The sequence below is a fragment of the Lactuca virosa genome, chromosome 5 (genome assembly GCF_052849685.1).
Source record: "Lactuca virosa cultivar CGN04683 chromosome 5, Lactuca_virosa_CGN04683_v6, whole genome shotgun sequence".
In the NCBI taxonomy this organism is placed as follows: Eukaryota; Viridiplantae; Streptophyta; class Magnoliopsida; order Asterales; family Asteraceae; genus Lactuca; species Lactuca virosa.
Window position 1 is genome coordinate 211,847,561 of NC_136430.1, and position 72,089 is coordinate 211,919,649.

At 39.9% G+C, this 72,089-nt stretch overlaps 2 protein-coding genes across 2 annotated transcripts; one reads left to right on the forward strand and one right to left on the reverse strand.

Annotated features, from left to right (window-relative positions):
• Window positions 1-2,131: 2,131 nt before the first annotated feature.
• LOC145112323 (uncharacterized) lies at window positions 2,132-7,653 on the forward strand. Its single transcript, XM_079048498.1, has 2 exons — window positions 2,132-2,565; window positions 7,533-7,653. The coding sequence occupies exons 1-2, from the start codon at window positions 2,132-2,134 to the stop codon at window positions 7,651-7,653; spliced, it is 555 nt and encodes a 184-aa protein (XP_078904624.1).
• Window positions 7,654-36,497: 28,844 nt separating this feature from the next.
• On the reverse strand, window positions 36,498-40,118 carry LOC145115106 (transcription factor UNE12-like). The gene is made up of 7 exons (XM_079051281.1): window positions 39,757-40,118; window positions 39,468-39,554; window positions 38,995-39,114; window positions 38,632-38,697; window positions 38,082-38,147; window positions 37,332-37,409; window positions 36,498-37,230 (listed from the first exon to the last, which is right to left on the reverse strand). Exons 1-7 carry the CDS (start codon window positions 39,994-39,996, stop codon window positions 37,000-37,002), a joined length of 888 nt encoding a protein of 295 aa, XP_078907407.1. The 5' UTR covers window positions 39,997-40,118; the 3' UTR covers window positions 36,498-36,999.
• Window positions 40,119-72,089: the final 31,971 nt, after the last annotated feature.

Here is a 72,089-nt window from a genome sequence, read left to right on the forward strand (position 1 = left end):
GGAGACTAGTGCAGTCACATCCGAAGACTAAGCGGTCTAAGCCCGCTGACTCGAGAGTTGGAAGCCAGAAGGGCCGCACTTGCAGTAAGTGCGGCAAGGGGCATGAGGGACCTTGGGCTAGGGATTGCCCCAAGGGATTTCGGGTTTGCTTCAATTGCAACTATATGGGTCATTTGAGGGTCGAGTGTCCTTAACTTGCATCTAGGACGGTTCAGACTCCGGCTCCTGCAACCCTGCGTATTACTGATGGCTGGCACGGGAAGGCCGAGGCTCCGATGGCTCGAGGGAGAGCATTTCAGTTGACAGCAGAGGAGGCCAGAGCAGCTCCAGACATCGTGGCTAGTTTGTGTTCTTTATTGTTCTGCTGATTTATTTATGTTGCTTATTATATTGTTCATGTTAGGTACTTTCCTTGTGAATTTTGTACCTACACTTGTGTTGTTTGACTCGGGTGCAAGTCGGTATTTTGTTTCATCGTCTTTTTGTCATTGATTTAGTATTATGCGGGAGGCCTTGAGCAGGACATTGAGAGTCTCTATACCTGATGAGCATCCGGTCTCCACTACTGACATCTATCGGGGTTGTGTACTACAGATTTTTGGTGTTGGGTATCCGATAGATATTATCCCTATTGTTATGGGATATGTTTGTGTTATCGTGGGCATGGATTTTATTGAGCCGATTTAGGGCTCTGGTTGACTGTGAGAGGAAGTTGGTGACATTTCAATATCCTAGTGGGGAGTGCTGACCATCTACGGTGAAGGTACTAGGTCAGGATCAACTTTCTGTTATGCCTCCAGGGCGAGGCAGAGTATGCAACATGGGTGTATGGGTTATCTGGAATATGTAGTGGATACTTGGGATGAGGAGAAGGGATCAGTTTCCATTTCTGATGTTCCATTGTACGCGATTTCCCTGATGTCTTTCCCGAGGAGTTTCCGGGTGTGCCTCCTATGAGGCAAGTGGAGTTTAGGATCGATCTGATCCCTAGTGTGACGTCAATTGCTAAGGCACTATACCGTCTTGCACCTCCTGAGATGCAGGAGTTATCCTCTCAACTTCAGGAGCTGTTAGGAAAAGGGTTTATTCGGCTGACTAGTTCTCCGTGGGGAACACTGGTTCTTTTCGTCGGAAAGAATGATGGTTCAGACCGGATGTATATTGATTACCGGGAGTTAAACAAGCTGACGGTGAAGAACCTTTATCTATTGTCGAGGATTGATGATCCCTTCGATCAGTTGCAGGGGGAATCTTGGTTTTCCAATATCGATTTGAGGTCTGGCTATCATCAGATAAGATTGCGAGAGGAGGATATTCAGAAGACGACCTTCAGAACTCGTTATGGGAATTACAAGTTCACGGTGATGCCTTCTGGACTCACCAACGCGTCAGCGACATTCATGGATCTCATGAACCGGGTGTGTAGGCCTATGTTGGATCGGTCAGTGATTGTCTTCATCGATGACATCTTGGTCTATTCAAATACCAGAGAGAAACATGAGGAGCATTTGCGTGAGATTCTTGGGGTTTTGAGGATGGAGAGGTTGTATGCCAAATTCTCCAAGGGTGATTTCTGGTTGCGCGAGGTTCAATTTTTGGGACACCTTGTCAACCAGGAATGTATCTTGGTCAACCCAGCCAAGATAGAGGCAGTGATGCGGTGGGAAGTGTTGAAGTCTCCATTTGAGATTCGTAGCTTCGTCGGTTTGGCAGGATATTATCGGAGATTCATTAGAGACTTCTCCAAGATTGTTGTTCCTCTCACTAAGTTGATGAAGAAGGATGTTGTGCTCAGTTGGGGGCCTGATCACCAGGCATCATTCAAGACTCTTCGCCAGAGACTGTGTGAGGCACCAATACTTGCCCTCCCTGAGGGGGTTAGGGATTTGTGGTCTACTACGATGCATCCATTACAGGGTTGGGTGTTGTGTTGATGCAGAGGGGGCATGTGATTGCATATGCTTCGAGGAAGTTGAAGCCCCATGAAGCGAAGTATCCCACTCATGATTTGGAGTTGGGGGCGGTGGTTTTCGCTCTCAAGATTTGGCACCACTATCTTTATGCTGCTCGATGTACCATTTACACGGACCATAAGATCCTGAGATATCTTATGGATCATCCTAACCTAAACATGAGGCAGATGAGGTGGTTAGATGTAGTGAAAGATTATAACTGTGGCATTTTGTATCGTCCACGCACGGCCAATGTGGTGGTCGACGCCTTGAACCGAAGGGCGGTTAGTAGCCCGATTCAGGATGTGTGTATGAGGATGACTGTGATGACCCCAGTGTTGAAAACGATCAAAGAAGCACATTCGGAGGCCATATACGAAGAAAATCGGAAAAGTGAGCGGGTGATTGGTCAGATTTCAACATCTGATATCGACAGCAAGGGGCTTTTGACTCTTCACGGGCGGATTTGGGTGCCTTATGCTGGTGGGGCTCGACGGGAATTGATGGAGGAGGCCCACAAGTCGAGATTTTCCTTTCATCCAGGGGCTACCAAGATGTATCTTGACATGAAGCATAGTTACTGGTGGCCGTGTATGAAGAGGGATGTGGCCTTGTTTGTAGAGCGATGTTTGACCTCTCGGAAGGTCAAGGCCGAGCACCATCACTCTCACGACAAGTTGCATCCCTTAGAGGTTCCACTATGGAAGCGGGAGCAGATCACCATGGATTTCATTACAAAATTTCCGAAGATCGCGAGGGGTTTTGATGCTATCTAGGTGATAGTGGATCGTTTGATGAAGAGTGCTTACTTGATAGCCATAAGTGAGGGCTCTTCTGTAGAGAAGCTTATTGAGATTTATGTTCGAGAGGTGGTGGCTCTGCATGGGGTGTCGACTTCAACTGTATTAGACCGGGATGTTCGGTTTACTTCCAGATTCTGGAAGTGGTTTCCTGAAGACTTGGGCACCTTAGTATTGCCTATCATCCACAGACCGACGGGCAGAGCGAGCAGACTATTCAGCCGCTCGAGGATATGTTGCGTGCATGCATCAGTGATTTTGGTGGGAGTTGGGACTCCTATCTCCTATTGGCTAAGTTTTTTTATAACAACATACAATCATGCCAGCATTGGCATGCCTCTCTTTGAGCTTTTGTATGGGAGGAGGTGTCGGAATCCTACTGTTGGGGAGAGGTCGGCCAGAGAGTCATGGGGAGCACGAAGATAGTGCTAAAGATGACCGAACTTATCCAGCAAGTTAGATAGATATTTTTGACGGCCTAGAGCCGCCAAAAGAGTTATACGGATTGGCGACGCTCTGAGCTTGAGTTTCAGGTGGCAGATTTGGTGCTTCTGAAGGTATCACTTTGGAAGGGTGTTATCTGCTTCAATAAGCGAGGAAATCTGGGCCCCAGGTTTATTGGCCCTTTCATAGTGTTGGCCCGTGTAGGCAAGGTGGATTACCGGTTGGAGCTGTCGGAAGAGTTGAGGCTGATTCATGATGCCTTCCATTTTTCCCAGTTCAGGAAGTGTATAAGTGATGAGACAGCTGTGATTCCTTTGGAAGACATTCAGGTCGATGATCGCCTGAATTACATCGAGAGGCTTGTGGAAATTCTGGATCGAAGAGTGGACACTTTGAGGAACAAAGTAGTGAACTCGGTCAAAGTTCAGTGGCAACACTGGAAAGGCTCAGAATGGACGTGGGATCCCGAGACTGAAATGCGCGAGCACTCTCCTGATTTGTTTTCTGAGGCTGACTTCGTGGGCGAAGTCTGATTCTAGTGGGGGAGAATTGTAACATCCAATTTTTAGGTATTTCCATTTTAGCCCTTGGCCTAATTAAATTTTACAATATTAGTCCCTTATTGTTAAAAGTCTTGCACTTCAGCCCGTACGTTGGGCGTACGTGAGGTACGCGCAACATACTTGTGAGAGACCTGGAACGCGAAAGCCATACTAGTACATTGGGCGTACATGCGGTATGAAGTTCGTACTAGCTCAGGCTTTAAACCCTTAATTTGAGGGTTTCACCCCTATTTAAAGACATGAACTCACCTTTGGACCTCCCATAATCAGCCTCCACTCCCTTTTAGCTCGAACCCTAGCCTTGAAAGTGGATCTTGGAGTCTTTTTGGTGCTTTTGTGCATTCTTGTTAAGAAATAAGGTCCTTGAAGAAGGTGGTGTTGCTTGCAAGCTTGTGGATCTAGAAACTACATCATCTTGTGCATCTTTTGAAGGTATAAAGTCCATACATTGCTAATGCTCTTCTTAGATCTCTTTAGATGGGTTTTTTATGAGCTTTTTGTCCCAAAGCTTGGACCTTTGTTAGTATGGGGTACTCCAGAGTATTTTAGTTGTCCTTTTAGATGTATTAGAGTGCTTAGATTCATAAAAATGGTTGTTGGATGGTCCCTTTCCAGCCATACCAGAGCTTGGTGGTGTTAAGTATGGATTAAGTTTGGGTTTTAAGGTTTAAGCTCTTTTCAGCCATGCAAAGACTTAAAGTTATGGGCTTTATGGATTAAGACGTTCTAAGGAGGTCAGATATATGTTTGGATTGCATGTCTTAATGATTAAGACATTTTGGAGTGATTTGGGGATCAGACAACATACACCCAGCGTACTTCTGGCTACGCCCAATGTAGCCAAGCCTGACCCCGACCCACCTGAATCTTCAAGTACGTGGCGTGTAGGAGGAGTGTACGCCCAGCATACGCGTTGGGCAGTTGAATTTTGTTGACTTTTGACTTTTGGTCAAAATTTAGGGTTTTGGACCATAGAAGGGGCAAAATGATCTTTTTGCCCTTAAAGGGCATAGTTTTGGGATTTGAACTTGTGAGTTGTGTTATGGACCTTAATTATTAATTAGGTTTAATAATTGTGTTATTAGGCAGAGTCTAGTTTCGGTAGTTCGGGTGTGAGATTTATTTGTCATCAGTATCAGGTGAGTAACCTCACTTATTCTTACATGTGTGGTAGAATAGTTGTATTTGTGAAGACCAGCTGGGTCTAACTGTTATTATTGTGTTATACTGTTTATGTGTGACTGAGACTACAGATAGTCTCCAGGGTTGTTGATAACCCACAGGGTGTGCTGTTTGCCCACTGGGACTGCTGATAGTCCCCAGGGTTGCTGATAACTCATAGTTGTTTATTTATGCTTTTTTGTATGTTGTACCTTGGGGAACTCACTAAGTTTCATGCTTATAGTTGTTGATTATATGTGTTTCAGGTACTTCTGAGGATCGCGGGAAGGCTAAGGTCTGATTATACACACACGCTGGGAGATTTGTTATTGGGCATTTTGTGGCACTGTTATAATACCTGTTTCTTAGCATCGAGACTTATACTATAATTGTGTTTATTATGAATATAAATTATGAAATATGTTGTGATAAATTATGCCTAATTAAGTGTTCTTGGGTAAAAGAATTGAAACTTTAGGTATTATAGTTTAGATGATAGTTTAAGAATCAAAAATGTGTGAAATTTAGCAAAAACAAGGACTCACGACGTGAGCAAGAGAAGCTCACAATGTGATAGTGTACGAACGGTGATCGAGTTACGTAAGTGAACAGTAGTAGTAACCTACTTTGATGTCTCACGACATGGAAAGGGGTGCTCACGACGTGAGCAAAGTGTAATGCCTGATCTTATTCACGAGCAGACCATAAAAAAATAATTACGTCTTAAAATAGGGGCATTCGAATCCAAACCTAAAAACACACACCTACGATGCGAAAAAACCCCAATCAAGCCCTAGAAGTCATTTCTTGAGTAGATTACTTGATTTAAGCAACCAAATTGTGAATTAAGGTAAGAATTATTCGATGTTAATTAGGTTGAGATGTTATGATTAAAAGATAAATATTAACTTAAATAAGGATTTTGGAAAGTATGTTGATTAAATGAGAAACAAGTGATATGATTAGAGAGGTCAAGTGTAAAAGTGAGATGATTGGTGAAATTAATAAGATGAATGTATGAGAATGTATTAATCAATGAGATTATTGAGATGATTATACGATATTGTATTTAAAGAAGAGTTAGTGATGATGACCGAAATTATGGAAACGAGCATTCCATATGAGATTATTGAGTTGATTTCATGAAATTGTATTTGAAGACGAGTTAGTAATGATGACCGAAATTATGGAAACGAGTATTCCATAATCAATGAGTATTGATCATATTACAATCTCCATATGAGATTGTCGTTGTGAGAATGAAACAAATATCATAATTGAGAAATACTATCTCAAATTAACCGGATGGAATTGATACATTATTATGACAACAATTATTGCTCACTAAGCATTATGCTTATATTATTGATTGTTTATATTCTCAGGTTACAGGCATAAGGATCAAGGGGAGGCAGTGGAGGTGTAGTCGTGTTTTGAAATCAACTTTTGAAACTTAACTTGATTTTGTAAATATTGTTTTGTAAACCTAGCTCAGTACTGTAGTGTTTAACTATGTATGATATTAACTTGTGAAAAAGGTTAATGATATGTACACTTTTGTAATAAAAAATAATAAAATAAAAATAAATAAAAAATAAAAAATAGTGTACTTATTTTAGTCGGGTGTTACAAGTGTGATATTTGTGATGATGATTTGTATTTGACACTTGTGTTTTTTTCCGATGACTTGGTATTGAACAATATTTTGGGTAATTTAAAAAAGAAAAATTTTGTTTGAAATTTGAGGTGTTACAATTTGGTATCAGAGCCCTAGTTTGAGGGATTTCGATGAACTCTAGGGTAATTCCAAACTCAAACTAAGGATCTGAAGATTTTCATAAATTTTTTTTAAAGAAATGAAGATTTTTACAGGAGAAAAACCCAGTGAAACAGTGTGTACAATCAAGTAGAGCTCGAGCGGTAGTTTCCCAAAATATCTCAATTTATATTATGAGTAATGTAGAGCTGATATTTTATGAGCTGATAGAATTGCATGCTAGTTAGTGGTAGGCTAAGGATCCTGTAGGAATGGTGTGATAGGGTTGCCTGATTTGTGATGCCTTTAGCCTAAGAGTTTGTTCTTATAAGATTGAATATGTCTTTGTTATTTGCTTGGTGTATGCTATATAAATGTAAATAGTTAGTACTTTATAGCCTTAGAATGCCGGATTTAGCCTTTCTTCCTGTTCCTTGTTCGGTTGTGGATTTGAGGTAGAATCATTTATTCAAATGTATATCGAGTCTCGGATTGTATACGATTGGCATGCATAAAACAAATGGCGAGGACATCAGAGATCTTGTGAGGCGGAGCAATGCTGGGGAACAGTCTAGAATGAGTGCCTAGATGCTTAGTAGTGGTTCCGAGGAACCAATAGGGCGAGTATATAGATGATCTTGATAAATAGAGTCCTTGTGACTTAGGGTCTTGAGAGGACGACTTGAGACAAATACGGGTTGGTGTGGAAGGTAGTATTGGGCCCGTAATACTGAAAGCAACGGATCCGTACACGGCTCAAGAACAAATCTTAAGGAACGAAGGAGATTACAGGAGTGTGTGGATGTTTGTGTATGCATTTTATCCTGATTCTGATGGGTTTTCTTATGTGTTTCAGTATGGTGGTTCCCCGAGGTTCAGACTCCAGCGACCCCGAGAGGTTGAGTGCCAGTAATGATGAGATTCGTAGCATTGTTGCCGCCGAGGTGGCCGAAGCAAACAGAGGGGCAATTACATAGATGTTTGGGTCTATTAAGACCATGGTGATTGAGACTTTTGATGAGCTCTATGCCCCCATCACTAAGGTAGTTGCTTCTACAGCCACCGCAGCTGTTGTTGCTTCAAGACTGCAGGGGTGATTCGTTGTGGTTCCAGGAGTTCAACAACATGAAGCCACCCGAGTTTCATGGGACCCAAGATCCGATTGTTGCGATGAGATGGATTTTTGATCTTGAGGGTTGTTTTTACACTTGCTCTTGTCCGAAGAATCTGAGGGTTTGTTTTGCGCTGAATCTGATTCGCTTGGGAGCGAAAGGATTGGTGGAAATTTGTGACAGCTAATTATACCCTTGTAGAGCGTTCTATGGTGACCTGGGAGAGATTTACTGAAATGTTTAGGGATAAGTTTATACCAGTGGTTGAGAGAGAGAGAGAGAGAGAGAGAGGTTGGCCCATGAGTTCCTATCTCTCAAGTAGAAGACAGAGACGGTGACTGAGATCACGAGGATGTTTCATGAGAGGGACTTGTTTTGTCCTGAGCACGTGTCTATAGAGCAGGCATGTGTGAGTCGGTATCTGGGTATATCTGAGGACGGATATTCGTGAGTTCGTGGCGAACACTTCATATCGGACATTGGCTGAGCTGCTGACCAATGCTAGGAGGAGAGAGTTTGAGATGGAGACCCAGACTAGAGATGAGAAGGATATCCAGGTGAGAGATAGGAGACCAGTGTAGTCGCAGTCGGCGACTAAGCGGTCTAAGCCCACTGACTCGAGAGCTAGAGGCCAAAAGAGCCGTACTTGCGGTAATTGCGGCAAGGGGGATAAGGGACCCTGTCGATCTGGGACTGCTTGTTACATGTGTGGCAATGAGGGGCGTTGTGCTAAGGATTACCCCAAGGGATTTTGGGTTTGATTCAATTCCAACTAGACGGATCATTTGAGGGTCGAGTGTCCTCAGCTTGTATATTGGACGGTTCAGACTCCGGCTCCTGCAACCATGCGTATTACTAATGGCCGGCAAGGGAAGGCCGAGGCTCCGAGGGCTCAAGGAAGAGCATTTCAGTTCATAGCAGAGGAGGCCATAGCAGCTCCAGATGTCGTGGTTGGTATAAACTAGATAACAAACTAACCGAAAAACATAAAATAATATAAAAATGTTTATACAAAAATCATTTAATATCATAAAACATATATGAAAAATGACTAATTAAATAAAGACCCGATATAGTTGTATTTATACTACCGTATTAATGTACGATTTGTGTTTCAAAATGACTAATTAAATGATGGAGTTTTATAAAAACATTTTTGATAGATGAAGATAAATTAATTAATTTTTTAAAAAAAATATTAGAATTAAGTTAACCATTGGATATGTCATTTATTTAGATATCAAAATTAGTTATAAAATTAGTTATATGATGACATGTCAACATTTTAAGTTATAAGATGGGTTAGCCACTGCAAACGCCCTAAAAATATGATCATTTTTATGATTATTACTAGAATCTAAGTATTTTCTAGAGTAAATTAGAGTTTTGATCCCTATTTGTTTGACACCAATATACAATTTTAGTCCAATTTTTTAAAAATGATACGAGTTCTCCTCATTGAAAAGTCAACCAGGGTTGGCCTCTTAGCCAATTATCGTTAATCTCATTCTTTAAATGCTTGCACAATGACCATTATACCTCTATTTTTTTCTAGAATATTAACATATTTACTAACTTTAAGGAGAATTTGTGAACAGTTTGAAAAAGGCCTAAAACAAATAACAACTTGATCGGTCAACCGTTTCAACCACCAACTTGCTCTATATCTCTCTTACTCATGTCAACTGCAACGCTTGCAACTCTGTCGTTGGCTACCGACTATGCCACCGAGTGAAATAGAACAAAATCACCTATCTATTTGTTATTGGCGACAACTCTAAGGAAGATCACCGATTACAATAAAACGTAATTCCAAAGAGATTATAATCAACAAACCCATATCCACTTATGTATTGCCACTACCCCATCTTTATCTCCTTATCTTATGTCATCCTCTGATTATCCTCTCATCACTTATAACTCACTTTCAACTCCAGTCGATACCTAAATTTAATAAAATATAATGGAAAATCCTTCTTACATTTTAATGTGAAAATTATACATTGTATATCATTGCAATAACAAGATCATGACTAAATTGGTTCCATAAGGATTGTAATAAAGAAAATGTGTATTTCTAATTGATGGAATACATGGTCCTAACCGATGGTGAAGACTGTTAGGACGATGGTGGTAGGAAAACTAATACCACCTAATAACGAGTTCAAGGATGGGGAATAAGGTGTTAGGAAAATATAATCCAAAATTACACGAAATAATAAAAAGTAAAATTTGTATACTAGGCATGTGCTTAACACAATTTACTTAAAACAAAATCGCCTATATAGGTGTTTGTTTCCCATGATACAAAAGTAGAAAGCAATTCTTCTAGATTGCTCGAACCCTCACTTGGCCTGAATTATACCTTGGTTGCAGCAAAAGATGTAAGAAGCGCAAGAGAGAAAGAGGAGATTGTTTTGATTCATGTGGTGTAACCTAAACAGTCAAGGAGATGCTCTATTTATACTGTGAATTGTAATTGATGTCATTAAACATCAAAATGTAACACTCAATTAAATGACATAATTCATATATCAAAACCAAAATCTATTATTAATAGCCTTTAATTCGGGTTTGTAACTATTAAAAAAAAAAGAAATATTTGCAAAAAGGTCCTTGAACTTTTCTGGTCGACCGGTGGTGCATTCGTACCCGCAGAATGTGCGCTCGCACACAAGTTCAGTGAACCGAAGCCAAACTGGCTCGCATTTGCACCGTTGCGTGTGCGCGTAAGAGAGAGTCTTGGTTCTATAAGTCTTACAAAGATAACTAGTCGTTATAGTTATAAACCCATGTTCTTTTCATACTCCCACTAATGTGGGATGAAACAAAATCTAATTAACTTATTTTTAATCTCTTTCAACTATCTCATTTTGACAAGTAATTTTTCATTCTTTTTTAATCCGTTTTGGACGTATGATATATCAAAACAAAGGTATCACATAGGTGAATACGAATATATAATCATTAGTCAGTTTTGATTATGTTTAGAGTCTAAAATTTATGTTAAAAAATGGAAAAACCTCATTTTTGGAAATTAGTAAAACTAATTTTCCAACATAAGGGTATGTTAGGGTAAGTGGGGCCTATTTCTTTATTAATTAAAAAGCACAAAATGACAAAAATATAAGCAATATTGTCATTTTACATGTATATATTTAACACGAGGTCATTAACAGTAACTGGTTAAGGGAACAACTTGATAGATTTTGCAACCACAAAAACTACTCGCATCAAAATTTTAAACTTTGATCAAAATTGTAGTTGATTGGTGATTAGACCAAAATTGTAGCTTACTCTATAATCTAAAAGTTGATTGAAATTATAATAAATAATTTGATATTCATAATATGTATAGATGATGTTTTTATAAATCAATCACAATCAAATACATGTTGATGACATTATTGATCTAAATGACGGTTGAACGATATCTCTACTATGTGATTTCATAAACTTCTTGTATGCAATGTTTATCTTTTCCAATGACTTGTTTAGTTTGATTACATATTTGTACTTTTGTTTTTAAATATAAATTTTATTCCAAATATATTGCATATATGTTTTATGATATTAAATGATTTTTCTCTAAACATTTTATAATTGTCTTGTATGCAATGTTTAGCTTTTCCAATGACTTGTTTATTTTGATTACATATTTGTACGTTTTGTTTTTAAATATAAAATTTCTTCCAAATACATTACCTATATGTTTTATGATATTAAATGATTTTTATATAAACATTTTTATATTATTTTATGTTTTTCGGTTAGTTTGTTATCTAGTTTATACCAAACCTAATTTTTATATTATATTTTCAATTATTAGCTATTTTATTGAATTTCGATTAAAAGATTTAAAATTGCAAAATAAAAAAAAACCATATTATGAAACAAAACATGAAACCGCAAGCCAAAACCACAAAATTTTAGCATTTTCCTCTCCATATCATTTGTTTTGTCTCTTAATGAGTTAATATCAAAATAAGAAGATGTTGAAACTTGCATCTCTCTCTAAGTCATTACATGTGTCTTGACTTAAAGCTTAAGAGTGTTTGTATTATTACAAGAAGAAGATTAGCATCTTATCAAGTTGGCAAAATGCTTTTGGATACTTTTAGAGAGCTTCTTCCTTGGAGCTTAAAGTCATCTTCATCAACTTCCTATGTAGCACTTGGTTCCTGGTATGTATTTTATTTAAGTAATTTTGCATTTTTGGCCTGGGACTCGGCAAGTTAAAGGCCCAACTCGCCGAGTAGAAGTGGGATGAGACGCGGGATTTAAGTATGGGACTCGTCGAGTCGGGTCCTGGACTCGACGAGTAGGCTCTGTCTGGACAAAACCCTAATCTGAGGGTTTGCACCCTATTTAAATAACCTTATACAGCCTACATCGCCCTTTTATGCTCCCAGAAACCCTCCATAGCAAACCCTAAGTGTTTTGGTGCAAGATCTAAGGCTTTTGAGTGATTTTGTGGGTTTTTTATCACAAGGAAGAAGGAAAAGCATAGAAGGATCAAGAGGAGACTGAAGGATTCGAGTTTGGTGCATCATTTGCAGTGTTTGAAAGGTATAAAGACTGTACCTTGCTTGCTTATTCGTTTGATCGCCTTTTTGGGGAGATTTAGGGCTTTTATAAGCCATTCTTGGTAACCAACCATGATTGCAAGCATGGTTGGGGGTTGAGGCTTCAGATCTAGGCCCATGGAAGAGTTACAAGGCAGAAAAGGGCAGCTTTTGCACCCGTGGAAGCCACCATGCAACTTAAGAGCCTCTTTTAGAGCCTTTTTGGCTCAAAGTCTCATGCATGCACGTAAAGTTTGTAACTTTACGTGCTAGATCGAGTTTAGGGGCCTAGATCTATCATTTGGACAAGAGTTGTACACCAGAAATCGAAGGAATAGACTTGGTACTGTATCGACTCGGCGAGTCATCCTTGGGACTCGGCGAGTCCGAGGTTTGACTTCTTTTCTGTTATGGTCCAAGAGACCCAGTTGAGCGAGAGAAAGGCTTTAGAGGGTCCAGGGGAGTGACCCAAACGTATTGGGATAAGCCATAGTCCTGGAGTTCATAGGACTCGGCGAGTGCATGAGCCGACTCGGCGAGTCCAAGGCAATCTCCCAACTCTTGAAGATGAACTCGACGAGTTGTTCATACAACTCGGCGAGTCGAGGACAGGACGTGTTCATGGGATGAAGATGGACTCGACGAGTTTCATACCACTCGGCGAGTCGGATGAAGGTTCATCCGAGGTTGTGTTAGAAGGAGAACTCGTCGAGTCGTTGCTAAACTCGACGAGTAGAGATGTGGATGAGGACAGTTGAAGAGATAGGGACTCGACGAGTTGGCGGCCCAACTCGACGAATAGAGACGTGGAAGAGGACAGTTGAAGAGATGGGGACTCGATGAGTTGGCGGCCCAACTCGGCGAGTCGGGTCAACTGGAAGTTGACTTTGACTTTGACTTGGACTTGGTCAGGGGTAAATGGTCATTTTACCCTAAGAATAGATATCAGACTCTGATTAAGTGTTTTGTGGGGATTATAGCCGGAGGATTTCCGGAGCAGCAGCAGACAGAGATTTCCCGCACAGATTATCAGCAGCTACTCGTTCGAGGTGAGTTACCTTCCAGTAGCGGTGGGTCTATGGCCACAATGCCGGCCCACTAGTAGGAGTTGTATGTTGGATGATTGTCTTTGTGATATTCATCTAGGTTGCTACTACCTGATATGTTATATGTGATAGTAGTAGAGTTCGGTTGTTAGGACCGAAGGGTAGGTCAGACACCCCAGATATGTCTGACAGTATGTGATGATATGTTTATATGCTGGCATGATATGTTATATGTGATAGTGGTAGTAGGGAGGGAATAGTCCCCAAGTTCGGTTGTTAGGACCGAAGGGTAGGTTGGACACCCCAGAAACGTCTGACAGTATGTTTACGTTATGATATATGTGATAGTAGCAGTAGGGGGTGGAGTAGTCCCCGATGTTCGGTTGATAGGACCGAAGGGTAGGTCATCACCCTAGAATGGCTTGACATAGGTAGGTCAGCACCCCAGAATGGCTTGACACCGGTAGGTCGGCACCCCAGAATGGTCGTACTGGGTAGGTCGGGCACCCCAGAATTGCCCGGCAGTATGAATGTGATATGTTTGTATGGTATGTGGTATGATGGGGGAACTCACTAAGCTTTGTGCTTACAGTTTTAGTTTTGGTTTCAGGTACCTCTTCGTCTAAGGGGAAGGAGCCAGCAGTGTAGCAGCGCATCACACACACACACATGATTTCTGCATGGAATTTTCTGGGATTGTACTCTGATTGATTTTACTTTGACATTATGATTTCAGACACATTGTTATAGTTTTGTTTGCAAATGATATGGCATGGGAAATGTTTTGGTAAACCATGTTGAGAATTACTTAATTTTAAAAAAAAAAATTGGGCTTGGAAATTGGGATGTTACAAGTTGGTATCAGAGCCCTGGTTTGAGGGATTCGGACACACCCTCGGGAGTGTCTGGACTCAAACCGAGGGATTTAAAAGATTTTTACAAAGAAAATGGTTTTCTAAAATCTGAGTCAAAGGGTTTTGAGAAAGAACAAGGTGTGTGATGCGTGCGACCAGCCGAGCTCAAGTAAGTTTTCCCCTAAGATACCCATACTTGTTATAATAAGTTATATGATATATGATTCTGAGAACTGCATGCTAGATTAGGGCTAAGGATCTAGGAGGATGCCTTGTATGCCTGATGTATATGATTCTGAGAACTGCATGCTAGATTAGGGCTAAGGATCTAGGAGGATGCCTTGTATGCCTGATGTATATGATTCTAAGAACTGCATGCTAGATTAGGGCTAAGGATCTAGGAAGGATTCTTTATATGCCTGTTGTACGAGCTGTATGCTAGGACTGTTTAGTCAGCAGTAGGATAGACTGATTAGGTTATGCCTGATGCGGTCACTCGATGCACGAATGCTGCTTGTTTTGTGCTTAAGGGGTCCTGGCTAACTTTATCTAACTAGTAGGCGGATATGTAACAGTACTCGCAAGCTAGTTAGGGAAGGGAAGTGGGGACTCCTAGTGCAGCTGATGGCGGAGAGTTAGTCGGAGAGTGCCCTAAGAAAGTCTGGGTTGAGACCAGTTGGAAAGGGATAATGGTTAAGGGACTTGGCAAAGTCGAGACAGTCCTTGAGGATAGTACGGATAGATGTGGAAGGTATTATGGGCCCGTACTACTGGAAGCAGAGGATCCGTACTCGAATCAAGGAAGGTTGAGACGGAACCGGGAACCTTGGAGAGTGTGTTAGACCTCTCGAGAGTATGTATGATCCTGACATTTATGCGTGTATTTTTTTAGTATGGTGACCACGCAACATGGAGCAGGAGGTTCCGGATCAGGATCAGGATCAGGCTCGGGTGCAGGATCCGAGCAGGTTGATGACGGGCTGCGTGAGTTCATCGCGTCTGAGATCACGAGAGGCATTCTTGAGTCGACCCCGGTCATTTTCGGGTCGATCAAGGAGGGGATTGTTGAGCTGATGGAGGATCGCCTCCGGGCATTCAGGAGTGATATGGCGTCTAGCCAGACGAGTACGCGCACACTGTCCTTTAAGGACTTCCGTGGGAGTGGTGCGCCGGATTATCACGGGGTGAAAGACCCCATCGCTGCCAGGAGATGGATCGCAGACATTGAGTCTGCGCAGTTGACGAGCTTCTACCCGGAAGGGTCGAAGGTCCGCTTTGCTGCGGGATGTTTGAGGGATAGAGCTAGAGACTGGTGGGAGTCGATTGGTGACTCATTGGGAGCCCCAGCCGTCGAGGCCATGACGTGGTCAGATTTTGTGACCAGATTCAGAGCTGAGTTTGCGCCGGCTGTAGAGCTTCAGCAGCTGGCCAGAGAGTTTTTGGATATGAGGCAGACTACGGAGACTGTGGCTGAGATCACCGCCAAGTTCCGGGAGAGAGCATTGTTGGTACCCCAGTATGCGGGGGATGAGGAGATGCGGAAGACCCGCTACCATGATATGTTGAGGGCTGATATTCGAGAGCACGTCAGCTACTCTGCCTGCCCGACCCTGGAGTCCATGATTGCCAGGGCGCGGGAGAGGGAGCTCGATTTAGAGCACGTGAGGAAGAGGAAAGGTTACAGGGGTTTCGGGAAAGAAACCCAAGGGATCCGACGTTAGGTCGAAGGGCCAGCCGGGCCAGAGCCGCTGCAGGAAGTGCGGCAGGCCGCATGAGGGAGCTTGTAGAGCAGGATCGTCAGGCTGCTACAAGTGCGGCAAGACGGGGCACTTTGGCAGGGATTGTACTGCCCCCGCCCCCACAGTACAGATGACAGGCCTGATTTGCTTCCATTGCAATTAGAGGGGCCACAAAAAGGCCAATTGCACGAGATTGACAGCAGCGTCAGCAGCAGCGCCAGCAGCGGCGCCGGTTTCAGCGACAGCGCGGGTTGCAGATGGCCGAAAGGCCAAGACAGAGGCTCCAGTGGTGCAGAGCCGAGCATTTCAGTTGATAGCCGAGGAGGCACGCGCTGCACCTGATGTAGTGACGGGTATGATTCCTTTCTTATGCTTTTATTTTATGGCGTTGTGATCTTGATATGTTATGTATGTGCTCTGTTTAGGATCGTTCCATGTGAACGGTATCCCAGTTCAGGTATTGTTTGATTCGGGTGCTACCCGATCGTTTGTCTCTCTTGCGCTTAGCAAGAAGTTTCCTGAGTCGGCGGGCACGTTGGATTGCCCTCTAGAGGTCAAGATTGCGGACGACCGGTCAGTGCGAGCATCAGAGGTCTACCGAGATTGCGTCCTGCGACTGTTTGAGGAGCGTTATCTGGTAGATCTGGTTCCCATACCTTTGCGGGAGAACAAGGTTATTATCGGTATGGATTGGCTAAGCCCCAATGGGGCAGTGATTGACTGTGCGCAGCAGTTGGTGCGGATCAGGACCCCAAGTGGGGGAGAGCTGGTGATTCAGGGCGAGAGGCCACAGCAAGGACCAGCTTTATGTTCAGCAGCGAGGGCTAGGCGTTACCTTCAGCAGGGTTGCGCAGGATTTGTTGCCTATGTGATGGATACCCGGGAGATGGGTAAGGCAACGGTGAGCGATGTGCCCGTGGTACGAGAGTTTGCGGACGTATTCCCCGAGGAGTTGCCTGGGATACCTCCGGAAAGGCAGGTAGAGTTCAGGATTGAACTAGTCCCTGGTGCGGCTCCGATAGCCAAGGCATCGTATCGGTTGGCTCCTCCTGAGATGCAGGAGTTGTCTACATAGCTGCAGGAGCTGTTAGACAAGGGTTTCATTAGACCGAGCAGTTCACCCTGGGGAGCCCCGATTCTATTTGTGAAGAAGAAGGACGGGTCGCATCGGATGTGTATAGATTATACGGGAGCTGAATAAGGTAACGGTGAAGAACCGTTACCCACTCCCGAGGATTGATGACCTCTTTGACCAGCTACAGGGAACATCTTGGTTCTCCAAGATTGATTTGCGATCAGGGTATCATCAGATGAGGGTCAGAGAGGAGGATGTACAGAAGACTGCGTTCCGGATGCGCTATGGCCACTATGAGTTTGTGGTGATGCCTTTCGGGCTCACCAATGCTCCTGCCGCATTCATGGACCTCATGAACCACGTGTGCAGACCGATGTTAGACCGGTCTGTGATAGTATGTATTGATGATATCTTGGTTTACTCCAAGACGCGAGAGCAGCATAAGGAGCACCTGCGAGAGGTTCTGGAGACTTTGAGAAGGGAGAGCTTGTATGCTAAGTTCTCCAAGTGTGAGTTCTGGTTGCGCGAGGTGCAGTTTCTCGGGCACCTTGTCAACCAGAACGGGATATTGGTGGACCGGCCAAGGTTGAGGCCGTGATGAGGTGGGAAGTTTCGAGGTCTCCATCTGAGATTCGGAGCTTTCTAGGATTGGCAGGCTACTATCGGAGATTCATTCAGGACTTCTCCAAGATAGTCGTGCCCCTGACCAGGCTGACGAGGAAAGTCGTGGTCTTTCGTTGGGGGCCTGAGCAGCAGGCCGCATTCGAGATACTGAGACAGAGATTGTGCGAAGCGCCAATCTTAGCCCTTCCAGAGGGCATAGAGGATTTTGTGGTATATTGTGATGCGTCCATCTCAGGTTTGGGGGCGGTACTGATGAAGAGAGGGCATGTTATTGCATACGCTTCAAGGCAGCTGAAGCCTCACGAGGCGAATTACCCGACGCATGATTTGGAGCTGGGGGCTGTTGTTTTTGCCATCAAGATTTGGCTTCATTACCTCTATGGTGTTCGTTGTACCATTTACACGGACCACAAGAGTTTGAGGTACCTCATGGATCAGCCGAACCTGAACATGAGGCAGCGTCGGTGGCTGGATGTGGTGAAGGATTATGATTGCGAGATCCTCTACCACCCGGGGAAGGCCAATGTCGTGGCCGATGCGCTTAGCCACAAGGCAGCGCCAATCAGGGACATCTGTCTGAGGATGACAGTGGTGACTCCACTGTTGGAGCGGATCCGGGAGGCTCAGCAGGAGGCTATGAAGGAGGAACATCGGAAGAGCGAGCGTATAGTAGGCCAGGTTTCCTCCTTCGACTATGATAGCCGAGGGTTATTGACTCTTCACCATAGGGTGTGGGTCCCTTATCATGGAGGCGTGCGCTAGATCCTGATCGAGGAGGCCCACAAATCCAGATTTTCTATCCATCCCGGAGCGACGAAGATGTATATAGATCTTCGTCCTGATTATTGGTGGCCCTGCATGAAGCGGGACGTAGCATGGTATGTGGAGCGGTGCTTGACCTGCAGGAAGGTCAAGGCCGAGCACCAGAGGCCTCACGGCAAGATGCAGCCGTTAGATATTCCCTTGTGGAAATGGGAAGATATTACCATGGATTTCATTACCAAGCTTCCCAAGACTGCACGGGGAATGGATTCGATTTGGGTAATCGTGGATCGGTTGACCAAGAGTGCCCATTTCATACCGATCCAGGAGAGCATTTCGGCCGAAAAGTTGGCCGACATCTATATCCGAGAGGTGGTAGCTCGACACGGAGTGCCAGTTTCAGTGATTTCCGACAGGGATGTGCGGTTCACTTCCAGGTTTTGGAAGAAGTTTCATGACGAGCTGGGTACTCGTCTGCATTTTAGCACCGCCTTTCACCCGCAGACGGATGGTCAGAGCGAGCGGACCATCCAGACGCTAGAGGATATGCTGCGGGCATGTGTTTTAGACTTCGGAGGTAGCTGGGATACCTACCTTCCGTTGGCGGAGTTCTCGTATAATAATAGCTATCATGCGAGTATTGACCGTCCTCCCTTCGAGATGTTATACGGGAGGAAGTGCAGAACCCCGATCTGTTGGGGTGAGGTTGGCCAGAGGGTCATGGGGAGCACCGAAGTGGTGCTCAAGACGACAGAGAGGATTCAGCAGGTTCGGAGCAGACTTCAGACTGCTCAGAGTCGGCAGAAACGTTATGCCGACAAGCGCCGATCGGACCTGGAGTTTCAGGTCGGGGATATGGTTCTCCTGAAGGTGTCGCCATGGAAGGGCGTCATCCGATTCAGGAAGCGGGGCAAGTTGGGTCCCAGGTATATTGGACCCTTTAGGGTTATAGCCCGGGTGGGCAAGGTGGCATATAGGTTGGATCTGCCAGCCGAACTCAGTCAGATTCATAGCACTTTTCACGTCTCCCAGTTACGGAAATGTTTGGTGGACGACTCGGCAGTGGTACCATTAGAGGATATTCAGGTCGATGACAGCCTGAATTACATCGAACGGCCTGTAGCGATTCTCGACCGGAAGTCGAAGGATCTGAGGAACAAGAGGGTCGAGCTGGTAAAGGTGCAATGGCAGCACCGGAAGGGCTCGGAATGGACTTGGGAGCCGGTGAATGAGATGATGGAGCATTACCCAGAGCTTTTCCAGGAACGAGCAGCAGACTTCGAGGACGAAGTCTAAAATAAGTGGGGGAGATTTAAGTAATTTTGCATTTTTGGCCAGGGACTCGGTGAGTTGAAGGCCCAACTCGCCGAGTAGAAGCGGGATGAGACGCGGGATTTAAGTATGGGACTCGTCGAGTCGGGTCCTGGACTCGACGAGTAGGCTCTGTCTGGACAAAACCCTAATCTGAGGGTTTGCACCCTATTTAAACAACCTTATACAGCCTCCATCACCCCTTTATGTTCCCAGAAACCCTCCATAGCAAACCCTAAGTGTTTTGGTGCAAGATCTAAGGCTTTTAAGTGATTTTGTGGGTTTTTGATCACAAGGAAGAAGGAAGAGCATAGAAGGATCAAGAGGAGACTGAAGGATTCGAGTTTGGTGCATCATTTGCAGTGTTTGAAAGGTATAAAGTCTATACCTTGCTTGCTTATTCGTTTGATCCCCTTTTGGGGGAGATTTAGGGCTTTTATAAGCCATTCTTGGTAACCAACCATGATTGCAAGCATGGTTGGGGGTTGAGGCTTCGGATCTAGGCCCATGGAAGAGTTACAAGGTAGAAAAGGGCTGCTTTTGCACCCATGGAAGCCCCCATGCAACTTAAGAGCCTCTTTTAGAGCCTTTTTGGCTCAAAGTCCCATGCATGCACGTAAAGTTCGTAACTTTGCGTGCTAGATCGAGTTTAGGGTCCTAGATCTATCATTTGGACAAGAGTTGTACACCAGAAATCGAAGGAATAGACTTGGGACTGTATCGACTCGGCGAGTCTTCCTTGGGACTCGGTGAGTCCGAGGCTTGACTTCTTTTCTGTTATGGTCCAAGAGACCCAGTTGAGCGAGAGAAAGGTTTTAGAGGGTCCAGGGGAGTGACCCAAACGTATTGGGATAAGCCATAGTCCTGGAGTTCATAGGACTCGGCGAGTGCATGAGCCGACTCGGCGAGTCCAAGGCAATCTCCCAACTCTTGAAGATGAACTCGACGAGTTGTTCATACAACTCGGCGAGTCGAGGACAGGACGTGTTCATAGGATGAAGATGGACTCGACGAGTGTTCATACCACTCGGCGAGTCGGATGAAGGTTCATCCAAGGTTGTGTTAGAAGGAGAACTCGTCGAGTCGTTGCTAAACTCGACGAGTAGAGACGTGGATGAGGACAGTTGAAGAGATAGGGACTCATCGAGTTGGCGGCCCAACTCGACGAGTAGAGACGTGGAAGAGGACAGTTGAAGAGATGGGGACTCGATGAGTTGGCGGCCCAACTCGGCGAGTCGGGTCAACTGGAAGTTGACGTTGACTTTGACATGGACTTGGTCAGGGGTAAATGGTCATTTTACCCTAAGAATAGATATCAGACTCTGATTAAGTGTTTTATGGGGATTATAGCCGGAGGATTTCCGGAGCAGCAGCAGACAGAGATTTCCCGCACAGATTATCAGCAGCTACTCGTTCGAGGTGAGTTACCTTCCAGTAGCGGTGGGTCTACGGCCATAATGTCGGCCCACTAGTAGGAGTTGTATGTTGGATGATTGTCTTTGTGATATTCATCTAGGTTGCTACTACCTGATATGTTATATGTGATAGTAGTAGAGTTCGGTTGTTAGGACCGAAGGGTAGGTCAGACACCCCAGATATGTCTGACAGTATGTGATGATATGTTTATATGCTGGCATGATATGTTATGTGTGATAGTGGTAGTAGGGAGGGAATAGTTGTGACAACCCGAAAGATATTCCGTTAACGTATCTCATTCCGTTAATAAAAATTTCATTTTTATTTTGGGTTTTCCGTTAATTTTCAAATTAAATAATTCATTTAGAATTATTATTATAATTTCGTATGTGGCAGAACGAAATATTTATTTGAGTGAAAACACTCTAAATAATCTTTTGAGAATTTCTAGACTACGACTAATACGGGTAATGGTTATTTACCCGGGTAGAATATTAAGCTCCGTTTAATGTCCGTATTGGGTGTATTCCCACCGGGTCACTAACTCTAGTCACACATAAAAAGGGTGGAGTGACCACCATTTGAGCTTTTCCCACACTTGAACTTTCTCTCTCTACTTTCTCTCTCTAAAATCGGATTTCTCTCAAGGATCTTCACTTTCAAGCTCCAATTTGGTAAGTGATCCTTCCTAACTAGTGGTTTATCCTAACATGCATGCAAATCCATGTCTTAAACTCTCAAATGCATCAACAACTCGTGTTTACGGTTTGGGGAGCCTCCCAAAAACCGTAAACTCCTTCAATGGGGGTGTTGAAGCCCCAAGACCCTTCCAAACATCTTCTAATGCTTAGATCCTTACATGCATGGAGTTAGATCCACAAGATCATGAGTTTTTGGCCATGAACATGAGTTTACGGTCCTTGAATATTCAAGAACCGTAAACACCCTTTAATGGGGTTTTGATGCTCCTTAACCCTTCCAATGGATGTCTAATGGCCTTGAAACTTGTTTGAATGACCTTAGAACCCTAAAACATGTCCAAAGAAGTGTAAACATGAGTTTACGGTTTGGAAACGTCTCCCAAAACCGTAAACACCTTCCAAAGGTGTTTTAATGCTCCAAACACTTTGCATGGCTTGCATTTGAGTCTAGAACTTGCATGAATGGCCTACAAACCACCAAAAACACTTGGAAAATGGACAAACATGGGCAAAGGTGGGTTTACGGTCGTAAACCCATGTGTTTACGACCGTAAACTCCCCAAAGGTGGTCCAAGGACCGTAAACCCTTGAGTTTACGACCGTAAACTCCCCAAGGGTGGTCCAAGGACCGTAAACCCTATTTCCAAGGCCATTTCATGTCCCGATCACTTTCTAAGCCATAGAATCAACCTTAGAACCTTCCCGTGTGCAAGATGAGACCTTGGATCACTCAAACCACCACACCCATGAGTTTACGGCCGTAAACTCATGGGGGATATGGTCTTTGGACCGTAAACTCCCTAAGGGTTTACACTTGAAGAGTAAACACCTTATCTAGGCCCTACACTCCTTAGATACAACCCTTATCATTCCTAACACTTGAATTGAAGTGTTTTCGTGCCTCGGAGTGTATTATCCTACTATCTTGGTAAAAACAAAGTCTAATTAGATACAATTATGTATCTCTTCATGTTACATAGGAACCTCACGCGTGTTCAAGCCCTAAACTGATACATAGCATCTAAATCGGCACATTCTCGTCAGGTGAGTTCATACCCCTACACCATTTTCTGTGTTTTTCATGTTTTCAGGGAGGGAATACAAGCAAAAGTACAAGGAAACTTGTACTCAAATCTGTTATTTCGTATAACATAACTACATGTTCAATATGTTTTAAACATTGAAAATCCGTTTTAACCAACCGTCTAACTCGTGGAGTTAGTTTTCAAAACAAATTGTGAAACTCATTATAAAATGTTATATTTTTACATTTCACAAGGATTTCGTGTCTTTTCATAAACCGGGACTTTCTATACTATTACTTGTAAAACTCATTATTCTTATGATTGGAGACACGTCCTCGGTAACACTCCACAACGGATACGAGAGTGGAGGACTACTCCCGTAACCAGAATCTCTTGGAGGGAGAGCGTGACTTGAGTGTATAGATCTATACGGGACTGACTACCCCGCACCCTGCTGCTAGCTACAGTTGGATCGTCAGGTCCATGGGTGACAAAAGTCATAAAATGACGATGGACTTCTTATTGCCATGTCTAGTCTATTGTATGGTTATGGAACTCGCAACGTAGATAATGAAGATTTACTGATAAAGTAATAACGAACCTAGTGAACTAACCTCCTAGTAATAACTGTCTTTGATTACTACTAGTTCACTACTTACTTATTAGTTTTGTGTACGTGTCAAAACTAATACGCTTACTACGGGATACCAGTCATTCAGTGTGTTTCACTCAAACGATACAAGTATGGTAGGTACTTGTACACATCATTTCAGAATCGATAACCAATGAAAGCTCAACATAAGAAAACATAGGGTTTTCTTGGGATAACGAAACTTTTCATAAACAAGGTTGTATGGTACATCGAACGAGAAATCAAATCATATTTTCATAAGGAAATTTGCAGGATTTTCTTAATTCAAATTGTGTAACAAAGGGATAACCAAAATACTTTTATAAGAAAATACGGGATTTTCTTGGATATCAACTGTTCATGAAACAAAAGGAAACTGAATCTTTTTTCCAGAAAACAAACCGCTTATGAACTCACCAGCTTTATGCTGATATTTTAAAACTGCTTGTATTCTCAGGGCATCCATAGACAGGTACTCCTGCTAACCTTTTGAAGAAGACGGAGCATATAGAAGACTCGTCTTTACTTTTGTTCTAACCTATGTATCTAAGAAAACTTGTAGTACTTTATTTTCAAACAAATGTAAAACTTTCTTATGTAATGTAATGGTTGTGTTTACTTTGCTTGCTATATACATTGCTTGTGATACTCTACATGACGTCACATCCGCCCCGGAACGTTTCCGCCATCGGTTTCGGGGTGTGACAGATTGGTATCAGAGCCCTTGTTTATAGTGAACTAAGTATACCGAACCTTACATGGTATACAACTATAAACACTAAGGGGCCTAAGAGCTCTAACTAAAAGTATGCTTTTAAAAAAAAAAATAAGTATTTTTATAAAAGTATACAAGTATTCCCGAGTACCGAAATCCGTAACGCGAAGAGAACAAAGCATAAGTAATTTGGATGTTGTGCACTGTAGTTAAACCTGGGCAGTTATGTAGTCATGTCTAGGGTCAATATAGCCTGATCAACTATATTCATTCGAGACACGGCCAACATGTGCTTGGGAGTGACTGTGGTGTATAGCAGGCCTATAACTTACCTAATAACCATTCAACATAAAATACTATGGGAGTATCTTAGTCCGAACCAAATACCTCATGGAAATCCGTCCGAGTGTTACTACTCATTCCTCCTTTAGCGATAGTTTACTTACTTTAAGTAATGTTCCTGTCCTATCGCTTAGTAGAACACTCTAAAAATCATTATGAGATATATCCTTGTTTCATATCTCTAAATTCCATCCTCCTCTTTCTTGGTCATTTCAGATCAAGATGCCTCCCCGAAGGAGATCTACCAGGAGAAACAACGACACTCCTCCACCACCGCCTCCTCCCCAATTTGATCCTGTCATGTTTCAGGCAGCTGTTACTGCTGCAGTGGCTGCTGCCATGTCACAAATGAATCCCGGTGGATCTGGTGGTCAGGGAGGTGGTATGCATCCTCAATTACAGGAAGGTGGTCAGGGACACCAAAAGGAGTGCTCATATAAAGACTTCATGAACGCAAAACCCACATCTTTCGACGGCAAAGGAGGTGTTATTGCTCTGACTCAATGGTTTGAAAAGATTGAGTCCATATTCGAGATTTGCGCAGTCTCCGAATCCAACAAAGTGAAGTACGCCGCTTGCACTTTCCTCAACAAAGCATTAACCTGGTGGAACGGCCGGGTCAAGTCCTTAACCCTGCCAGTGGCAAATGCCATGGGTTGGGACAAACTGAAGGAACTCATGATAGCCCAGTATTGCCCACGGGGCGAGATGCAGAAACTCGAACACGAACTCTGGACCCTAAAGATGAAGGGTTCTGACATTGCCTCCTACACTTCTAGGTTCGAGGACCTAGCACTCCTTTGTCCGGGAATGGTATCCCCGGAAAGCAAAAAGATCGAACGATTCATTTGGGGGCTGACCCAGCCAACCAAGGGAAATGTTTTGTCTGCGAACCCGGAAACCTTCGATAGCGCCAAGTGTTTGGCACAAATTCTGATTGATCATAGCGACGATCCCGAGGAGATAGCCACCGCCTCTGATCCGGCTAAAGGGAGCGGTGAAAACAAGAAGAAATCCTGGAACAAACGAAAGGGTCAGGGTTCGCAAGGATCCTCAAAGAAACAGCAAACTGTAGCGGTCCACGCTGCTACTACCCCTGTTGTTACTCCTGCCGCTCAGACTCCTACCAGCAGGTACAATGGCACCCTTCCTCGGTGTGAAAAGTGTAACTACCACCATAATCCCGGCCCGTGTCGGGAGATGTCATGCACAAACTGTGGCAAAAAGGGGCACACGATGCGATTCTGTAGAACCCCAGCCCAACCAACAAATCAAGCCTCTGGAGCGGGTGTTGGTCGAGCCTGCTACAGCTGTGGGGAGGTCGGACATTTCAAGAGGGACTGTCCTAAAGCAGCAACAACCAACAACACCGGAAGAGTTCTAACAATGGGACAAGAAGAGGCAGTCGTTGACCCCACCGTTGTCACGGGTACGTTTCTCCTCGACAACTCTTATGCATGCATTCTTTTCGATTCTGGTGCTGAAAGGAGCTTTGTTAGTCATGCATTCAAACAATTTCTTAAGCAAAAATCCCAACCATTAACCGAAAAGTTTACCGTCGAAATGGCTAACGGTGAGAAAGAGAGCACTAACGAGATATACGTAGGGTGTACCCTATCCTTAAACGACCGTTCATTTCTCATTGACCTTATGTCAGTCTCCATAAAGAGCTTTGATGCCATCGTTGGCATGGATTGGTTGAGCCTCAATCGTGCAGACATCCTTTGTTTCGAAAAAGCTATCCGTCTCAATCTTCCTTCGGATGAAACTCTTGTAATCTACGGGGATAAACTCAGTTCAAATCTTCGCATCATTTCGTGCATCAAAGCCCAGAAACTCCTGCGGAAGGAGTGTTATGCATTCTTAGCCCATGTCGTTAACGAAAAGCAGGAAGTTAAAGACCTCGAGAGCATCCCCGAAGTCTGCAATTTTCCTGATGTCTTTCCAGAAGATCTCCCAGGAATCCCTCCTGAACGCCAGGTGGAGTTTCGTATCGACTTAATCCCCGGAGCTACCCCCGTAGCCAAATCTCCTTATCGATTAGCTCCGGCAGAAATGCAGGAGTTATCTAGTCAACTCAATGAGCTGCTCAGTAAAGGATTCATCAGACCGAGTTCCTCGCCATGGGGAGCCCCGATCTTATTCGTGAAAAAGAAAGATGGATCTTTTCGAATGTGTATCGATTACCGAGAACTGAACAAGCTCACGATCAAAAACCGCTATCCTCTTCCTCGGATAGACGACCTCTTCGATCAACTTCAAGGAGCTAGCTACTTTTCCAAAATCGATTTAAGATCAGGGTACCATCAGCTGCGAGTCCATGAGGGTGATGTTCCCAAAACAGCCTTTCGGACTCGATACGGTCACTACGAATTCGTAGTTATGCCCTTCGGTCTAACCAACGCGCCGGCGGTGTTCATGGATTTGATGAACCGGGTGTGTCGTCCATTTCTGGACAAGTTTGTTATCGTGTTCATCGACGACATACTTGTCTATTCCTAAAGCAAAGAGGATCACAAACAACACTTGAGGCTAGTGTTGGAAACTCTTAGATCGGAGCAACTGTACGCGAAATTCTCCAAATGTGAATTCTGGATCCGGAAGATTACTTTCCTTGGTCACGTGGTAAGCAAGGAGGGCATACACGTGGATCCTTCAAAGATCAAAGCGATAGAAAACTGGTCAGCACCAAAGACACCCGCTGAAATCCGTCAATTCTTGGGTCTCGCTGGCTACTATCGCAGATTTATCCAAAATTTCTCCAAAATTTCCAAACCCTTAACCACTCTAACTCAAAAAGGTGTACCCTTTTGTTGGAGCGAAAAGCAAGACACTGCGTTCCAAACACTGAAACGAGCCTTGTGCAGCGCACCTATCTTGTCCCTTCCCGATGGGACGGAAGACTTCGTTGTCTACTGCGATGCATCCAATCAAGGTCTCGGTTGTGTCCTAATGCAACGAGGCAAGGTCATCGCCTATGCCTCCAGACAACTGAAAGTACACGAAGTCAACTACACGACTCACAACCTAGAATTGGGAGCAGTGGTCTTCGCATTAAAAATCTGGAGACATTACCTCTACGGAACTAAGTGCACTATCTTCACCGACCATAAAAGTCTACAGCACATCCTCGACCAAAAGGAGCTGAACATGAGACAACGGCGATGGGTTGAACTACTCAACGACTATGAGTGTGAAATCCGCTACCATCCCGGCAAGGCCAATGTGGTGGCAGATGCCCTCAGCCGAAAAGAATACTCAGGTCGTAAGGTGAAGGCACTGACTATGACTATCCATTCCCACTTATCCGCGCAAATCAAAGAGGCTCAGCTGGAAGCCTTAAGACCAGAAAACATGTCAGGCGAAGCCCTGAGAGGAATGGATAAGAATCTTGAGATCAGAAACGATGGAGTCTATTGTTTCATGGACCGGATCTGGACCCCAAATTTCGGAGGCTTCAGAGAGGTTGTCATGAACGAAGCTCATAATACTAAATACTCCGTACACCCAGGTTCGGATAAGATGTACCTGGATCTCAAGAAACTGTACTGGTGGCCAAATATGAAGGCCGAAATCGCTACCTTCGTGGGCAAGTGCCTGACTTGCGCCAAGGTGAAGGTCGAATATCAAAAACCCTCCGGTCTACTCCTTCAACCCGAAATACCTGAATGGAAATGGGAAATGATTACTATGGATTTCATTACCAAGTTACCCAAATCTCCGAGTGGGTACGACACCATTTGGGTAATTGTCGACCGACTGACCAAATCTGCTCACTTCCTTCCTATCAAAGAAAACTTCAAAATGGAAAGACTCACGCGAATCTACATCCAAGAGGTGGTCCGACTGCACGGTGTACCTGTGTCCATAATTTCCGATCGGGATAGCAGGTTCACTTCTAGGTTCTGGCAGTCACTACAGAAGGCTCTTGGAACTAAGCTGGATATGAGCACAGCTTACCATCCTCAAACAGATGGACAGAGTGAGAGAACCATCCAAACCTTGGAAGACATGTTGAGAGCCTGCGTCATCGACTTTGGCGCGTCATGGGATACTCATCTTCCTTTGGTTGAATTTTCTTATAACAACAGCTACCATACCAGCATCAAGGCTGCGCCGTTCGAAGCCCTCTACGGCCGCAAGTGCAGATCCCCTCTGTGCTGGGCTGAGGTGGGTGACACGCAGCTGGTCAAGGGACAAGTCCCTGACAGCACTCTCACTTGTCCAGAAATCATCCGCGAAACCACTGAAAAGATCGTACAAATCCGAGAACGACTTAAGGCCTCCCGAGATAGACAAAAGAGCTACGCCGATAAACGACGAAAACCCTTGGAATTCCAGGTTGGAGACCGTGTCTTGTTGAAAGTCTCACCCTGGAAGGGCATGATACGCTTCGGAAAGCGTGGAAAACTTAACCCAAGGTACATAGGACCTTTCGAAATCCTAGCCAGGATTGGTCCCGTAGCTTACAAACTCCATTTACCTCATGAACTTAGCAATATTCACCCTGTCTTCCACGTCTCAAACCTTAAAAAGTGTCTTTCTGATGAGACCCTTGTGATTCCTTTGGATGAGATCGAAATCAACGAAAACCTGAACTTTGTGGAAGAGCCCATCGAAATCATGGATAGAGAGATCAAACGAACGAAACAAAGCTGCATCCCGATAGTGAAAGTTCGCTGGAATGCCAAGCGGGGACCCGAATTCACTTGGGAACGCAAAGACTCGATGAAAACGAAATACCCGCACCTCTTTCCAATTCCATGATTTGCATCTAAATTCTAAATTTCGGGACGAAATTTCCTCTAACAGGGGGATAATGTGACAACCCGAAAGATATTCCGTTAACGTAACTCATTCCGTTAATAAAAATTTCATTTTTATTTTGGGTTTTCCGTTAATTTTCAAATTAAATAATTCATTTAGAATTATTATTATAATTTCGTATGTGGCAGAACGAAATATTTATTTGAGTGAAAACACTCTAAATAATCTTTTGAGAATTTCTAGACTACGACTAATACGGGTAATGGTTATTTACCCGGGTAGAATATTAAGCTCCGATTAATGTCCGTATTGGGTGTATTCCCACCGGGTCACTAACTCTAGTCACACATAAAAAGGGTGGAGTGACCACTATTTGAGCTTTTCCCACACTTGAACTTTCTCTCTCTACTTTCTCTCTCTAAAATCGGATTTCTCTCAAGGATCTTCACTTTCAAGCTCCAATTTGGTAAGTGATCCTTCCTAACTAGTGGTTTATCCTAACATGCATGCAAATCCATGTCTTAAACTCTCAAATGCATCAACAACTCGTGTTTACGGTTTGGGGAGCCTCCCAAAAACCGTAAATTCCTTCAATGGGGGTTTTGAAGCCCCAAGACCCTTCCAAACATCTTCTAATGCTTAGATCCTTACATGCATGGAGTTAGATCCACAAGATCATGAGTTTTTGGCCATGAACATGAGTTTACGGTCCTTGAATATTCAAGAACCGTAAACACCCTTTAATGGGGTTTTGATGCTCCTTAACCCTTCCAATGCATGTCTAATGGCCTTGAAACTTGTTTGAATGACCTTAGAACCCTAAAACATGTCCAAAGAAGTGTAAACATGAGTTTACGGTTTGGGAACGTCTCCCAAAACCGTAAACACCTTCCAAAGGTGTTTTAATGCTCCAAACACTTTGCATGGCTTGCATTTGAGTCTAGAACTTGCATGAATGGCCTACAAACCACCAAAAACACTTGGAAAATGGACAAACATGGGCAAAGGTGGGTTTACGGCCGTAAACCCATGTGTTTACGACCGTAAACTCCCCAAAGGTGGTCCAAGGACCGTAAACCCTTGCATTTACGACCGTAAACTCCCCAAGGGTGGTCCAAGGACCGTAAACCCTATTTCCAAGGCCATTTCATGTCCCGATCACTTTCTAAGCCATAGAATCAACCTTAGAACCTTCCCGTGTGCAAGATGAGACCTTGGATCACTCAAACCACCACACCCATGAGTTTACGGCCGTAAACTCATGGGGGATATGGTCTTTGGACCGTAAACTCCCTAAGGGTTTACACTTGAAGAGTAAACACCTTATCTAGGCCCTACACTCCTTAGATACAACCCTTATCATTCCTAACACTTGAATTGAAGTGTTTTCGTGCCTCGGAGTGTATTATCCTACTATCTTGGTAAAAACAAAGTCTAATTAGATACAATTATGTATCTCTTCATGTTACATAGGAACCTCACGCGTGTTCAAGCCCTAAACTGATACATAGCATCTAAATCGGCACATTCTCGTCAGGTGAGTTCATACCCCTACACCATTTTCTGTGTTTTTCATGTTTTCAGGGAGGGAATACAAGCAAAAGTACAAGGAAACTTGTACTCAAATCTGTTATTTCGTATAACATAACTACATGTTCAATATGTTTTAAACATTGAAAATCCGTTTTAACCAACCGTCTAACTCGTGGAGTTAGTTTTCAAAACAAATTGTGAAACTCATTATAAAATGTTATATTTTTACATTTCACAAGGATTTCGTGTCTTTTCATAAACCGGGACTTTCTATACTATTACTTGTAAAACTCATTATTCTTATGATTGGAGACACGTCCTCGGTAACACTCCACAACGGATACGAGAGTGGAGGACTACTCCCGTAACCAGAATCTCTTGGAGGGAGAGCGTGACTTGAGTGTATAGATCTATACGGGACTGACTACCCCGCACCCTGCTGCTAGCTACAGTTGGATCGTCAGGTCCATGGGTGACAAAAGTCATAAAATGACGATGGACTTCTTATTGCCATGTCTAGTCTATCGTATGGTTATGGAACTCGCAACGTAGATAATGAAGATTTACTGATAAAGTAATAACGAACCTAGTGAACTAACCTCCTAGTAATAACTGTCTTTGATTACTACTAGTTCACTACTTACTTATTAGTTTTGTGTACGTGTCAAAACTAATACGCTTACTACGGGATACCAGTCATTCAGTGTGTTTCACTCAAACGATACAAGTATGGTAGGTACTTGTACACATCATTTCAGAATCGATAACCAATGAAAGCTCAACATAAGAAAACATAGGGTTTTCTTGGGATAACGAAACTTTTCATAAACAAGGTTGTATGGTACATCGAACGAGAAATCAAATCATATTTTCATAAGGAAATTTGCAGGATTTTCTTAATTCAAATTGTGTAACAAAGGGATAACCAAAATACTTTTATAAGAAAATACGGGATTTTCTTGGATATCAACTGTTCATGAAACAAAAGGAAACTGAATCTTTTTTCCAGAAAACAAACCGCTTATGAACTCACCAGCTTTATGCTGATATTTTAAAACTGCTTGTATTCTCAGGGCATCCATAGACAGGTACTCCTGCTAACCTTTTGAAGAAGACGGAGCATATAGAAGACTCGTCTTTACTTTTGTTCTAACCTATGTATCTAAGAAAACTTGTAGTACTTTATTTTCAAACAAATGTAAAACTTTCTTATGTAATGTAATGGTTGTGTTTACTTTGCTTGCTATATACATTGCTTGTGATACTCTACATGACGTCACATCCGCCCCGGAACGTTTCCGCCATCGGTTTCGGGGTGTGACAATAGTCCCCAAGTTCGGTTGTTAGGACCGAAGGGTAGGTCGGACACCCTAGAAACGTCTGACAGTATGTTTACGTTATGATATATGTGATAGTAGTAGTAGGGGTGGAATAGTCCCCGATGTTTGGTTGATTGGACCGAAGGGTAGGTCCGCACCCCAGAATGGCTTGACATGGGTAGGTCAGCACCCCATAATGGCTTGACACGGGTAGGTCGGCACCCCAGAATGGCCGTACTGGGTAGGTCGGGCACCCCAGAATTGCCCGGCAGTATGAATGCGATATGTCTGTATGGTATGTGGTATGATGGGGGAACTCACTAAGCTTTGTGCTTACAGTTTTAGTTTTGGTTTCAGGTACCTCTTCGTCTAAGGGGAAGGAGCCGGCAGTGTAGCAGCGCATCACACACACACATGATTTCCACATGGAGTTTTCTGGGATTGTACTCTGATTGATTTTACTTTGACATTATGATTTCAGACACATTGTTATAGTTTTGTTTGCAAATGATATGGCATGGGAAATGTTTTGGTAAACCATGTTGAGAATTACTTAATTTTAAAAAAAAAATTGGGCTTGGAAATTGGGATGTTACATCCTAATTGCAAAAAGGAACCAAAGTCTTCAAATGTTGTTTTTCTTTCCTTTCTATGGTTGTTTTAATCTTTCTAAGTCTTGCAAAATGATCTTTTGGTGGGAATAAAACTATTTTTATTTTGTTTAAAATAAAAGTCTTCTATTGCCATCTTTATGTTTATGAAACATATTTTGAATAAAAACCCAACAGTTGTGAGCCTAGACCTTTCGTGGGTTAGTTATTACCTTAATTGTTAATCAGGGTTTTATTATGTATATGTTTACCAAGAGAAGAATTAATATCGTCGGCTCGAGTGTGTGGTTTATCTTGTCTTCAGGATTGAGGTGAGTCTTCTCACTATATTATGTAGGATGCTAGTTGTCTTTGTGACTCTTTTATTTGTATACTGAGTTGGGCCCATTTGTAAGCTGGGTTGGGATTATTTGTATATTAGGTTGGGCCCGTTGATATGTTGGGTTGGACCCATTGATATGTTGGGTTAGGCCTAGTGGTATGTTAGGCTGGGCCCATTGATATGCTAGGTTGGGCCCATTGGTATGTTGGATTGGGCACGTTTGTATGTTGGGCTGAGCCTGTTGTATGGTATGTGGTATTTTGAGGGACTCACTAAGCTTTGTGCTTACGGTTTGTGGTTTAAACATTTTCAGGTATTTCCAGTTTCAAGGGGAAGGGCCCGACTTAACTGCACAACATCCCCTGATGGCTTTTCCGCACTGATTGTTATTATTTTACCCTGATGTTTAAAAGATACATTTTACTTGGACTAGTTTTGGAACAAGTGGTTGTATGGATTTGATGGTTTAAAAATGAAAATTTTATCTATATTTTTGGGACGTTACATTAGACACCTTAATCCAACAGATTGCGAGTCTTGCTTATTAGGAAACATAACAAATACCACATTCATAGGGATCTAAAAGCAGGAAAATGATATATTGTATCTTGTACACACTAATGTGTTTGGTATATTCAGATTGTCCATAAGGCATGCCCAATATACTTCATTACCTTTACTGATTATTTCAGTTGGTATGGTTATGGTTATTTAATTAAACATAAGTATGAAACCTTTGAGGTGTTCAAGACATACCAAAACAAAGTTAAGAATCAAATGGACAAAAGGATTAAGATTCTAAGATTCAATAAGGGTGGTGAGTATCTTAGTCTAGAGTTTCACAATTATATAAGGAATTGCGGGATTATTTAATAATTGACCCCACCTAAGACACTGCAACATAACGGTGTAGTCGAGAGGATAAACCAAACATTATTAGATATTGTTCGGTCCATGATGAATTGTGATGCATTTCCAATAAGTTTATAGGGTTATGCCTTAGAGAATTTTATAAAATTCCTAAACCTTGTACCAACAAAGAAAGGATCCAAAACACCATCTGAAATATGGAGTTGGAATGTTCCATCACTAGCATATTTTGATGAATGAGGTTGTGAGGTTTATGCTTGAAATACCCTTCATATAGTCTAGTTGAATTTGTCATTAAATATTAAACATCCCATTTTTTTCGAAAAACAAAATTCTTTATAAGACGATCAAAATTGCAGAATTAGGTCATAACGGTCAAATTCATGATGTTTTAAAGTTGGTCAAGCCATACGATGGTGAAATAAATGAATCAAAAAGAATAGTTAAAGTGAATAAATTATATACAATTAAATCCAAAATTTCAAGGTCTTTTAAATATCCAAAATCTAATCCTTAATCCTTCAATAATCTGCAATAATCCTTTAAACTGAGTATATGTCAAAATAGTAACAATAAAATTTTAAAAGAAGTTGGATAACATCAAAAATCTAATCTTAAAGTCGAACTCCCAAAAACATTCTCAAAGTAATCTATAGACAAAATTGCAAAAATGGTTCCTATGGTATGCATTTTTTTTGGGGTTTTAGTCCAAACCACGACTTTTTTGGATTGATGGTCCTTTTGAGCTAGTTTACATACAATTTTGGTCTTTGTCGAAACTAAAAAGACTATTATACCATTAATGAATGCAGTTTTGGTCCCTCTCCTTTTCTCTAGGGTTCGATAGCCGAATCACAAATATCAATAAACAAATACTAAGATCAACAAACGGCTACTAAGATCAACAAGCAATCATTAAGGTCCAAATTTAAGAAACATGTGGTCATCACACATTAGACATGGAATGGTTTTGCAAAGTTCATCTCTAACCATAATAACTTATGTGATAACATAATTTATCACATAAGTGACAACTAATGTTAGTGATGAAAATCACATAAGTGACAACTAATGTTAGTGATGAAAATCTTTAGTTTGTCTAAGATTTTGTCTCTTTCTAAAAAAAAAATTACGTGATAACATGTGTCAAAGTGACAACTAATTTTAGTGATGGGAATCTTTCCCAAAGTGTCTCGTTACACTCAAATCAATCCAATTTTATTAGGTTATGATGATTTTTGAACACATAGCAACAAAAGCAATAATAAACAAAACTTTAAAACTTTTAGCAACAAAACAACATAAAGATGTCTGGATCAAAGAATACATTTATTATGGGGAGAATGATATGATATCTAGAATGAGGAAGAACTCAAAACATAACTCCTCTGATGTGATCCCACGTATGCATCATTCTCGAATCTAGCATTCACTATGCATCATTTTTGTGTTTCAAGAGCAAAAATTTCTTGAAAACCAACCAAAAAAAAAAGAAGAAAAATAAACAGAGGACCAAGTTATGTTTTGACCACACCCCTTGCCTTAAAAGAATTTCCCTCGTCAAAAGTCTATTACCACGTTTTTTCTAAAGAATTGATCCATATTAATTCCTTTTGACCAAAGATGATCAGAGGACCAAATTATGTTTTGACCACACCCCTTGCCTTAACCACAACTACCCTTAAAGAATCGGGTTCAGCAAAATATTTTCATCTTCGATTATAAATTAGAACCCAATTAAATGCTTAAAAAAAAAAAAAAATTCTTCCAATACAAAGACAATCCTTTTCTTTGCTAGGGGCACTTTTTTCCATCTATGAAATCTTATTTTGTCTCAACTCTCCTTCCTAAAAGAAACGACCTCTTAGAGCTTCCAAATAATTGGTCATAACTTTTGGGACTCTAAACAACATCCAACATATTTTGCACGAAATTTTTTTTGTCAAAATAAGAAGTGATTAGGTTATTATTGCGTATTTTAACTTACATATGTTTTATTATCATTATTAATGCAAAAAAATAAATATGTATTGAAAAGTGAAAAAAATAATAATATTACAAATATGATATTTGAATGCAACAAGCCAACAAACATGTTTTAACCCAAAAAATAATTAGAAAACTTTACTAATTAGCTTTGTTTTGTTTAAAATGTTTCATACAACATACCATTAGTTTTTAATTGTGCATCTAAATATCATTTTATACAACATACCATCATTTTTTAATTGTACATCTAAATATCATTTTATGTAACCTTTCATTTGCCAGTTTTTACAAAGTAATATATTTAGCATATCAACTCCTAACTTTTCACCTAATCCATCAAAGACAATTTTAATATATTATTTTGATCATTAAAAAAAACATCTTTCCTGGTATCATATCATAGAATAATATTTAGAACAAAAAGCATATACCACAAGAATTAAAGACCGAAATATCAAAAAGACCGGTCCAATTCTATCTAACAATAACAAATACCAAAGAACAAACTAAGTTTTTCAGTTATCCATATCAAAAGATCTTAGAATACATTTTAATTCCATAATTAAATAAAATCCCAAATCAAAACAAGAAATGCACACAATGATCATATCTCGCCTTTCAATTTACAAAGTTAAATTAAAAAAAGTAAAAAACTACTTTTCTTCCATACTTTCCCTCAAACAAAACACCACCCCAGATGGGACAACCAAACTACCATCCCATCCAATTTTGCACCAAACCAGATGGGACAAAACAAAATGTCATCCCATCTGGTTTAACATAAACCAGATAGGACAACATCCCAACATCCCATCTGGTTTAACACAAATCCAGATGGGATGAGATACCGAAGACTTTGGGGGTAGGGACCAAAACTAAGATCATATTGCTCCGAAAAGGGTAAAACGGTAATAATAATTATCATTATTATTACTATTATAGATATATTGATATAGACGGGAGTTTCGTAGGCACGTGCAAACGGGTTACGGGTCTAAGAAGGAGCGGACGGTTCGGGCTTAACCATGGAATTGGAGTCGGGTTGTTGGGGCGGGTAAATTAGTGAAGCGAGTGATATGGGCATGATGCATAAGGCTTTTGATTGGAGAAATTGCATAGCGGCCCCCACATCTTCTTCCATAAGCTTTGCTACTTCACGTTCTGTGTCATCGTTTGACCAGTTTTCCCATGCCGGTTGATTATATCCGTTTTCACTCGTGTCTCCCTATATATAAATATCATAATATAAAAGGTTAAATCTACATTTATGCAACAATGTTTCATATTTTTACTACTAATGATAAAATGTTTGTTTGTGAAAGTTACCTCCACGGATTGCAAGGGGACGTCAGATACGAGTTGTGCCACTGCACCAGCCCCACCCAGCCTACTCATGCTAAGAACCTGCTAAGTCAGTCAGTGAAGATAGAAACAACGACTATAGAATAATCAAAAAGACATAAAAGGAATGGAATTTTAAAATTTGATGCATACACAGAAGAAGACAGGACAAGATATGATATGACATGACAGAACAGGATGTACTTGTACTTGTGCTTGTGCTGCTACAAATACTAAGTACTGAGACTGACGTAAATGGGACAAAAGTGATAATTTTTTGTCCCGCCCAAAAACATGGGACATTGACTCGTTCTCGATCTCTCATCTGTACAAAAGACGTAAACGCCCTCCACATTCTCATCATCGGAAATAGCCCTAGACAGCTTGTCTAGTCCCCGTATGATCATGTGTAACAAACGCAGCTAAAGCTGCGTTTGTTACATGGGACATGATTGGACAAGCTTTTCACGGTTATTTTCGATGATGAGGATGAGGATAAGGACGGTGTTTACGTCTTTTGTACAGATGAGAGATCGAGAACAAGTCTATGTCCCACCTTTTTGGGCGGGACAAAAAATTATAACTTTTGTCCCATTGACATCAGTCTCAGTCCTTTTAAAAACTACTTTTATCTTTTAATTTCAAAAGGAGGTTGAAACTTGTTAAAAATAGTATTGGGATTTTTTAATTATAAAAAACAAAATGAGAGCAAAAATATTGGCTTGTGTTAATTACCTTGACCTGAAGCCGTAAGAACTTCACATAATCAAGAATTTCATCTAGCATTGCAGCTTTATCGGTCTACACAAGACACATTCAATGCATTAAATATATATAAAGAAGATTGAGTTACACACATAACAAAAATTATAAACAAAAGGAATACTTACATATTTAAATCACATATTAATAACCCTTTTAATTCGAAACATCTCATGAACATTAGTGTAATGGTCTAAATTGTTTTTATAAAAATTTCTCCAACATTTATATACAACTTTGTTTTTACAAATTTCCCTAACTTTATTTTATTATGTTCAAAAAACCTTAGATTTTTTTATACAACTTCTTTTACAGCCTTTTTTTCAAAAGTGTATCTTTAACAAATTGGTTTCTTTACAGGATACTTTTGTTTGCAACTTTTTTACATCTTTATAACAAATGGGATACCTATATATTTCACCTACAAACGAAATACTTGAAATGAAAATCAAAAAATTTATAAAAAAAACTAATCTTTCATGTTAATTATTATAAATTTACAAAATAAAGACAATTTCCTGACCTTGTTGCAGCTAGGAACAAGTTCCTGCAAAGCCCTCATTCTTTCTGCAATTCTTTCTCGGCGTAGCTGCAAAAGAAAATTCCACATCAGCATGTTTGACAATGTGTAAATGTTACAGATGACGTGGAAGGTGATATGGCAACAATGGTGCCACGTCATCATTCTTCTAGGTTTCATGTTACAATCTCCCCTATTGCAAATATATGTAAGTTGGTTGCTATTATGAATAAAAACTAAAGCATGTTACCTATTATGGTAGAATGAGGTTATATTTGTTGCTATTGGATGCAATTTTTCTTTAAAAAGTAAATAAATTTATAATTTATGTTGCCTATGAATTATGAGGTGATATATATATCTTACACGCTCAGCTATGCTATGAGGATCTGTAGCTTGTCCTCTGCGGGCCCGCACCCTAGGGCGAATAGAAGGTGGATGGGGAACAGTGACAGCTGTACTGGTAGTTGATTGCCCTTGAAAAGCCTGTGAGGGTAAAAACGTAAAAGTCACGATAAATGCAACAAATAGCAACATACTTGTGTTTTCTTTCTATTAGTACTTTCAGTTTTTCTTATTAAGACATTGATTGTACATTGTAAATGTTGTAAGATGATGAAATGTAAGTAGAATGGAACACCCATGGCTGAAAATGTCATGTTCTTAAGAATAATCATATACATGAATAATCAGAATTTGTCAAGTAAAAAGTAGCAAGACTATATCTCAAGAATCCAAAACATACACACACACATATTCAGAGAACAAATTTTATTGTATAATGTATTCAAAATTTAAGCAAAAAACTAAGCAAGTTACACAAAATAAGTATAAGGAACCTGAGGAACAGAATGAAGCAGAGAATGTGACTGTAAATTTTCAAATGAAGGAAACAATCCAGTCATGTTCATGCTCCCTCCTCTCTCCTGCATATCAAGAAAAACAAATTATTTGCAAAACAACCCTCCAATTCCTCAACAACTCACAATCACCCCGTTTGGTGGTTTTACAACTCCAAAATGCTGCTCTTACTATATCAAATTCAATAGGTAAACCGAGAAACCTAAAATCAATAGTTATCTCGAAGCAAACGTGATTCAATAACTTATTTAGGGTAACAAAACTTACCCTCTGCTGCTGCTGCTGCTGCCCTGCAAACGCTCCGATTGTTTCACGGCCATTATCAAGGCTCAAACCTAACGGAAACACCGGTTGCTGCTGTTGTTGTTGACGATGAACAGACACCGTTTCAGAAGCATTAGCATCGGTAGTATTACCAGGCAAGCATCCGGCGATGTTGTAAGAAGGAATCGCGAGAATTTGTTCAAGGAAGTCATCTCCGTAGCCCTCCGGCGGGTCTGTCGCCATGCCGGAGAATCGTAATCTGGTTTAGAAGGGAGAAGCGGAGAGGGCTTAGGAGAAGGGTGGAAAGGGGTGTAGAGAGGAGAGGGGAAGAGGAGTTTCAAAGGATGATGATTAACATAGTGGCAATGAATGTAATAAAAGAGGCAACGAAGGGTAGTTTCGGAAATGGAAAACAGCATGCGTGGTATTGGAAAACACGCAGCTATGACAACATCATTTTCTATCAACACACATCAGCCGTTTTTCCCCACACTTACTCCCAAAATAAAAGGGACCCACTACTTTATACATATAAATATAAAAAAGATAAAAGTAGAAATAAACATTTTAACAAATTGGTACTCTTTTATATATAACATAGAATATCACAAATTTATATGGGGTCATTTATAAATTATGAAATAGCTTAACTATATAATTTTTATTTTTCAGTTTCATATTTTGTTTCATAATATGGTTTTTTATTTTGCAATTTAAAATCTTTTAATCGAAATTCTATTATGCAATTTTAAAAAATTTAATCGAAATTCAATAAAATAGCTAACTAATGAAAATATAATATAAAAATTAGGTTGGGTATAAACCAGATAACAAACTAACCGAAAAACATAAAATAATATAAAAATGTTTATAGAAAAATCATTTAATATCATAAAACATATATGCAATATATTTGGAAGAAAATTTATATTTAAAAACGAAACGCACAAATATGTAATCAAATTAAACAAGTCATTGGAAAAGCTAAACATTGCATACAAAACAATTTTATGAAAATCTGGTAGTTTATGAAATCACATAGTAAAGATGTCGTTCAACCATAAACTAAATCAATAATGTCATCGACATGTATTTTGATGGTGATTGATTTATACAAACATCATCTATACATATTATGAAGATCAAATTATTTGTATAACTTCAATCAACTTTTAGATTATAGAACTACAATTTTGGTCTAGTCATCACTCACCTACAGTTTTGATCAAAGTTTTAAAATTTTGATGTGAGTGGTTTTTATGGTTGCAAAGTCCATCAAGGTTGTTCCTTTAGTTAGTTACTATCAATAACTCTGTATTAAATATAGACAAAATTTTATAATTTGTCCTTATGATTTTACAAAATATCTCACTTTGAAAATTTTCATTGAAAACGTCACGCAACTAGTCCTTCTTGTTTGCAAAATTACATGAAAGGTCCTCCTGCTGTTAAATCTAACTTTCCAGCTGTTAGATTTTAATGAAAAATATAATTTTACCCTTGTACCAAATTTACAATATACCACAAACCCCAAGGACCATTTGTGTAATTTTGTACATATATATATATATATATATATATATATATATATATATATATATATATATATATATATATATAATTTTAGTTATTCATAGTTTTCCTAATATTTTTATTTATTTTGATTCAAGTAAATAAAAAAAACTTCAATTTAAAATATTGTAACAACTTTTTTTGTAGAGTCAGACTCTTATTATTTTTTCTATTCTTTATTTTCAGTCTATTATCAAATTGAAAAATATTATCTTGAATTTAAACTATTGATATTTCATATAGAAATATGATTTAATTTGCAAGTTGCATTTAAAAATATTAGTTAATTTTCCTATTCTAATAATTATAAATCACAAATATCACACATTGAAACATTAATTCTCAATAGACAAATCGTTTGATTTTTTTAATTTTAATTTGCCGTAACATATATAAAATAACCACTAAAGAAGAAAAAAAAAATATAAAGAAAAAAAAGTAGACCAAAATTACAAATATAAATATAACTTTTTTATTTATTTGAATTAAAATAAAAAAGCTACAAAAACCATAAATAACAAAAATTATAAAAAAAAAAAAAAAACCAAAAAACTCAAACACCCAAATTGTAATATACTCTAATATATTTATGCATTTTACACTTTTTGGAAAAGGTCAAAAAAAAAGTTATCAAATTGATGAAAAATAAAATGAAACAACAAAAAAACTAAAAATAGGAAAAAAAAAATTACAAAATAATACGAAAAAATTAAAAAAATAATAAAAAAAAATTATAAAAAAAAACAAAAAAAAAATGAAAAGTGTAAAATGTATTAATATATTATATTATATTACAATTTTGGTGTTTGAGTTTTTGTTTTTAGTTTTTCTATTTTTCTATTTTTCATTACTTGAATCAGAATAAATAAAAATAATAGATGAATAATAAATAACTAAATTTATAAAAAAATAGAAAACAAAATGTGAAATAATGATATTGATAAATACAAACATAAAGTTGCTAACGATATTAACAATTGAGCATCCAAGTAAAAAAAATATAAACTGTAATGACATAAAACTAAAAAAAAAAAATTAACGTTTCAATTCACAAATAAAAAAAATTAAAGAAAAAACGATTTCGACATGGTTATCGAATTTAAGTTTATTTTCTTGAATCAAAATAAATAAAAACATTAAGATACCCATATATAACTAAAATTAGATAATAAAAATAGAAAACAAAATGTCAAAAAGATAAAAAAATAAAAATAAAAGAGCTTTTAAATTGTTGAAATTATATATATATATATATATATATATATATATATATATATATATATATACAAAATTTATATTTATAATTTGTATATATACAATTTTTCATATTTACAAAATTACGCAAATGGTCATTGAGGTTTGTAGTATATTTAAATTTGATATAAAGGTAAAATATTATTTTTCATTAAAATCTAACGGCTGAAAAGTTAGATTTAATGGCAGGAGGACCTTTCATGTAATTTTGTAAACCACGAGGACTAGTGGCGTGACGTTTTCTTTAAAATTCCTCAAAATGGGATATTTTGCAAACCACAGGGACCAATTATGAAATTTTGTCTTAAATATATACATGTAAAATGACAACATTGTCTATATTTTCGTCATTTTCTTATCTTATATTTTTAATTACTAAAGAAGTAGGCCCCACCTACCCTACCCTACCCCACCCTTATTCCCCATGCATGAACTCATTATTAGGTGTTATTGGCTTTCCTACCACCATCGTCCCTACAGTTTGCACCATCGGTTAGGACTATATATGCCATCAATTAGAAATACACATTTCCTTGATTAAAATCCTTATGGAATCAACTTGTTCATGATCTTGTTGTTGCGATGATTTGTTACACTGTATAATTTTCACATTAAAATGTAAGAAGGATTTTCCATTATACTTTATTAAATTTAGGTATCATCTGGAGTTGAAGTGAGTTCCTATTGATGAAAGGAGAATCAAAGGATGGCATAAGATAAAGAGAGGAAGAGTAGGTATGGGCAATACACCAGTGGATATGGGTTTGTCGATTATAAGTTCATTGGAATTAGGTTTTACTGTAACTAGTGATGTTCCTTAGAGTTGTCGCCAATAACAAATAGATGGGTGATTTGGTTCTATTTCACTCGGTAGCATAATCGGTAGCCAGCGACGAATTTGCAAGTGTTGCAGTTGATAGGAGTAAGAGATATATAGAGCAATTGTGAGGCTGAAATGGTTGATCTATCAGGTTGTTATTTGTTTTAGGGCTTTTTCAAATTGTTTGCAAAATGGTCCTTAAAGTTATTAAATATGTTAATATTCTAGAAAAAGAAAACATAAAGGTATAATTGTGGTATCTCGATTTTCAAGTATCTACATTTTAACCCCTTTAGTATGAGAATTGATTGGATTTTGGCCCTTAGTGGCATTTTCGTAATTTTTAGAAGTGGGGTGTGTACGTTAGGCGTACATGCATGTATGTTGGGCGTACATGGGTTTTGCAGAGTACGTTGGGCGTACATTTGGTACGTTAGGCGTACGTGGTCATCGTGCAAACCCTAATTTTTAGGGTTTGGACCATATTTAAGCATCCTTAAGTCCCAAGGCATCCTCTATTCATCAGCCTCCAGCCCCAACTTCGACCCTTCAAAACCCTAATTCATTTTTGAGCATTCTTGAGCCATTTGCGAGTGTTTTGGTGTTCATAGAGGAAGAGGAAGGAAGAGAAAACAACTTAGAAGCTTGGAACAGCCTTGGATCTGGAAGCTTTGCACCCTCATACATCTCTGGAAGGTATAAAGTTCATACCTTGATGCTCATTTGGTTAAATCTACCTTATGTGGTGTTATTATGTGCTTTTGTCCCCAATCAATATTGTTCTTGAGTATGGCATGCTCTAGATCCATTCATGATGTCCTTTCAGATGTTTTGGAGCATTTAGAAGCATAAAAATGTAATCTTGATTGTTAGTTTCCTTCCTTTAATGAGTTACAAGGTCTTAATGGGTTAAGTGGTAAGGGTTTTTGTTGTTGGGCACTTATTAGCCATGCAAGACCATAAAGTTGGAAATTTTATGGTTAAGGACGTTAGTTTAGGGTTGGATCTGGAATTTGAGCAAAAGAGCTTAAGGAATAAGCTCTTAATGGAAGGATTGAGTGTAGGCAGCGTACGTTGGGCGTAACCCAGGTACGTCGGACATACTAAGTCAACCAGCCCGTAAATGGATCAACACTCGTATATGTTGGGCGTACAAGCTGAGTACGATGGGCGTACTCAGCTGTGTTGACCAAGTTTGACTTTTGAATTTTTCCGACTTTGACCAGGATTTGACCAAGTTTGACCTAAGGGTATTTTGGGTATTTTGAGTTGTCTTTGATATTGGTCACTATTTGATGTATAGGTGACGAGTAAAGTTGAATTCAGCAAATTGTTCGGACTGCGAAGTGAGTTTTCCTCACTGTACTCGTGGGTCGAAGGCACCAATGTCTGCCCACTAGGTTATGTATCCTGGTATATAGGATGTTGCTATGTTGTAATAATTTGTTAGATATGTATCCTGGTATTTAGGATGTTGATATGCGGTAGTGATCTATAGATCTGTCTGCTTATCTGTTTATTGGTTATATGTTTATCTGTTTCATATGTCAACATAGTGTGGTTGGGTTGAGACTGTACTGCTTTATGCTGTAAGTCAACAAACCCGATATGGTAAGGTTGAGGCCACGTGCCAACAAACCTGGATGGTTGGGTTGAGGCCATGTTCCAACAAACCCGGTATGGTTGGGTTTGAGGCTAGAGGTCAACAAACCTGGTATGGTAAGGTTGAGGCCACGTTCCAACAAACCTGGATTATTGGGTTGAGGCCACGTACCAACAAACCATGGACAATTGAGTTGAGGTATTACTGCTCTGTGATGTAAACCAACAAATCCGGTATGATTGGGTTGAGGTAAAGGACCAACAAACCCTGTATGCATGTTTGTTGTATATGTTATTTGTTTGTCTGGTGGTACTTTGGGGGAACTCACTAAGCTTCGTGCTTACAGTTGTTTGTTATGGTTTCAGGTACTTCAGATGATCCGGGAAAAACAAAGGCGTGATCGTGCACATCCTTCAGATTTTATGTTATTGGATTTTGGGATACTCTGATTTACGAACTATACTTTTGAAACAATGTTTTTGTAAACTATTATTGACTTGGGGTTGTTTTGGAAAAATGGAAATTTTACTCTGATTTTTGGGACGTTACAAGTGGGTATCAGAGCCTTGGTTTGAGTGAATTGGAGGAACATTCGTGTGAATCCAGACTCAAACTAAGGATCTGTGAATGTTTTTAAATTAATTTCAAATCATTTTCAAATTGAATTCAAATTATTTCCAAAAGTAACCAAGGAAGGATGAGATGTGTAAGATCAGCCGGAGTAAGAGAGTATGCCCCAAGTTATCCCACTGTTACTTGTTTATGATGATTATGGTAGAACTGCATGCTAGTGACAGGCTAGGGATCTTCAGGAATTGCATGATAGAATTGTCTGATGTATGATGTCTGATATCCTAAGAGGACCTCTTATATGCTAGGTGATATTGATATCATTACTGAAGTCGCTTAGTGTGTAAATCATAGTTGTACATAATAAAGATTCTATAGCCTGAGAATGTTTGATTTAGCTTTACTTCCTGTTCTTGTCTGATTAATGGCTTAGAGTAGAGTCGAGTATTCGACTGTCAATGGGATCCATCGTTATGTATGATTAGCATGCACAAGTGGCTGCAGGGTTGGTGGAAGTTTCATGAGTGGGTACAGTTCTTAGCAATATAACATGAGGAATGATTAGCTACTCTTGAGAGAGTAAGGGTAGGATGAATGTGTATCCTATATTCTTGGGCCTAGTGGTCGGGAATTTCATATAAGGATCTGCTTGATTTTATTGTGTCTTAGTGCAAGTCGACTCCACTTCTCGAATGTTGCTTACTTTGTGCTCTGTGGAACTCATATTGATGTGAGTTAACTATCAAATTAATATGATAAATTACATGCTACGAAGGTTAAATAATCTTAGATTGAAGGATTTGTTCATATTGTGCAGCTCTCATTTGAGTCTAACCGTTGTAAGGTTGGGTCTTTTAGTCGAAAGATTATTTAAGTTTTATTGCATGTAATTGTATTCATGAAGTGGTTAGTTGACATTAGTAGGGGTTCTTCAGCATCTGATGGCAGGGGAGGTGGGGAATCCTAGGAGAGCCTAGGAAGTGCTTTAGTGTGGGCATTACGTTGTTGAGCAGGTGTTAGTAGTATTATTTTGAGTAGATGACTTAGAAGACTCGGGATGATTCTTGAGGAAAGTATGGATAGGTGTGGAAGGTAGTATTAGGCCCGTACTACTGGAAGCACAGGATCCCTACTCAAATCAAGGAAAATCTCGGGGATTCTAAGGAGTTGGTCAGGGAAGATAGCATGGTTGACATCATGATTCGTGGAAGTGGTTCTGTATCTGTCGATCTTTTAGTTATGGTTGTTCAGGCTGAGGATGAGACTGGTGATTGTTTGGGCTTAGGTGTCTATGTCAGTTTGGGTTTGAATGGTGCAGACCTAGGTGGGTTTGTTAGTTTTGAAGTCTCGAGGACCTTGCTCGAGGCTGTGCAATTGAGTCGCGGGACTCAAGAAGGAAACGATTGTTATGACCGGCTTGAGGATTACACCTGCAAGTTGAGTGGTTGACAGATGGATTGGGATGTCACTATATATGGTAAGGGTTATGACCTTCCAGTGTTCCGAGTTCTGAGAAGGATTGAGTAGGATTATGAATTTCATAGTTGGGACGTAAACCCAACATGGGGCTAGTTGGTTGTGGTGGTTGGAGGAAGTATGACCTCGTAATGTACAAGAGGATTGTTGTGGTATGGATTCCCCGTGATGAGACCAAGGGTTCGCTTCTTGGGGTATAGGCAGGTCAGGTGCTAGCTGATGGTTTCTGGCGAATCGGGGGTAACAAGTTTTGTTGTCTCTGGTGTACCCCGGCTATGAGAAAGATGCCTTTTGTATTTATGGATGTTTCTCGCATTAAAATGACAGTTGGGATTTCAGGCAAGGAGTATGAGAGTCCATTTGTTTTTAGATGGGAGGTTGGTGTTATGGATGGACTGTCAGAATTATTGCTTGCGCATCTGCACGGGGTTCTCAATGTTAGAAGTGGTTATGGTTGGAAATTTCTGAGGCCTTCATTTGAGATTCAGAATCTCTTAGGTTTTTCTTGATCCTTATCTGGAAGATCATCTTGCGTGTGTTATACACTCCAAGAGTCAGGGATGGTTTGTACTTGCTTAAGCCGGTTTGAGATATAGTTTTGTTGCAGCACCAGTGGGTAGTAGTTCGAACCCTAAGTAGGGGAGAAGTAGGTATTTATGCTTGAAAGATCATCGACCTATGCGAGACTTCGATTCAATATTTGGTCTGGTCAGGGGTGCAGAGCAAGGGGCTATCATACATATGTATTCAGGAATACACGAGTTGTCTCGTGGCAGAAAATAGTTGGTCAAGGAGCTCGTTGTAGCCATTGGTTCCTTTTAGGATGCCAATGAATAGATGAGGAGGCGCTAGGATCGGTCAAGGTTAAGTATCGGTTGTTGAGTGATTTTCCAGCTCGTTGTATGGATTGCTCTTTATAGTCTAGATTAGACAAGTGTCGATCAATAAAATAGTTTCAAAGATGGGCATGTTCAGCTCTGCGAGGGGTTTTGGTTCAGTAGTGTATTGGTTCGTTGGATTAGGTGTTAATGCATTCTCGAGAATTGGCCATTTCGTTCATCATCAAAGCGGAGATCCTTCGAAAGTTTTGAGTTGTATCAGTTGGAGTTCAATGAATACGTTGGCCTATCGTCAAGTCTGTACATGGTATATTTTGGTCCATAGGAATGGGTACCCTCAATCGTTGATTGTGGATTTGTTCATAGCAGGCTCGAGTTGGAAAATGCACTTGGTTATCGGAAGTTCGAATGTTGGGGCAACGTTGTGTAGTTTTATTTATTTTGGGATTGGATTTGTATCTACACATAATCGGGTTTTGTCATGTCGCATCGGCAGGTTTGGAATCTGGATTGACTCGCATATTGTGTTCGGTTAGCATCAAGAGGGATGTTGATTGGGTTCCTGCAAGCCGTTGGATTGTTGGCTGGATATTTTTGGTCCCTGTGGCGCTGGAAGTGAATCTTCAGGCTAGTGATGGGGCGACGACAATAACGGCTTAGTATGGCGAGCTTATCGTTTAATGTCACGATGCATGATGAACCGACGGTTGTATGATTCGTATGGGTAAGACCCAATAGCCAATTGTTTGATGCTCTCGGGTCTCAGATCGTTGGTCTTCTTGTCATGTTTAGGGTGTTGGTGCGTAGTGGGAGTCGGGAGGCTCAGTGACCAGCTGGTTTGGAACATATGGGCAGTTAAGGGTAGTTGGGAGTATTAGTCGTACATCATAAGTCTCTTGAGGAGTGTTTGAATTATAAATCCCGTTTGTTTGTGAGTTGTTTTATTTGAAGTTGGTCAACAATGATGGGTATCGATTATGGAACCTCAAGTCATGAAGTTCATTGTGAGTGCATCAAGTGATTTTCCAGGTGGGGGTACACCTGAGCTGATAAGGGTCTGGATACATCATGAAAATTCTTGGATTGATCATCTTTGCTCGTAGGAGTAGTGGGTTGGTAATGACCTGTCAGGGAATCAAGGGTGTATTTAAGGTTTTTGGTACAACTTTTGGTTTTAGGATTGGTTGAAATTCGCGATCAGGGTGTTTTGAGTACTTCGTTCTGTGTGTTTGGTGGCGTTCTTATTCGAAGATAAGGAGTAGGTTTAACAAATGGATGAATATCAGTCCTGGAATATGGGTTCAGAAGTTTAGGACTGATGGGTTCCCGGTCCCAGGAAGCATATTAGTGGAGTTGTTTCAGGGGTTGTAGTTTTGAGAGTCCCCAACTCTGTAGACCTCACTAGAAGTAAGGTCTTATAGCTAGTAAGTTGTGGAATATGCTGGCGTTGTACGTGTTTGTCTATAGTGGTTATCTAGTTGAGACTCGTGTTGGGATTCGCCTTGTTTTTGGATGAAGGGTTCAACAGCAGTGATTGGTCAGGAGTTCTGTTTCCCAGTGGTATCATCAAGGTAATTCATGGTCGGAAGGCTTCCGTATGGTTCGAATTGTAAAGAGAAGTCGTAATAACTACGTTCCGAGATAGTTTTTGCTTGCTTGAAAGACATTCGAGGTATTGGATCTCCGAAATTTGGGAGGATTGTGATGGTTTTCTTCAGTGGTAAAAGTTAGTGGGTTAAGGATTCGTTATTGATCGGGGTGCGTAAGTTTCGTAAGATTGGGTTAAAGATAGTATGGGAAGGCAGTCGCCTGAATGAGCAGACTTTTAGTTCGGGTCGGGTTTCAGGGAGGATCGTTTGTGTGGCCCGTGGTTGAGATGCGGGAACACTGCCCTGAGTTAGTTGCAATATCAGACTTCAAGGATGAAGTCTGTTTTAAGTGGGGGAGAATTGTAACATCTTGATTTTCAAGTATTTACCTTTTAACCCCCTTAGTTTGAGCATTGATTGCATTTTGGCCCTTAGTGGCATTTTCGTAATTTTTGGAAGTGGGGTTTGTACGTTGGGCGTACATGGGTTTTGCGGAGTACGTTGGGCGTACATTTGGTACGTTGGACGTACGTGGTTAGCGTGCAAACCCTAATTTTTAGGGTTTGGACCATACTTAAGCATCCTTAAGTCCCAAGGCATCCTTCATTCATTAGCCTCCAACCCCAACTTCAACCCTTCCAAACCCTAATTCATTTTTGAACATTCTTGAGCCATTTGTGGGTTTTTTGGTGTTCATAGAGGAAGAGGAAGGAAGAGAGAACAACTTAGAAGCTTGGAACAACCTTGGATCTGGAAGTTTTGCACCCTCACACATCTCTGGAAGGTATAAAGTTCATACCTTGATGCTTATTTGGTTAAATCTACCTTATGTGGTGTTATTATGTTCTTTTGTCCCCAATCGATATTGTTCTTGAGTATGGCATGCTCTAGATCCATTCATGCTGTCCTTTTAGACATTTTGGAGCATTTAGAAGCATAAAAATGTAATCTTGATTGTTAGTTTTCTTCCTTGCATGATTTACAAGGTCTTAATGGGTTAAGTGGTTATGGTTTTCATTGTTGGGCACTTATTAGCCATGCAAGACCATAAATTTGGAAACTTTATGATTAAGGACGTTAGTTTATGGTTGGATCTGGAATTTGAGCAAAAGAGCTTAAGGAATAAGCTCTTAATGGAAGGATTGAGTGAAGGCATCGTACGCTGGGCGTAACCCAGGTACGTCGGGCATACTAAGTCAACCAGATCGTAACTTGGTCAACACTCGTGTATGTTGGGCGTACAAGCTAAGTACGATGGGCGTACTCAGTTGTGTTGACCAAGTTTGACTTTTGACTTTTTTCGACTTTGACCAGGATTTGACCAAGTTTGACCTAAGGGTATTTTGGGTATTTTGAGTTGTGCTTGAGATTGGTCTCTATTTGATGTACATGCGATGGGTAAAGCTGATATTCAGAGTAGAGACCTATTCAACAAATTGTTCGAACTGCAAAGTGAGTTTTCCTCACTGTACTCATGGGTCGAAGATAATAATGTCGACCCACTAAGTCTTGTATCTTGATATATAGGATGTTGCTATGTTGTAGTAATATGTTAGATCTGTATCCTGGTATTTAGGATGTTGCTATGTGGTAGTGATCTGTAGATCTGCCTGCTTATCTGTTTACTGGCTATGTGTTTATCTGTTGCATATGTCGACATAGTGTGGTTGGGTTGAGACTGTACAACTTTGTGCTGTCAGTCAACAAACCCGGTATGGTAAGGTTGAGGCCACGTGCCAACAAAATTGGATGGTTGGGTTGAGTCCACGTGCAAACAAACCCGATAGGGTTGGGTTGATACTGGAGGTCAACAAACCTGGTATGGTAAGGTTGAGGCCATGTGGCAACGAACCTGGATTGTTGGGTTGATGCCACGTGCCAAAAAACCCTGGACGGTTGGGTTGAGCTATTATTGCTCTATGTTGTAAACCAACAAACTCGGTATGATTGGGTGTAGGTAAAGGACCAAAAAAACCTTGTATGCGTGTTTGTTGTATATGTTATCTGTTTGTCTGGTGGTACTTTGGGGAACTCACTAAGCTTCATGCTTACAGTTGTTTGTTATGGTTTCAGGTACTTCAGATGATCGGGGAAAAGCAAAGGTGTGATCGTGCACATCCTCCAGATTTTATGTTATTGGATTTTAGGATACTCTGATTTACGAACTATACTTTTGAAACAATGTTTTTGTAAACAATTATTGACTTGGGGTGGTTTTGGAAAAATGGAAATTTTACTCTTATTTTTTGGAACGTTACAGTAATGTTCATTGTGCAAGCATTTAAAGAATGAGATTAACTATAATTGGCTAAGAGGCCAACTCTGGTTGATTTTTCAATAATGAGGAGCACTCGTATCAATTTAAAAAATTGGACTAAAGTTATATATTGGTGTGAAACAAATAAGGATCAAAACTGTAATTTACTCTAGAAAATGCTTAGATTCTAGTAATATTCATAAAAACATCATATTTTTTAGGGTGTCTGCAATGGTTAAATCATGTTATAACTTAAAATGTTAATGTAACATCCCAAAAATTTCAGGCAAAATTTTTACTTTTAATTCATTTCAAACATCCAATAATTGTATCAAAACAACCGAAAGTGTATCATAGTGAATAATATCAGAGTACAAATCCCAAAATCACATAATACGGAAAACATGGGCGGATGCGGTGCGATCAAGTCGGGCCACTTGCCCCACTATGCACTCACCTTTCCGGTGCTCTTCCTTCATAGCCTCAACCTGAGCCTCTCGAATCTGCTCTAATAGTGGGGTAACCACTATCATACTCAAACAATCCCTGATCGGAGCAGCAACTTCCTTGTGGCTAAGAGCATCGGCCACCACATTGGCCTTCCCCGATTGATAAAGGATCTCACAATCATAATCCTTCACCACGTCCAACCATCTACGCTGCCTCATGTTCAAATTCGGCTAATCAATCAGATACCTCAGACTCTTGTGGTCAGTGTAAATAGTACAACGAACCCCATAAATGTAATGTCGCTAAATCTTGAGGGCGAACACCACAACCCCCAACTCCAAATCGTGCGTAGGATAATTCACCTCATGAGGCTTCAGCTGCCTTGAAGCGTAAGCAATCACATGACCTCGCTGCATCAGTACCGCACCCAAACCTGTGATCGATTCATCACAATACACCACAAAATCCTCAACACCCTCTGGCAGGGTCAGAATCGGCACCTCACACAATCTATGCCTCAATGTCTCAAAAGTTGCCTGCTACTTATCCCCCCAACGAAACGTGACCGTCTTTTTCGTCATCCTGGTCAAAGGAACCTCTATCTTGGAGAAATTTTGGATGAACCTACGATAGTAACCCGCCAATCCAAGAAAACTTTGAATCTCAGATGGAGACATCGAAACCTCCCACCTCATCACCGCCTCAACCTTGTCTAGATCGACCAGAATACCGTTCTGGTTGACAAGGTTTCCCATAAATTGCACCTCATGCAACCAGAACTCACACTTGGAGAACTTCACATACAGTCTATCCCTCCTCAGAGCCTCCAATACCTCCCTCAGATGCTCCTCATGAAGCTCCTGGGTCTTGGAATAGACCAGGATGTCATCAATAAACACAATCACATACCGATCCAACATGGGTCTGCTATCACACCCCCAAACCGGAACGGCGCAAACGTTCGGGGGCGGAGGACGTCATGTTTAGTATCACAGCACATGCATCACAGTAATCAAAGTAACAAACAATCATTGCATTAATATGAAAGTGTTTACAAAGTATGTGATTCACAAAAGGTTGACTCCAAGTAAATAACAAAACAAGACATGAAGCTACTATGCTCCATCTTCTGATTCCTAGTGCACGAACCTGTTTACTAGTTTCCTGAGAATACAAGTTATTTTGAAAGAGTAGATCAACATTTAAGCTGCTGAGGTCATAATTATTTTAGTGATGTATAGTAAGTTGAAAGTTCTTTTAGAAAAGTTCGTCTGTTCCTCCAGAAAATCCTATATCTTCTGATATGATGAATGAAAGTAAAAATGACTCTACAATTCCTTCTGTGAGTACTAAATGGATACAAGTTATATAGAATCCAGATCAAACAAACAATTGATTGTGTGAATCTGCCCTAAGCCCACAACCAAACAAGGAACATGAAATGAGGCGGAAGTCACACATCCCATTGTTTGTTAGATCTTCATTGTATATAATGTCACACCCCCAAACCAGAATGGCGGAAACATTCGGGGGTGGATGACTTCACGTAGTATCATAACATTTGAATATTTCTAAAGAAAGTAAACACAACCATCATAATATAATTTTAAAGTTACATTGTTGCATGTGTTACATGTCTCAAAAGAATATTACAATATGATGATTTAATAAGTTTTGAAAACTGACGCATTAGCGTCCCTTCTCCAAAAGCTGATGTTTTACCTGTATTACTGATTCCCTGAGAAATACAAGTAGTTTTGAAAAGTGTCAATAATTAAGTTGGTGAGTTCATAAGCGTTTTTGTACTAAAATTGTATGTCTTTCGGAAAAATAATTGAGCGTGTTTCTAGAAAATCCAATATTTTCCATGTATGTGTGGTAGTTTGAAAAGTTCCAAAGACTGGAATGTATAAGTATCTTTCGTACTGAAAATGGTGTAAGTGGATTTATACATGTATAATGTAATTACTGAATGCATTTAATAGTCTCGTAAATCAAAAATATTTTGATACTCCATGTGAGTTTTATAACCATGCTATTGACCCAGACTGCCTGTAACAACGTTCTTCAGGCGTTGCAGTGTTATGACGTTTGTCACCCCAGACCTACCGGTCTAACTGTAGCTAACAGTTTAGGTGCGGGATTTTCAATCCCATATAGATCTATACACAAGTATCACGCTCTCCCTACAAGAGATTATGGTTTATAATACAGGACTTGAAATGCGTACTTGAGAGTACGGTGAAGCTGTATGTCTCACAAAACTTAGTATCAATAGATTTACGGAATGAAAAGTCCACATTTCTTGTAAATGAAAGTATTTCCTTTTTATAATGTTTATGTAAAGGTGTCATGAATAACTTGTAAACTATACCCATTATAGTTTTTCGAAAGTGTGTTCCGTTTGGTGATAAAACTCGGTGTAATACCTACTTTGCATGTAAAGTATAACGTTGGTAGTAATGTTGTTTAACATTTATAAACAAAATGTAGGTAAAGTATTTGAAACCATATGTAACGATGCGCATTTTAACATAATTTTTCCTCGTGTTTCACTTGTATTTCCCCCCCTAAAACATGAAAAAGACGTGAAAATGTAGGGGTATGAACTCACCTGGAAAGTGTGATGATTTGATGAAAACGAGACTTTACTCGGGTAGCACCTCGACCGGGAAGTGGTAAGTTTCTCGGGAATCTTGGAGCTTCGGACCTTCGTTGGAACTTGGATACGGAACCGGGGCGTCGAGGTAGTCTCGAGGGGCTCGGAAGTGAAAAAGTGGGAGAGAAATGGTGTGAAATAGCAAATGGAGCCGGCACCCTCGCATCTTATTTATAGGGTGAATTTCAGGACTCACGTCGTGAGCATGGAATGGCTCACGTCGTGAGTTTGGTCCGTAGACGTGACACCTGGTGATCTATCTCTGGCACACATCAGTCATAGACTCACGTCGTGAGTCTCTAGCTCACGTCGTGGGTCTTCGGATAAGGTCGGTTTGCGTGCCCCGAACTTCAAAAATTCATATCTCTCGCATACGAGCTTCGATTTCGACGTTCTTTATATCCACGCGTAGGTGAGATTATGCTCTACAACTTTCGTTTAGACTCCGTCGGCTAATTTTGATTTAAGTTTTTAATATTATATTTTTAATAGGACGGGACAGGAAAAATCCATTAAAAATTCATAATTTCTTTATCTGATGCCCGTTTTCGTTTGTCTTTTTACCGTTGTATTACCATTGTCGAGACCTTCAATTCTCGTTTAGGTTGCGTCAGCTAAAAATCGCCCGATCTCTATTTTGAGTTTTTAGCTGTCTACTATTATATCTGAAACTTAGAAAAATCATAACTTCTTCATACGAAGTCAGATTTGGACGCTCTTTTTATACACGTTTACGGTTTAACATAATCTACGACTTTCATTTAGATACTTAAGGCTAAAAAGTATTTTATTGAAATTTCACTTTTTACACTTGACAGTGTTTTACTAGTTTTGTCGCGAATTTTTGATTAGTCATAACTTCTTTGTTATAACTCGGATTTGAGTGTTCTTTATATTTCTGAAAACCTTGATACAATATGTAACATTTTAAGTAACCCAATCGAGACTTTTAAACAATTTGTTTTTGACGCTATTTTTTATTGATTCCAAAAATAGATTATAATATTTGACTTTTTGAACATTACATTGACTTGAAATATCGGGTTGTCATATCATCCCCCGTTAGAGGGAATTTCGTCCCGAAATTTAATCTAGGATAGAGTTCATGGACTAGGAAAAAGATGCGGGTACTTTTGTTTCATCTGATCCTCGCGCTCGCAGGTGTATTCAGGTCCTCGCTTGGCATTCCAACGGACCTTCACAATGGGTATGCGACTTTGTTTTGTTCTTTTAATTTCCCGATCCATGATTTCTACTGGCTCTTCTACGAAGTGGAGACTCTTGTTGATTACAATTTCGCCCAGAGGGATGACGAGGGTCTCATCGGACAAGCACTTCTTTAGGTTCGACACGTGAAAGGTAGGGTGTACGTTATTGAGTTCCTGCGGTAATCGAAGTTTGTATGCCACCGGGTCGATCCTGGCAAGGATCTTGAATGGTACGACATACCTAGGGTTTAGTTTCCCACGCTTTCTGAAATGTATTAATCCCTTCCAGGGTGAGACTTTCAATAGCACACGGTCCCCAACCTGGAATTCCAAGGGTTTCTGTCTTTTATTCGCATAACTCTTTTGTCTGTCTCTTGAAGCCTTTAGTCGTTTTCGAATTTGGACAATCTTCTCGGTAGTTTCCCTTATGATTTCCGGGCCAGTGAGAGTGTTGTCGGGTACTTGACCTCTAGCTAGTTGCGTGTCACCCACTTCAGCCCAACACATAGGTGATCTGCACTTGCGGCCATAGAGGGCTTCGAATGGAGCAACTTTGATGCTAGTGTGGTAGCTATTGTTGTACGAGAACTCGACCAATGGTAAATGGGTATCCCAAGCCTTACCAAAATCGATCACACAAGGTCTTATCATATCTTCCAAGATTTGAATGGTTCTTTCGCTCTGGCCGTCGGTTTGTGGGTCGTAGGCGGTACTCATGTCTAGTCTTGTTCCTAGAGATTTTTGTAGTGACTGCCAGAACCTCGAGGTGAATCTACTATCTTGGTCCGAGATAATGGATATTGGTACACCATGTAGTCGTACAATCTCCCTGATGTATGTTCTAGTTAGTTTCTCCAGTTTATCTGTTTCCTTTATTGGTAGGAAGTGTGCGGATTTGGTTAACATGTCGACGATCACCCAGATAGTGTCAAGTCCACTCGCTGTCTTGGGTAACTTGGTTATGAAATCCATAGTTATCCGCTCCCACTTCCACTCGGGTATTTCAGGTTGTTGCAATAACCCCGAGGGCTTTTGGTACTCTACCTTGACTTTGGCGCAAGTCAGACATTTGCCTACATAGGTAGCGATTTCAACTTTCATGTTTGGCCACCAATACAGTTTCTTGAGATCCAGATACATTTTGTCTGAACCGTGATGTATGGAGTATCGAGTCTTATGAGCCTCATTCATGACAACATCTCTGAATCCGCCAAACTTCGGCGTCCAGATCCGATTCATGAAGTAACAAACTCCGTCATCCTTGACTTCAAGATTCTTATCCATTCCTCTTAAGGCTTCACTCACCATATTTTCGGATTTCAAGGCTTCTATTTGAGCTTCCTTCATTTGTGTGGACAGGTGTGAATGGATTGTCATGGTTAAGGATTTCACTCAGTGGCCCGAGTATTCCTTTCGGCTGAGGGCATCAGCTACTACATTAGCTTTTCCGGGATGATAACGAATTTCATATTCGTAATCGTTTAGTAGTTCTACCCATCGTCTTTGCCACGTGTTGAGTTCCTTTTGATTGAGGATGTGTTGAAGGCTTTTATGATCGGTGAAGATTGTACATTTCGTGCCGTAGAGATAGTGTCTCCAGATATTTAGAGCGAAAATGACTGCTCCCAGTTCGAGATCGTGCGTGGTGTAGTTGACCTCGTGCGTCTTGAGCTGTCTCGAGGCGTATGCGATGACTTTTCCTCATTGCATTAGAAAACATCCAAGGCCCTGGTTTGACGCATCATAGTAGACCACAAAGTCTTCTGTTCCTTCTGGAAAAGATAATATAGGTGCGCTGCATAGGGCTCGCTTTAGTGTTTGGAAGGCGGCGTCTTGTTTTTCTCCCCAGCTGAAGGTTACACCTTTCTGAGTCAGGGTGGTAAGTGGCTTAGCAATCTTCGAGAAGTTTTGTATGAACCTTCGGTAATACCTAGCAAGGCCCAAGAATTACCGGATTTCCGTTGGAGTCCTTGGAGTTGTCCAGTTCTCGATTGGCTTGATTTTGGAAGGGTCCACGTGTATCCCTTCCTTGCTGACCACGTGCCCTAGGAAATCTACTCTCCGAATCCAAAATTCGCACTTTGAGAATTTTGCGTATAGCTTCTCCGTCCGTAATGTTTCCAAGACCTGTCGGAGGTGTTGGCTATGTTCCTCTTTACTCCTTGAATAGATGAGTATATCATCTATGAACACGATCACAAATTTGTCCAGGAAGGGACGACATACTCGGTTCATCAAGTCCATGAATACCACCGGTGCATTTGTCAATCCGAAGGGCATCACTACAAACTCGTAGTGACCATAGCGAGTTCGAAATGTCGTTTTGGGAACGTCTCCTTCCAGGACTTGCAGCTGGTGATACCCAGATCTTAAATCGATCTTTGAGAAGTAGTTCTCTCCTTGTAGTTGGTCGAACAGATCGTCTATGCGTGGTAAGGGATATCGGTTCTTGATCGTGAGTTTGTTCAGTTCCTGGTAATCGATGCACATGCGAAAAGATCTGTCCTTCTTCTTTACGAACAGAACCGGTGCTCCCTATGAGAAGCTCGGCCTAATGAATCCTTTGCTGAGAAGTTCGTTCAACTGGCTGGATAATTCCTGCATTTCTGCCGGTGCTAGACGGTACGACGATTTTGCTACTGGGGTAGCTCCGAGAATCAAGTCGATTCTGAACTCGACTTGACGTTCTGGTGGAACTCCTAGAAGATCTTCAGGGAAAATGTCGGGGAAGTTGCAGACTTCCAGAATGTATTTAATCTCTTTCGTTTCTCATTTCTTATCTACCACGTGGGCTAGGAAGGCATGTTATTCTTTGCGCATATATTTTTGGGCAGATGATTTGTAAGTTGGTACTGGGTTTGTCACCATAAATGACAAGAGTTTCGCCACTTGGCAGATTAAGGCGAACGACCCTTTCGTGACACAGTATATCGGCATGGTGAAGGCTTAACCAATCCATACCGATGATGACATTAAAGCTTCTTATAGTGATCGACATTAGATCGATTTGGAAAAAGTGTTCATTTAGAGCTAGTGTGCAGCCTACATACAAATCGTTTGTGCTTTCTGTTTTACCGTTTGCCATTTCTACTGTAAATATCTTATTGAGTGCTTGGGGTTTTTGATTAAGTAAGTGTTTGAACTTATGGTTCACGAAACTTCTCTCCGCACCACAGTCAAAGAGTATGCATGCATAAATGTTGTTGAGGAGAAAAGTACCAGTAACCACTGTGGGATTGGCTATTGCTTCGTTCTGCCCTATTTCCAGCACTCTTCCTACGCCGCCAACATTCTTTGCCTTAGGGAAATCCCTCTTGTAGTGCCCAGTTTCCCTACACCCATAACATGCCTGGCTCACTCCAGCACCAGGAACTTGGGTGATTGGTCGTGCAGGTACCTTACAGAAACGGGCGGTGTGCCCTTTCCTGTCGCAGTTTTTACAGTGCATCTCCCGACAATTTCCGTGGTGATGGTAATTGCATTTGTTGCACTTTGGTAGGTTCCCAACATATTGTTTTACTGACGTAGGGGAAACAGGGACATCAGTGGGGGCAGTAGCGGCATGGACTGCCACTATCTGTTGTTTCTTTGAAGGTTCTTGCGAAGATTGACCTTTCCTCTTGTTCCAAAGCTTCTTCTTCTTCTTGTTGTTGGCATTGTTGTTATTGTTGTTGCTTCCTCTGGTTGGTTCTGGAACGATGGTCATGACGTCTTGGCAGACTCCATGATCAACGAGGGATTATGCCAGTTGTTTGGCACTATCAAACGTCGTGGGTTTGGAAGCTCGCACACTTCCTCGAAGCTGGGGCGATAGCCCCCAGATATACCTTTCCACCTTCTTGCTTTCTAGGGCCATCATCCCTGGGCAAAGTATCGTCAAGTCACTGAACCTATTCGTATAGGTTGTGATGTCCGAGCCCACCATAGTAAGGCCCCAAAGCTCCTGTTCAAGCTTCTGAATCTCGCCCCTTGGGCAGTACTCTTGCAGTAGCATTTGCTTCAGGTTCTCCCAACCCATGGAGTTTTCCACCACCAGAGTTAATAACTTGACGTGGCCATTCCACCACGTTAGGGCTCGTTCGGAGAATGTACAGGCAGCAAATTTTACTTTGCTCCCTTCGGGGCATGAGCAGATCTCGAATACAGCTTCCGTTTTCTCTATCCATTGGGATAAAGCCATAACTCCTCCAGTACCATTAAAGGGTATGGGTTTGCTGTTGGTGAAGTCCTTGTAAGTACATTCCCCGGAACAACCCTGGTTTTGGCCGTTAGTAGAGCTATTTATTCCTCCTCCTGATCCGTTGTTACTTATTTGTGCCATTGCTGCGGTTACGACAGCCGTTACAGCAGCCTGAAAGGTAGCAACATCCATCGATGGAGGTGGTGGTGGAGGTGGTGTTGGTGCTCCTGTAGTATTGAAGCGTCGGGGATTCCTTTTTGGCGGCATGATTCTGCCATAAGTTAAGAGACGAATTCTTGATAAGTCTTCAGAAATGATTATGGAAAGTCTTAGTATTATATGTTTTGCGTTCCGAACATTACCTAAATTTTGTAAGTTAATGGAAGCTTACAATAATAAGTGTATGATTTCCTTAGTATTTTAAGAACTTAATGGAATACTCAAAGAAATAATAAATGCGTGTCAATCTCATTGATATTTATATTAGATACAACGATCAGGAAAATTTGACCTTACATAGGTCTAGGGTACATCAATGAAAGCGGGAAAATTTTGACAGCATTCAGACCCCTGAATTGTGCACTCCCAATCCGTCGGGTTTACATTTATAAAAGAAAGAGTAGCACCAGCGCTTAGTCGATAAGTATATACATAGCACCCGGAGTACGCGCTCTACTCCGAACGGGTGGTACGCTGCGGACCATGGTATGTGGTTGTGGAAGTTTGAGCTCGGGCTACTTGACGTTCAGCCTCGATGATGCCCCTCTCCATTGCGGCTTGGCTTTTACAGAACTCCCTCACTTCGGCTCTAGTAGCAGCAATATCCTTCTGAAGGGAAAATGTGTGCTCTATCGTTCGATCATGTTCTTCGTCCAGACGACGAAGACGTACTGCAGTGATTGCAGCGGTGGCCCCAATGTCCAAGAGTTGGCTGGCATTCACTCTTGCTTGCTCGCCTTGGTTGGCGATGCGACGAACCATGACAGGGAGTGCCTTATCAGCCGAACCTTAGTTGCTGAGGTTATAAAAGCCTTGTACCATGCCGTAAGGCGGGCGTTGTCCTTGTTCCTTGCTCCATCGCTTCAGGTCCACAGCCCAGCGGGGCGCCGGACCTTGAAAGTTTCGTTGGAGATTTGCCGCTTCCCGGGGAGGATTGTAGACCTCCGGTTCCGAGTCAGTGCTCCCACCATCTCCTTCCTCTTCCGAATCCTCGTCTGGGTCTTCCTCGGGATCCTCTTCGGAATCCTCTTCTGGCTCTTCCTCGGGAATCTCTTCGGGATCTTCTTCTGGGTCCTCCTCAATCCAGCCTCCATTACCCTGGTTAGGGTAGTAGGGATCCCCGGGAATGTGAAATCCTGCCATTTCGTCTGATCGAGAATAGAGGTAAGAGGATTATATATAAAAATTGGGAGTAAAAAGGGTAATTTTTGATAAGTATAATTCTATTTATTTGACGATTCCTATTTCTAACTAAATCTCGAGGTTCGCACGATTATTACAGTTCTCATAGTACCATAAAATACTCCTATAGTATTTTAAACTTGTAAGTTTGATTCTAGTGTTTTATTTGGTAAGTTTTTTACTTGTTGCTCACTACGACCATTCCCCGACATACGTTGGTCATATCTCGGATAAATATAGTTGATCAGGCTATATTTATTCTTGATCTGATTACATGTAATTATACTTTCATAAAATATATATATATATATATATATATATATATATATATATATGTATATATATATATATATATATATATATATATCATTTTAATTTATTAAAAGCATAGTTTGTGAAAAACGTTTTGTCAGAGGATTTTAGTCCCTTTTGCATTTATAGTTTGTATATCTTATGTGGTTCGATATACTTAGTTCACTATAAACAATGCTCTGATACCAATCTGTCACACCCCCAAACCAGAATGGCGGAAACATTCGGGGGTGGATGACTTCACGTAGTATCATAACAGTTGAATATTTCTAAAGAAAGTAAACACAACCATCATAATATAATTTGAAAGTTACATTGTTGCATGTGTTACATGTCTCAAAAGAATATTACAATATGATGATTTAATAAGTTTTGAAAACTGGCGCCTTAGCGTCCCTTCTCCAAAAGATGATGTTTTACCTGTATTACTGATTCCCTGAGAAATACAAGTAGTTTTGAAAAGTGTCAACAATTAAGTTGGTGAGTTCATAAGCGTTTTTGTACTAAAATTGTATGTATTTCGGAAAAATAACTGAGCGTGTTTCTAGAAAATCCAATATTTTCCATGTATGTGTGGTAGTTTGAAAAGTTCCAAAGACTGGAATGTATAAGTATCTTTCGTACTGAAAATGGTGTAAGTGGATTTATACATGTATAATGTAATTACTGAATGCATTTAATAGTCTCGTAAATCAAAAATATTTTGATACTCCATGTGAGTTTTATAACCATGCTATTGACCCAGACTGCCTGTAACAATGTTCTTCAGGCGTTGCAGTGTTATGACGTTTGTCACCCCAGACCTGCCGGTCTAACTATAGCTAACAGTTTAGGTGCGGGATTGTCAATCCCGTATAGATCTATACACAAGTATCACGCTCTCCCTACAAGAGATTATGGTTTATAATATAGGACTTGAAATGCGTACTTGAGAGTACGGTGAAGCCGGATGTCTCACAAAACTTAGTATCGATAGATTTACGGAATGAAAAGTCCACATTTCTTGTAAATGAAAGTATTTCCTTTTTATAATGTTTATGTAAAGGTGTCATGAATAACTTGTAAACTATATCCATTATAGTTTTTCGAAAGTGTGTTCCGTTTGGTGATAAAACTCGGTGTAATACCAACTTTGCATGTAAAGTGTAATGTTGGTAGTAATGTTGTTTAGCATTTATAAACAAAATGTAGGTAAAGTATTTGAAACCATATGTAACGATGTGCATTTTAACATAAGTTTTCCTCGTGTTTCACTTGTATTTCCCCCCTAAAACATGAAAAAGACGTGAAAATGTAGGGGTATGAACTCACCTGGAAAGTGTGATGATTTGATGAAAACGAGACTTTACTCGGGTAGCACCTCGATCAGGAAGTGGTAAGTTTCTCGGGAATCTCGGAGCTTCGAACCTTCGTTGGAACTTGGATATGGAACCGGGGCGTCGGGGTAGTCTCGAGGGGCTCGGAAGTGAAAAAGTGGGAGATAAATGGTGTAAAATAACAAATGGAGCCGGCACCCTCGCATCTTATTTATAGGGTGAATTTTCAGGACTCACGTCGTGAGCATGGAATGGGTCACGTCGTGAGTTTGGTCCGTAGACGCGACACCTGGTGGTCTATCTCTGGCACACATCAGTCATAGACTCACGTCGTGAGTCTCTAGCTCACGTCGTGGGTCTTCGGATAAGGTCGGTTTGCGTGCCCCGAACTTCAGAAAAATCATATCTCTCGCATACGAGCTCCGATTTTGACGTTCTTTATATCCACGCATAGGTGAGATTATGCTCTACAACTTTCGTTTAGACTCCGCCGGCTAATTTTGATTTAAGTTTTTAATATTATATTTTTAATAGGCAGGGACAGGAAAAATCCATTAAAAATTCATAACTTCTTCATCCGATGCCCGTTTTTGTCTGTCTTTTTACCGTTGTATTACCATTGTCGAGACCTTCAATTCTCGTTTAGGTTGCGTCGGCTAAAAATCGCCCGATCTCTAATTCGAGTTTTTAGTTGTCTACTACTATATCCGAAACTTAGAAAAATCATAACTTCCTCATACGAAGTCAGATTTGGACGTTCTTTTTATACACATTTACTGTTTAACATAATCTACGACTTTAGTTTAGATACTTAAGGCTAAAAAGTATTTTATTGAAATTTCACTTTTTACATTTGACAGTGTGTTACTAGTTTTGTCGCGAATGTTTGATTAGTCATAACTTCTTTGTTATAACTCGGATTTGAGTGTTCTTTATATTTCTGAAAACCTTGATACGATATGTAACATTTTAAGTAACCCAATCGAGACTTTTGAACAATTCGTTTTTGACACTATTTTTTATTGATTCCAAAATAGATTATAATAGTATTTGAATTTTTGAACATTACATTGACTTGAAATATCGGGTTGTCACATATAACCCTGGCGTATTCATTTGGTACTTACGGAGTTAATTGTAATAGTTCTTTATATTTGATGAAAACATTCTTTAAGAAAATCATATATTTCCTTTAGTAAAAATGGTAACAATAATAGTTCCTTCTATGATCACTTAGTTTATACTAGCTATATAGAATCTAATATCGAACGGATAGTTAATTGTGTGAATCTGCCCTAAGCCCACAACCAAACAAGGAACCGGAAGTAAGGCCGAAAGCACACATCCAACTACCTATCGGATATTAATTATATGTAACATTTATGTATAAACTAAGGTATTATAGAATTAACCACTAAAGGTCCTTTAAGTTATACTGGTTTAATAAAATTGATTAAACCCTTTTATTGATAAGTTTTTAGTTTAGCCTACTAAATGTTGTATCTGAAAAGTATGTTTTTGTACTAGAAAACGGTATATTGAATTTGTATACAATGATCCGACCCATACCTGGTGCTCCTTATGATTACTTGGTGTATACGGAATATATATATATATATATATATATATATATATATATATATATATATATATATATATATATATATATATATATATATATAGCTAAGATCGAATAGATAGTAGGCTGGGTGAATCTTCTCTAAGCCCACAACCAAACAAGGAACAGGAAGTGAACCGAAAAGCACACATCCTACTGTCTGCCAGACCCGATTAATATATATCCCTGATGTATCTACCGAGGAATCATAATGTTAGCATTATAGGCCCCCTTCTAACTGAATGTTCATGTTATGAGTAAGTTATGTGGCATTGTTGTATTGTTAGGACGACTACTAGAAGTAATGAAATCCTGCACTCTTAACGCCTCAGTCGATACTGTTGTGAGTTTTGTATATATTAACATGTTTTATTTATTATTGTCTGGTACTTTGTAGATGTACCCTTTTTAAATAAAATCTGGTACTTTGTAGATGTACCTTATATATAACTCTGGTACTTTGTAGATGTACCCCATATATATATATATATATATATATATATATATATATATATATATATATATATATGTAGATGCACCATATATATATATATATATATATATATATATATATATATAACCTTATACCATGTTTATTATCATCTTTTGTTTAGAACAACGAGTTAATGATACGTTCCCTTCCTAGGTTACTGGGAATATATAGTATAAGTATGTAAATTATGATTTGTTCTTCTGTTATAGTTATAGTATGTTCCTCCCTATACTAGTTATAGTATGCTCCTCCCTGTACTAGTTATAGTATGCTCCTCCCTATACCAGTTATAGTATGAACTAAACCCCTAAACTATACCTATTATAGTTTACTAGTATGTTTACTTGAACTGTTACTGAATTGAAGAAAAGACTCAGTTATCTACTGAGTTAAAAATGTACCTTAAAACGGAGTTTTATAAACAATAAACTAACATCTTTTTAAAAGAGTTGTTGAATAGATTTGATCTCTTACAAAAGCATAAGAAATCCTTTAATGTGATGGTTATCACATGTAAATATTTACACAATATTCATTGTGTTCAACTTGTATTCCCCCCCCCCCCTTAAAAGCATTTAAAAACATTTATTAAATTGATTATAGGGGTATGAACTCACCTTATGTGGGTGATTCAATTGAAGATTCGCGTAAGGATGAAAAGTTCCAAGAATGAATTCCCGGACACAAACGAGTCGTAAATGACATATAATGTCATATATAGGCATGAAATTAGTGTTTAAAACAACTAACATGCATGGAAACAACCTTAGGGACTAGGAAACACTTGAAATGAAATGTTACAATCACATGTGATTGACTAAAGGGAGTTTACGGCCAAAGGAAAGTGTGTTCACGACCACACTTGAGTTTACGGCCAAGGGAGATTGTATGGCTGTAAACACTCCAAAATGATGCAATTTGGATCTTGATTCATGCTTATAAGGTGTTGGTCTTATGAGGATACAAGAATTTCTAATGAATAACAAGATGATAGAAGAAATACTCACCCTTGGAAGGCTTTAGGGTGTTCACGGCCTAAGAACAAGTAGGTGTTCTTGGTGAAAAGGTGAAGTTTTGAAGATCTTGAAGTAGAAGTGATGAATTCAAAGATGTTATTAAAGGGTTTCACAAGATCAAGTAGGATATCATGAAACAAATGGAAGAATCACTTACAATATGGAAGAAAATGGAAGTGTTCTTGATGATACTTGAGAGAGAATCGAGTTTCAGCCTTGAAGATGTGAAGAATGATGAAGAAATGAAGGAATTTGATACATAAGGGAAGGGGTTCACAGACACCAAGAGTTTACGGCCGTAAACTCCTAGTTTGCGTCCGTAAACTCCTTGTGATGGAGTTTCCAGCTCGATTGCAACCCAATGAACTTAAGCTGACACAACCCTACACCCAATCCTTAAGTGTACTAGGCTTAGAACCTCAAACAGACCCCTAAAATGCTAAAAGATAGCAGAAACAAGTCTGACATTTGATTGGATTGATTGACTTTACTGGATAGAAATTTTCGGGTTGTCACATCTGCATATGCGATTCATGAGATCCATGAGTGCAGCTGGAGCATTGGTGAGCCTGAAGGGCATCACCTCGAACTCATAATGACCATAACGAGTCCGAAAGTCCGTCTTCTGCGTATACTCCTCTCTGAACCTCATCTGATGATAACCTAAACGCAGATCAATCTTGGAAAACCAAGATGCACCCTGAAGCTGGTCTAATAAATCGTCAATCCTTGGAAGTGGGCAACGGTTCTTCACCGTTAGTTTATTCAGCTCCCGGTAGTCGATACATATCCGGTGCGACCCATTCTTCTTCTTCTTCACAAACATAATTGACGCTCCCCATTGGGTAGGAGGTGGTGGTGATGGGTGGTGGTGGGTGATTATGGTGGCAATGGTGGTAAGTGGGTGGTGGTGGCGGTAGTGGTGACGGTAGTGTTAGCAGGGGTGGGCGGTGGGGGTGGTAGATGGTGGCGGGTGTGGGTGGTGGTGGCGATGACGAGTGGTAGAGGGTGGTGGTGGTGGCGGTGGGGGTGGTGGGTAACAGTGGTAGAGGTTATGTTGTGAAATAAAACAACGGTAATAAGGTAAAATGCCACTTTCCTTTATAGTAGACAATTAATTCCCTCATCTTATTGAGGGAAAGTGTTTTCCCTATTTGATGGAAAGTTTTTTCATCTAGGATCCCAATTCCACCATGTTGTCTACATTGGCGATTACAAAATATTTAAAATTCAAATTTTGAAATTTAAATTTTAATCATTTTTGGTATCCTAATCACTACGAGTGTGAAATACATGTGAGACGATTCATGCTTCTTATATGATGACCAAAGTTGTGTGAAACCGAATATACTAAATTTATTCTTATGGTGATACCAACCACAATTGGCCTATATATAGCACTTCTTCGGTCCATGATTCACATAACTCTTGTTTTTCTTCTCTGTTTTCCCGTCTCTTTTTTTGTGGTGCACAAATGTAAGCACTTTTCTCATATTACATATATGAGAGTTCTATTCAAAACATGGTTCTTGTTTTTGAGTTCTCACCTCCTACATTTGTCTACCTTCCAACAAGTCATTAGCAGATGTCATATTTCTTTTCCTCTTAACTTGAGAGAAAAAAGATCCTGGACTTGCATTTGGTTGCTTCTTTATAGACTTTCTTGGCCTTACATTCCATCTCTTTGGAATCATTTTCTCAATTTCTGAGTCAAATGTATCTTTGCTACTCTTTCTTCAATCCTATATTTATGGTTCAAAATTCAAAATTAAGGAAGAAAAATAAAAGGTACATATGACACAAAAATTGGCGGCATGATTCAGAAAAGTATGGAATGTAAGGCCAAGAAGTCCCTAAAGATGCAGTTTGATGCAAATCTAAATTTTTTCTTTTCAAGTTGGTGTGAATCGAGAGATTAGGAATTTCTTGTTTTGTTTCCTCTTCTTCTCTTGTAATAACTATCGGTTGTACTATGTTAACTTAAAAGAATGATAAGTTTTTTTTATTTTTTTATGGAGTTGATATCCCAAGAGTGTTGATTTTCTATTGTTGATGCGTAAGATCTTGTTGCACTATCCGGTGAAATGTATTAATGTGTTTTGTTAGAACGTGATATTTTTTAAATTGGTATCTTTATAATCTTCCAATAAATATTTCATTTAGTATATTTATCAATTGTAGATTTTTTATTTGAAAATATCTCATTGTGCTCACATCTTTTATGTTGGGGAAATATTTCACGATTCTTGGAAAATAAATTGAATACAAGTGATTGTAAAATAATCTAGATTTGCTAGCATTACCCCCTTCCATTATTCACTTAACATAATGATAAAATGATTACAATTTGTTTATCAAACTATAGTTAATGATCATAAATTTTATGAATGAACATTGAATTTGGTAGATCAATTTAACTTAAATGGTAAGATCTATAAATAGGCTATGTAAACACCTAACATTGTTGAAACTTCATCGTCCATAATGTATAACCCGGATGTTATTTCGATTACTAATGGTTGTTGGTTCAGTTTTTAGTTGTTTGCATTTGTACTTTACACTTGGTTCTCTATCATATCAATGACATTTCTCTATTATATGACAACAATATTTCCATGTCATGTCATTCTAATGCATAGTTTTTGCCTATTTTTTCTAGTGGTTGTATTAGTAGTATAATGAAGATATATAATTTAACTTTAAGGTCATATCATTCTTTCCTCTTAACTTGAATGCAATAAAATTCTAGACTTGTATTTGATTATTTCTTTAGAGTTTATTGGCCATAAATTCCATCTGCTTGGAATCATTTTTTCATTTTCTAAGTCAGATGTTGTATCTTTGTTGCTACATCTTCAATCTTGGATTGATGGTTTAAGATATAGGAAGAAAAGAAAAAAAAGATACATATGACATAAAATTTGGTGGCATGATTTGGAAAAGCATGATAGTTTGATATGTAAAATTGTATTTTTTTCCCTTTGTGAATAGGATAACGCTTGTTGTTCTAGACCCTAATATGTGTTGATCTTGTTTCCCCACTCCAGTCTTATGGATTTGTACACTGGCGCCCTCCGATAAATGTTTCTTCATTTTAATGATGAGTTTAACAATGGTTTGAGTATTGGCGATGAAAGGTTTTGATCAAGTGACAAAATGTATATCTAAAATTAGGAAATGATCATCAAAGATGCCAATTCAAATAAATCAATGGTGATATCAAAAGAATAGCTATGCCAAAAATTACAATAGTTGAAAATATGACATCCATAATTTATATACAATGCTTCATGTAAGCCACGCTTTAATCTTTTGGTATTTATTCAACAAGTAACCATCATCAATGCCCAATGGATTCCTTTCACACACTTTTTTGCAACCATGAGGTGTAATGGTCACCAGCATAATACATTCTTCACGATTACTTACTTTTAACCTTACAAATAAAGATGTCAATCTAATGGATGTTATACTTATCCTTCAACAATTTAGTATTCATGACTGTCATCAAGTATACAATAAGCATATATTGCGATTTTCTCCTTTCTAAAACACTTGTATACTCATATATAAGTGTTCAACCACAACAAATTAACTCACGTTGGGAGATAGTGTGCATGTCAATTTCTGTTCTTAGTACTTCTTCATCTCCTTTTATTGAATTCCAAACCACCCTAAAGTTGAGCCTATGATATTCAAATCTCGAAGAACTTCTAGTTCTGGATTGCTTGAATCTTGATTCCCAAGTTATCACAACTAAGTCACCTTGGTGGTACTTCTCAGACTCATTCTCCGAAGCTCTAATTCGTCATTACAACGACAATAATTCACCTTGATAACTTCAATTTAACAACACCCCACTTAGGGTTTCAAGTGGAATATTGACCTCCATGGAGATGTGGCTCATCGTATATGGGTTTCAAGAGTGTATTTATGAATCATCCTTCCGTAAAACACCAACTATGATTGTATCTAATAGAAATTTAACTCAAATATCATTCCTTTTCACTTCTCTTGAAAACCTAGCTAAGCTACACAAAAGATGCAGCAATCCAGGAACACACACATTGATGTTGGTTAGAGATGATTAACACTTGTTAATATACGCTTTAACCTTTGAAATGTGTGTTTCCTCCCAAACTCTCCAAAAAAGTCAACCTAAAAGTTCTACAATAGGACAATGTCGAAAAGGAAGTAAATAAGCAATTCTCATATGTTTTTTGGCTTAAAATTTCCAACTGACACAATATTACTCAAAAGGAGTAGGCCCATGCCCTCCCTTTGCTCAGACCGTACACCAAGACCCATTGTGTGTGGTTTTATGGAGGACAACTTTCTCGTACAATTTCCAAATAACTTAATTCTTTTTGCGTTACTTTTAATTTTTTCCTAGGGACACACCTATCTTGACAAAACATCGTACTTTCCGTACTTTGTCAACTTGAGTTATATATCACAATTAACATCATACTATGGATAAATAGATACTTAGACCATTTGCATTGGCACTTCCAGATGGCATTTCAAGTTGCCACATAAGCATTTCAAGAAGCCACATAGTTTATGTCCTTTTAACTGTGAAAGACTTGCAATACTAATTTTTGTCCCACCACCACTTCTTATTGCACTAATGTGGATGACCTTATAGCATCTTACTTTGCATGCTATGTTAACGTACTTATATACCATAATTAACATCATACAATGATCACATAGTTTAAAATTCAACCTTTTAAGTATTCTAAAGGCTCAAAAAATTAAGTTTACATATATCTCACAAACTATAAGCCCATACTTGATATACCCATTTAGGATTCCTTATCATCCATGAACATCTTTTGTAAGCACCACCAATCATTATTACCTAACATTCCTCAGGTGTTGTTTGGTTTGTAGAATTTTTCTAAAAGAATTGGAATTGGAAAAGGAATTTTTTAGGAATTTGAATCCAATTCCGTATATTGTTTCGTTGGCAGGAAATGGAATTGAAATTAATTCCACATTTTGTTTGATTGATGGGAAATGAAATTATAATCCATGTAAAATAATAGAATTGCCATCTTTTGTCTGTTTTGCTTAACTTTACTTTATTTTCTATCTTACATGTAAAGATATATTATATAAACTATAAAAATAGTAAATTTTCATTTTATTAATTGAGCATTCATGTTAGTGGCGGTGGTGGTGGTGGTGACGGAAGGTAGATGGTGGTGGCGATCGCGGTGTCGGTAAAGGGGGTAGGATGTAGTGGTGATGGGTGGTTGTGGTTGTGGGTGATAGTGGTGGCAATGGCGGTAGGTGGGTGGTGGTGATGGTAATGGTGGCGGTAGCGTTAGTGGGGGTGGTTGGTGATGGTGGTGGTGCTTGTAGGTGGTGGCGGGTGGTGGTGGCGATGGCGGGTGGTGGTAATGGTGGGGGTGGGTGGTGGTTAAGGTCGCGGTGGATGATGGTGGTAGAGGTTATGTTGTGGAATAAAACAACAACAATAAGGTAAAATGCCACTTTTCTTTTTAGTAGAAAATTAATTCCCTCATCTTCTTGAAGGAAAGTGTTTTCTCCTATTTGATGGAAAGTTTATTCATTTAGGATTCCAATTCCACCACGTTGTCTACGTTTTCGATTACAAAATATTTAAAATTCAAATTTTGAATTTTAAGTTTTAATCATTTTTGGTATCCTAATCACTACGAGTGTGAAATACAT

Bases quoted from the DNA above. Each gene is read 5' to 3' on its own strand.
- LOC145112323 (XM_079048498.1), top strand. From the start codon at position 2,132: ATGAGGCAGATGAGGTGGTTAGATGTAGTGAAAGATTATAACTGTGGC. The intron at 2,566-7,532 runs GTTTGTAGAGCG...TATGTGTTTCAG, and splicing joins ATGAAGAGGGATGTGGCCTT to TATGGTGGTTCCCCGAGGTT.
- LOC145115106 (XM_079051281.1), bottom strand. From the start codon at position 39,996: ATGGCGACAGACCCGCCGGAGGGCTACGGAGATGACTTCCTTGAACAA. The intron at 39,555-39,756 runs GTAAGTTTTGTT...CTTGATATGCAG, and splicing joins AGCAGCAGCAGCAGCAGAGG to GAGAGAGGAGGGAGCATGAA. The intron at 37,231-37,331 runs GTAACTTTCACA...ATTTATATATAG, and splicing joins TCCCCTTGCAATCCGTGGAG to GGAGACACGAGTGAAAACGG.